Source organism: Eulemur rufifrons, chromosome 7 (assembly GCF_041146395.1).
Source record: "Eulemur rufifrons isolate Redbay chromosome 7, OSU_ERuf_1, whole genome shotgun sequence".
Classification (NCBI taxonomy): Eukaryota; Metazoa; Chordata; class Mammalia; order Primates; family Lemuridae; genus Eulemur; species Eulemur rufifrons.
The window spans coordinates 106,543,141-106,615,229 of NC_090989.1; the positions used below are offsets into that span (position 1 = coordinate 106,543,141).

At 35.5% G+C, this 72,089-nt stretch overlaps 1 protein-coding gene across 1 annotated transcript; it reads right to left on the bottom strand.

The window, feature by feature from the left end:
* Positions 1 to 30,965: 30,965 nt before the first annotated feature.
* SUCNR1 (succinate receptor 1) lies at positions 30,966 to 38,642 on the bottom strand. Its single transcript, XM_069472004.1, is given in 2 exon segments — positions 30,966 to 31,976; positions 38,606 to 38,642. Coding segments are annotated over 2 exon segments (1,014 nt in total). The 5' UTR covers positions 38,609 to 38,642.
* Positions 38,643 to 72,089: the final 33,447 nt, after the last annotated feature.

The following is a 72,089-nucleotide window of genomic DNA, read 5'->3' on the forward strand; positions in this document are numbered from 1 at the left end:
CACAAGGAGACCTGCCCTACAAATAATGTTTTAAAAAGTTCTTCAAGGAGGAAGGAAATTATTTAAGTAAGAAATTCAGATTTACATAAATAAAGACAGTGAGTCAAAGAAGAATAAGTGAAGGTAAAATGAAATATTTTATATTTCTTATTCTTAATTGAGATAAAAGATAACATTTTAATAATAGCAACAATGAAGTGGATGATTATGGAATATGGTAACTAAGATAAATGAAGCAATTTCATAAGGAACAGGGAGGAAGGAATTGGGATTACTGTTTTATAAGGTACCTGCACTATATGGAAAGTGATATAGTGTTATCTGAAGGTAGACTTAGATGAGTTAAAAATGTATATTGGAAACTCTAGGACAACCACTAAACAAGTTTTTGAAAGAAGTATAATTGATATAAGAGAGAGATCAAATAAATCATATAAAATGTTCAATTGAAACTAGAGAAAGCAGAAAATGAGTAGAAATAAGAAAAAAAGTGTAATGAATTAAAACAGTAACAAGCATGGAATAATAGATATTCATTCAACAATAACAACAATCACTTTAAATGTGAGTAGTCTAAATACACCAATTAAAAATCAGATTGTCAGAGTAGGCAAAAAGCAAAAAGAAAACAAGACTTGGCTTATATGTTGTCTAAAAAACTCACTTTAAATATAAAGACTCTAATAGGTTAAATGTAAAACAAATGGAAAAAGATATACCATGATATCACTAGTCAAAAGAAAGTTGGATTAGCCATATTAATTTTGGACAAAGCTGACTACAAAACAAGGAAAATTTTCAGAGTTAATGTAAAATATAATTGTATTAGTCAGCTCGGGCTGCCATAACAAAATCCCATAGATTTGATGGCTTAAATGATGGAAATTTATCTCCTCATATTTCTAGAGGTTGGTAAGTCTAAGATCAAGGTGCTGACCAATTCAGTTCCTGATAAAGGCTCTTTTTCTGGCTTGCAGACAGCTGCCTTCTCACCACTGTGTCCTCATGTGGTCGAGAGTTCTCTCTCTCTCAGCCCCTCCCTCTTTTTATAAAGCCACAGTCCTGCGGGATTAAGGCCCCACCCTTGTGACCTAATTTAACCTTAATTATCTCCTAAAGACCCTATCACCAGATATAGTCACATTGTGGGTTAATTCAGTCCATAGCATTTACATAATGACAAAGGGTCAAATTGTCCCAGAAGACATAATCCTAAATGTGTTTGCATTTAGTAGCAAAGTATCAAAATTCATGAGGCAAAAACTGATAGAATTAAAATGAAAAACAAACACATCCTACTATTGTAGTAGGAGAATTCAACACCATTATTTCAGTAATTGCTAGATGAAGGAGGTTGAAAGGCAGTAAGGATATAGTCGGCCTGAACAACACTAACAACCAACTTGATATAATAAAAATTTATAAAAGCCCCATCAAAGAACAGTAGAACACACATCCTTCTCAAGTTCACATGCAAGACTCAGTAGGACAGACTTCATTATAGGTCATAAAACGATAGACTGCATTATAGGTCATAAAATATGCTTTAAAAAATTTACAAGAGAAATCATATAAAGCATGTTCTCAGGCCACCATATAATAAACTAGAAGTTAATAACAGAATGATAGCTGAAAATCTCCCCAAAATTTAAAAAGAAAACAACACAGTTATAAATAAGACATAGTCAAAAAAGATGCAAAAGAAATCAAAACATATTTTCAATTAAATAGAAATGAAAATGCAACTTATCAAAATGTGTAGCATGCAGTGACAGTAGTTCATAGAGGAAAATTTATAACATTAAATACATATACCAGAAAAGAAAAGAAACAAACCTAAAATCAATAACCTAAGCTTCCATCTAGAAAACTAGACAAAGAAGAACAACTTAAGCCAAAAGCAACCAGAAGAAATGATAAAAATTAGAGCAGAAATCAATGATATTGAAAACAGGAAAGCAATAGAGAATATCAGCAAAATCAAAAGCTGTTTCTTTGAAAAAAGTAATAGAATTAATAAACCTCTAGCCAGGCTAACCAAGAAAATAAGAGAGAAGAGCCTAATTATATCAGAAATAAAAGAAAGGTGATCACTATTGTTCCTGTGGATATTAAAAAGCTAATAAAGAGAATGTAAGCCTACAAATTTGATAATATAGATAAAATGGAACAATACCTTCAAAGACACAAACTGCCAAAACACACAAGAAATAAATGGTTTGAACAGATACAATACACACACATACATATATATACACTTATATGAATAATTGAATACGTAACATATATATCATATATGATGCATAAATACATGCTATTTAATAATATAAATGTAATAATATATGGTATTTTGTTTATATTTAAATATAAAATTGAATTAATTATTGATAACATTCCAGAAAAAGAAAGCACCAAGCCAGATAATGTCCCTGGTGAATTCTACCAAACACTGAATAAGAAATAATATGAATTCTTCGCAATCTTTTCCAGAAAGCAGAAGCAGAAGGAATACTTCCTAACTCATTCTATGAGGTAAGCATCACCTTGATACCAAAACCAGTTAAAGACATTATAAAAAGGAAAATTACAGACCAATATCATTCATAAACATATATGCAGAAATCCTCAACAAAATATTTACAAATCAAATTTAACAATGTATAAATATAGTTATATACTGGTGACCAAATGATATTTACTCCAGATTTGCAATCTAGTTCAACATTTGAAAATCAGGCCGGGCGCGGTGGCTCACGCCTGTAATCCTAGCACTCTGGGAGGCCGAGGCGGGTGGATCGCTCGAGGTCAGGAGTTCGAGACCAGCCTGAGCAAGAGTGAGACCCCGTCTCTACTAAAAAATAGAAAGAAATTATATGGACAACTAAAATATATATATACAAAAAAATTAGCCGGGCATGGTGGCTCATGCCTGTAGTCCCAGCTACTCGGGAGGCTGAGGCAGTAGGATCGCTTAAGCCCAGGAGTTTGAGGTTGCTGTGAGCTAGGCAGACGCCACGGCACTCACTCTAGCCCGGGCAACAGAGTGAGACTCTGTCTCAAAAAAAAAAAAAAAAAAAAACATTTGAAAATCATTCAGGGTAATTTACCACCTCAATGGCTAAAGAAGAAAAATCATATCAATTGATACAGAAAAAGCATTTGACACAATCTAGTATCCATTCATTATAAAAACTCTCAGCAAATTAGGAATAGAGGGAATCTTCCTTAAACAGCTAAAGAACATCTCAGAGGATTGCACAACTAACATCATACTTAATGGTCAAAAACTGGTCAATTTTCCCCTTAGATCAGAAACAAGGCAAGAATGTCCTCTGTCACAAGTCCTATCTGACATGGTATTGGAAGTCCTAGCTTTGCAATAAGACAAGATGAAGAAATAAAAACAATACAGATTGGAAAGGAAGACATAAAATTGTCTATATTCATATATAATATGATTTTATATTTAAAAATCCCAGTTAAATGACATTCTGTAACCAGTAAGTGCATATAGAAAAGTCACAGGATAAAAGATTGAAAGCCAATTCATTTCCTGTATACGAGCAATGAACAATTGAACATTGAAATTAGAAAAAAATCAATACCATTTACTGTTGCAAAAAATTGAAATACTTAGATATAAATTTAATAAAATATGTATAGGAACCATATATAGGAAATGAAAAAACATCAAGGAATGAAACCAAAGACCTAAATAAATGGAGAGAAATATGTTACATATAACACACACACACACACACACACATATACACATATATATGTATTTCTTTACCATCAGCAATCACATTCCTAGAGGTTTGAAAACTTATATGCACACATACAAAAAAATATGCACGTGGTTCTTTATGAAAAAGGAACTTGTTACTCTGTATTTTTTTCACACATTAGTCAAATTTGAATCTTCTACAAAAGTCTCCCTTTATTTGTGTTTTTGTTTTCCATGGTTTCAGTTACTCACAGTCAACTGTGGTCTGAAAATATTAGATATTTTGTTGTATTTCACATGTACATTGATGGGAACAATTGGGGGAAATACTGGTTTAGGCCAGTGATGCTGAAAGGTCGTCCCAGAAACCGGTAGCATCAGCATCATCTGGTATCCTATTAGAAATGCAAGTCCTTGGAACTCACTCAGACCTACTGAATCAGAAACTCTGGAAATGGGCCCAGAAACCTGTGTTCTAACAAGACTTTCAGGGGAGTCTGATGAGCAAACATTTAAACAATAGAAGGTTTCAGCAAAAGTTAGTTCTCAGGATAGATGCCTTGCATCAACATGGGCTTTTGGTATAAAAGCATGTAGACTTTTTTTTATACTTCCCTGGAGGTGGTGAAGAAGGCTGATGAGAACTTGCAGGCCTGGAAGAGCCTTATGATGGTGAGGAATAAATGCTCCAGGAGCAGAAATTGCAAACAACCTCCTAAACCAGGGGAAGTGGAAGAGGGCACGGCGGAGACTCAAGAAGTTGGCAGCATCAGAAAGAACCAAGGAGAGGCAAGGCGGCAATATGGTGGACCAACCAGACTATCTGGCAAAGACCCAGCACACAAGGCTGGCACAGTGAGCTTCCTCCTGCTCCACCCAGACATTCTCCGGTGAGGTAGAAGGGGAAAGACAGAAACAGCTCTTAAAAAGGTGTTGAAGCTCACATTCTCTGAATATTTATATGAAATAAACTGGTTCAAGTACTTAATTTTGAAGATGAAGTTACCCCCAAACCTGCTTGCAACCCAAACCCTAACTTAGAGTTCATTCATATGTTCAGATAGATTTTTAAGAAAGACAAAAAAAAACCAATTTACAAATCTGTATAGAATGGACATATTTTAATACAACATAAAGCTACATGACCTATTTTATTATTTCATTATTTAGGAAATATTTTGGAATAAAAGATCATTACTTCAGATTTCCCTTGTCAAAAAGCCTTAAAAACATGAAGACTGCGGAAGACTGTATCAAAACATTCACTTTTCTGGGGACAGAAATGTTGCAGTGACAAATTAAAACCACTTGAGGGCAGTAAAAGCACATTCCTTGCCTGTATAACAGATGATTTCACCATAACCTCTAAAATTAAAGACTTGTCCAGAATACCTTTTTTCGTATTTTTACCTTTGTCTAGAGTTACTTTACTCCAGCTTCCTGGTTCATATTCCTAGAGAGTTTCTCAAATGTAAACGGAGCAACAACAAAAAAAAAATTTTTAAGCACATATTCTGTTTTTTATTTCTTTCATCAGCAATATTTTTGCTGTGGCTTATAACTGATGTAATTCTGAGACATTGCTCAGTTAAGTCACAGGTTCAATTTCTTCACCTCAAATACTCTTTTGAGTTCATGTAACTATATTCCAACATTCATTCTGTATGTGGGCATGAATGTTTGTGTGTGTGTGTGTGTGTGTTTACCTAGAGAGGTTTGAGTAAATAAAAATAGTTGTTACCATTACAGTGAACAAGCGGAATGCTTTTGGGCACTTTCGTAAAGTACCTTTATTCTTTCCCATCACAGCCCTGCAAAGCCACGTTGGTTTCTTTTTCATTACTCCTTTGAATAAAATCTTGGGCAAGTCCCATAATTTCTAGGATGTCAAAAAAAGTTTTAGTTACTTTTATTCCCCCCAAATTGTTTCACCTCAGTAACTAAGATGCCTATCTCTGTACAATACTTAAAATTCTAAAGTTTGTGTAAAGTTAAACTTCTCCCCTTCCTTTTGTCTGTTTCCTACTAGAAGTCTGCAATGGGGAGAAGTGGTGAGCTGGTCACACATTTCCTGGTCCATGTCCCTACCTGGTATCTGCTCATCTTCCCACTTACTCACTAGGCTGCCTCTGACTCCTTGATCATTGGAAAGGAGAAGAGAGAAGAAAGGTAAAGAGCAGAAAGTGTCTTCCTTCATCAACATCTCTGTAATCTGACCTTGATTTTCTCCATCTGTGGCAGAAATTTAAATCTGTTCATTTCTCCCATGGCCACTTTTGGGGGGCTTTTGTGAGCTGTGTGATTCCACTACTGGTCAGGGCCAATTTCATGGGTGTGAGCTCTGTGTAGTTGCTCAGGACCATATGCCTAGAGGGGCCCCAGGCTTGGTTTAATGCTCTCTTGTTGTCTTCATAAAATTTTTAATAATTTTTGATCGAGAGACTGTATTTTCATTTTCACCTGATCTCACAAATTATAAAGCTGATCCTGACTGAGCTTCTCCGACTGCAGGGCAGTGCCTCTCCTTCAGCTAACTTATAATCTCCTTTCTGTCTTTTTCTGGTCTGATTTTTGTCCATGACAGAAACTTCTTTGGGCCAGGTGCCATTAATAAAGATCACAAACCAAAGTCTCTACTTAGAGTGTTTTGCTCCATAAAAGCAAGCGCTTGTTGGAAGTACAGCTATTATAAACATTTCTGGTAGGGTCACAGCCATCTCAGCCAACTCCTCAGTGTCTTTCTTCTCGAGCATGAATTAGAGAGTTCTATTATAATATGTTCCTAAGCAACAACAGACCCATTTAGGCTCTTCACTTATTCCTGGAAGCCCCTCTCACTGGACAAGAGTGAGGCAGAGCATCACATCCTTCTCTGCCGAATAACTGTCAACAAATCGATTCTCCCCCTAACATCTTTGGTCTTAACTCTTTTATACCCACAAGGCAGGTGAAGAGCTAATGATCAAAATGTCAGTTTTTGGTCCCTCCCATTCAAGGTCTGCATAGGGGAGCTTAGCCTCACTGTGAAAGTTGCAAGTTCTTGTTCCCTGTTGTCTTGTTCTCAGCCTTTAGGAAACTCAACAGAAACAGTGACAGAAAATGTCTCAGTACAATCACATCATTTATAATGGCAAAATTTTATTCCAGATTAGATATTTCAAAATTTAAATATTTATTGGAGAAACATGTTAAATAGTCCTAGTTCCATAAAGAAATCAACATATTCATTAATAGGAGAGATAAATTCCATTCAACAGATATTTTGAGCATTTCCTTTGTGCAGGAACCAAGAATAAGTTCTGCTGATATCTAAATTAATAAGACAGCCCCACAGTCTTAGGGAGCTCACAGAAACTGAAAACACAAAGACAGTTTTCTGAAGTAACTTGCATGATAATAAAGTTAGGCACAAATACAATGGGATCATAGACAAGAGAGCAAATAAAACTTTGGGGGGGAAATAGAGAACATTTCACCACAGTTAATATTAGATCTGGATTATGAAAAGATAAGATGGTCAGCAAAATATGGAAAATAATTTCAAAGCTAGAGATAGTAAATCAGTCCACAGACTATTGCAGGAAGCCAGGTAACGTGATGAGGGCTTGAACTAAACCAGGGTCTGTGGGGAAAGAAGAAAAGAAGCATAATAAGGTGGTAAAAATAAGAGAAATTAGTGACCAAGTAGATGAGAAAGAAAGAAGAGCTGACAAATAATTCTAGAAAAAAATCCCAAAATATCTGTCTTGCAGAATACAAAAGAATATTAAAATTTATCTTTTCTATATGTAAATATAAGTTAATTAATTTTAATTAAATTATCAAACAGTACAGATATGCTTTTAAAATTGAGCATATGTTTTATATAATATAGCCAATGTTGGATAGAGTAACTAGTCTGTTTGCCAAAACTTATTGCTTAAATTTCCGGGAATTTCATGCAGACAGATGTCTATTTTAGCAAAATCTGAGCAGAGAAACTATATCAGGTTCAAAACTACCGTCAGTGTGGTACAAATTTAAGTTCAGAAAAGATTTATCGAATGCTGTGTGAGTTGTTGCTGGAAATGTAAATGGTACAACTACTTTGAACAACCGTTTGGAAATTTCCAGTAAAGAAAAACACACAGCTACTCTATTTCCACAGAAATTCTACTGCTAGGTGAATTTGAAATGAGAACATATGTCCACTAAAAGATAAGAATGTTTACTGCAGCTTTATTCGTAATAACAAAAACTAGAATGGATAATAAGCCAGAGCATGGACAATACATTGTTTTATGGCCATTGAGTTTAACACCATATAGCAATAAAAATGAACAAACTACATGTAACAACATGGATATGAATATCAAAGATATGTTGCATGAAAGAAATTTAGGCACAAAAGAGTAAATACTATACAATTCCTTCAACATGAGGTTCAAGAACAAGTGACACTAACATATACTGTATTAAATTTCTGTTACTATAATAACAAATTAAACTTAGAGAAAACAACGCATGTTTATTATCACACAGTTTAAAGGGGTCAAAATCTGGGAACAGCTTAACTGAGTCCTCTGCTTAGAATCTCATATGACTGCAATAAAAGTATTGGCCAGGCTGTTTTCTCATATGCAGGATTGATCAGGGCAGAATCCTCTTCCAAACTCAGGTTGCTGGCAGAATTCATTTTCTTTGATTATAGAACTGAGGGCCCCAGCTTCTTGTTGGCCGGTGGCTGGTGGCCACCTTTAGTTCTTAGATCCTGTCCACAGTCCCTGGGCACTGTCTGCATTTCCTTCCCAAGCTGGCTTTTTCTTCATGGCTGCCTACTTCAACCAGCAAGGAAAGTCTCTAGAGCCAGTGTGCTAGCAAGACAGTTTTATACAGCATAATGTAATGTGAGAGACATTTCATCTTTGCCATATTAGGTTAAAATCAGTCACAGGTAGCCCCCATACATAAGGAGTGGGTATTACACAAAGATTTAACACCAGCAAGTGTGCATACTGGGTGGCCACCTTAGAACCTGCCTGCTACAGGTGGTGATAGAGTAAAATTAAGAGTTACCTCTTCTTAGAGGTTGTATGCAGATTTGGAAGTGGTGTTGGGGAACTGCGGTAGTGGAAGTAGTTTATATCTTTCTCTGGGAAGTGGTTAGGGGATGTATACATATGTAAAAATCATATTATACATTACACACTTTGGTATATGTAAGTTATACCTCATTAAAAAGATAATAATTGGCCATTCACAAATAGTGGTTTTGGTAATGCTGGAATTGTCAGAGAAACTGTGTTGATGATTGTTAATCATAATATACTTCTAGAGATAGATAGTCAAATAGATAATTGGTATGTAGGTAGAGAGACAGATATGCACCACCTGAATTCTGTGCTCTCATCACTTTTTAAAATTTTTCACCTGGATGAATCAGGTGCCTCAAACTCCATGCATCCTAGTAAACTCATTATGGAACCCCAGAGCCACCCTTCATCCTATTTCTCTCCTGCTGGCTAATCCTGCTCACCATCTACACAATCATACAAGCTAGCACCAAGGAAAACTCCTTTACTTGCCTGTATCAGGGACTCTATCCACATGCTCCTTTACCCATCCAAGAGGTCTCCAAGCCTTGTTCATTGTAAAGACCAAATGTTTCTAGACTCCATAATCAACAATTGGCCAAATTTATGATAGTGCCTTTTACAATTATCACCAGGAAGCTCACAGTTGAACACATGCTAAGGGAGCAATTGTAAAAAGGAACAATGAAAAAAGTGAGTGAATGTTTTATAGAACATGTAGAAAAAAATAATTTTGCCTTTGTTTACAGGCAAACAAATCTGGGTGAAAATGACAATAGGTGGTCATCTCTGGAACTAGCAAAATGTGTCTCCCTCTTAGATCAAACCTATCTTAAAGTGACTAAATGCAGATTAGCAAATGAATTTAGCAAGGCAGTGATTAAGTAAGCAGAGTGTGGGAGGCAAACTTTTTGGAAAACTAGAAGTTCCTGGAAATGCTCCTTCAAAACTATTCTGGAAGCTACTGCCAACCCACCAGGACTAAAGTACTTATTTAGAATGAATTATAGCAATATGAACAGTCAGTGGGAGAAGTAATGGAGAGTTGTATATCTGTTGTTGAAACATTGTGATTAATAAACTTGTTGAACATTGATTTCCCCCCTTTATTGGTGGTTTATTCTTAGTCCTAGATCTAGTTACCCAGTTATAAATATTACTTCCTTTTTATTTGACTAATCCACATCTTCTCTTTCATCCTCATTACCACTTGATGTCAAAGGATACACAATTTCCCTTGGTTTACCCTGTGCAAGAGTCAGTATTTGAACTTAATTTTGAATTCAAATTCAGTACTCATATATGCCAACTCCTTAGTACAGCAAGTAAGAACTTTCATAATACAATCATTCCTTCCCTTGCCAACTCATCTATAATCACTATTCTATATATCTCATTGTTCTGCTCCAAATTACAGTGCTGAGATAATTTAAAATTTTCAAAAATCACCATACTTGTTTACTCAGAGTGAGTCAAACTGTTGGGTTTGAGGACACAGTCCACAAACTGCCATGTGTGCGTAAGATTTCTCATACCAACTACAAAAAATTAAGGTCCAGCTACAAAGTTAGTGGTTACTGAAAAGAATTCATATTAGACAACTTTCACTTCTGGCACCAAATACAAGTTCAAGGGATTTCCCAAACCACGTTTTAATAATTGGCTATTAATAGCAGTTATCACAGTACTTATTGAATGCTACTATATTAATAATTACAGTTTATTACAAGGGAAGGGTACAGATCAAAATCAAGCAAAGAAAGAGATGCATAGGGTGGAGTCTGGGAGAATTCCAAAGATTTTTATTTTTCTCCAGATTCATGACCAACCAATGTGTGCAATATTCATGGAATCTTGCCAACCACGGAAGTTCACCAGAGCTTTGATGTCCAGAGTTTTTGTTGGGGCTTCATTCTGTATGCATACTTGTTTATTGCCCACATGGTTGATTTCAGTGTCTAGGTTGACTGATATCATGTGACCCAAAGTTCCTGACCTAAATCACATGATTGTTCTTTCTGGGATAGCCGGCTTCTACTCTATGGAGGTGTGATCAGCTTCCACTCTAAACAAAGACACCCCTGTCAGCTATGACATAGTTTCTCTCTCAGAAGCCAAAGGCAAAATCCAGCTCTCTCTTTGGGCAAAGCCAAATTCTTTACTACACAGTACTTCTGCTTCTTTGCCTTTGGACACAGAATATTCTCATCTTTGTTTACCTGGGAAATATTAATTATTACTTTGTGACTCAGTTCAAGTGACACCTACATTGTGAGGCCTTCCCTGTACATTTCTGTCTCTTCAGAGACAGTTAAATATCCCCTTTCTCTGCCCTCATTAACATCTTTTCAATACATCTTTTACAGCTATTACAGCACATTTCATTATAACTTTTTAGTTATTTGCCTCTCTAGAATCCTACAGTAGTTCTTAATTAACCACCCATCACCAATGTCTGGGACCACTGCTTGCACAGTACAAGTGCTTTTGAATAGCGTGCCAGGCAGCATCTATACATGAGGTGGTACAAAGAGCTCTTATTACTGCCATGATTTTGGGTGAGTATCCAGACTCCCTCTGCAGAAGGAGCCAACTCTGTTCTCATGGCATGCTTCTCATTGCTGTTGTACATGCAGTGGATTTGTCTAGTGGCTTCAACTCTTCTTCCTGGAGAATAAGGTCTTTGGAGGGGCACTAATAACATCTTGACATTATGATACCCCAACTCCAAAGTTAAGGACACACTGAAACTATGCCTAAGGAAAGGCAAATACCTTCTTTCTCCTCTTTTTACTGGCAGAGAAGAGAATAGGAACTCTTCTTGCCCTCACTTGGACCATCCAGTTATGGGTTTTATGGAAGTTACTTGAGCTTGGGGGTGGGGAGTGGGGTTGTGGAGCTTGTTCTCTGAAGCTTCCAGATTGGTAGATTGCTTTTAAGAACCTCCTAATAGCCCCACCCCTCATATATGGGTCTCTGGCTCCACCTTATATACAGGATGAAATCACAACTGATATACTTTCAAACCTTGGATTCCACTCCACCCATCAACTATTATGCCTATTCAAAACCAAATTCTATAGGCTTTGCACCAGAGCATCTTTAAGTTTATTCTGTCTCATTGGTATAATTAATCAACATAAACGCCAATAGATAAGCCTCTTTTAGCTTCTCCTACAATCTAAGAGAAGCAGCCCACAGACAGAAGTGGATGGGCATCAGGCCCTGGTAAGCCCATTAACACAGAGGGAAGACAGTAGCAACATTCTTTCCTTGACTTGGAAACACATTGCCTTTTCTGACTCCTAATAAATTTCCTATATGATTAACAAACTTTTGTTAAATCTCTTTGGTCGTGTATCCCCTTAAGAATGATAGGGGCATTTTGATTACAGATGGTGAAGATTAATTGACTAAAATGTTTCCGGATTAATTGTCTAAAAACAAAATATACTTCCCTTGGTTAGAAAGGAAACAAGTGGAGAATTTCAGATTGGAATTTCCTGGGCATAGCAATTATAAAGTGGTTCATAACTTGCATAAGTTTGGCCAGATTTTTGTCTCTCTGTTTCTAAACATAGTCAATGCATACTGAATATAGAGTTTGATGGCTGAATCATTTCCAGATATGCTGACTTGCTGGGTAATCTTTTTCTCTGGAAAAAGAGTCACATTTTGTATAAACAGCCTCTGTCATACCCTGCTTTCTGATTGGCTCTGGCATGATTCCTTTCTAGAACAGTGAAGTCATTATGAATCATTGTCAGCACAATGGGGCAGTGTTTCTGAGACAATATCCACGCACCCACAGCCGTTGCTTTGGGCATTAGGACACTATATCATAGACCATCACTTGGTGGTCATTTCTTCCATGCTTAGATAGGGCTCTCACACTGTTAGGGAAGATGTAGATGTACCTTCCTAGAGAGCTTTCCTTTCTCACTCTGCTCCCATCGCTACCTCCAAGTCTTCTCCAAAAGTCTTATTATCAGTCCTTCATTTCCACTGAGAGAAAGGCTAGATTTAAAGTTGTAAATCCTCAGCTGCTGTTGGTACAATCTCTAGTGCTAGAAGTACTAGATTACCAATCATGTCTCTGCCCCTGGCAGCTTTGTGAGGACCATCCAATTTATCATCCCAAATAGATTTTACTCCCTCACTAAAGAGGGTATCGGTGATCTGAGGGTGACACCCGCTTAACAGAGCATTTGCCTTCTTTGGATGAACCCTGGCCAGCAACAAGTGATTAAATCATATTGTCATAGCTAGTGAGCCTTGTAACACTATCCTGCCCAGGTTAAGACAGTGAGATATGAGTGAGAAGTGGGAGTGTTGCTACCAGGCCACTCTTGAAAAGGCCCTCCAAACACATACTCTTAACTTTATCCATGTAGCCCACTTCACTGATAAAAGGTCTAGTTTATGAGTAGGGATTGAGCTTTTAGTGATGGACTAGCAAATGCCAGAGTTTCCTTTTTCTAGTTTTTTACTTTTGAAAATACAATCCCACTCTTAAGACTTCTGAGCCAGCATCAGTGTGTGATGTGTAATGCTTACTGAAATCAGCAGAATTCAAATAGAGATGTTTTGATTAAGACACAGGTTCTGAACGCTCACGAAATATTAGAGTCACCTGGGGAACTTTTAAAAGGAAAATAGATTAATTGAATCAGAATTTCTGAATTAAAAAATCTCACCAGGTGGCTCTCCACCAAGGTTAACAAACACTGATTTAGGGTTTACAATACTTGCTTTGCTCTAGGCTTCTCTCAAGGTGTTAGCATTACCCCTTTCTCTCCCACAGCTGCCATGGGCATCTGCCAACAAATGGGAGGGAGCTTACTGCTAACCAAGTGCTCACAAGTCAAATCAATGAGGATCTGGGTGTAATCTTAAACACCCAGTTCAGCATTAAACACTAGCTGAACTCCCAAAGCATCTTTACTTCTCTAAATCTTCTGAAAGGAGGCCAACAGATAACGACATTTCCCATGATGAGAAACTGCATCTACTGTATAATTAACAGAGGCATAGGCACAGTAGGATTAATACCACTTAGGGGACATTTTCAATTTGGCCTCTCTGAGACAGTCTAATGCTCTAAGAATTCAGTTTTTCCTCCCCAAGTCTTCCCAAATGCAATCATATTATCTAAATATTCCAACACCTTTAAATGCCACCCTACATTAGTCACTGGTAGGTAGATGGTATCTGGAGAAATCTTAATCCATTGTTTCAGACTGGAAAAAAATTCTTCTGGAAAAATGAATACTAAATTCTTCTCACCTCCTTTAGTCTCATAATAGCCATTCTTTAAATCTAACAGTAACAACCACTGTCTCTACTACAAAGCCCAGGGCATACTAACAACTAGGTATTTTAAATTTTTCTAGACTTTTCAAAACTCATTTGGACTCTAAAGTTCAGATCTGTGATGGTTACAAGGTCTTTAATGTGGTCTTTTTAACTATACTCCTTAAAGGGTCAAGTGTCTCATAATTGTGTTCAGTATTATTTTCCCTTCAACAATCTAGCCCACTTTTAGAAGTTATAATATCCATGTCACATATCTTCCCTATATTGTCTGCTTATATTGCATGATTCTAAAGAGTCACTGATGTCAAAATTGTCTAAACTCAGCTTTTGGTATGCTCCCGTCTGAAACCACTCACTGAAACATGTTGGAAATCACATCTGTCGGCCTCCACAATCAAGTGAATAATTATGGTCATATTCAGTTATTAGAAAAACGTCACAGAAAATTCTAGTTCAAAGCCTTTTCTGCTTTACAACTATATTTTTATTCCTCTTCTGCTTTCAAATTCCTCTAATGTCAGATTGTAAATGGAAGGGATTAGAAGAAGGAAGCAAAAATCTTTCTATTTATTTCATCTTGCTGTAGCCCCTGGTCCCTGATGTCTTGCAGGGCCACAAATATGAATTCTTTAGAGGTGTTATCCTTTGGAGGATAATTTATAAATGACAGAAATGTGGCCGGGCGCGGTGGCTCACGCCTGTAATCCTAGCACTCTGGGAGGCCGAGGTGGGCGGATCGTTTGAGCTCAGGAGTTCGAGACCAGCCTGAGCAAGAGCGAGACCCCACCTCTACTAAAAATAGAAAGAAATTATATGGACAGCTAAAAATATATATACAAAAAATTAGCCGGGCATGGTGGCGCATGCCTGTAGTCCCAGCTACTCGGGAGGCTGAGGCAGGAGGATCGCTTGAGCCCAGGAGTTTGAGGTTGCTGTGAGCTAGGCTGATGCCATGGCACTCACTCTAGCCTGGGCAACAGAGCGAGACTCTGTCTCAAAAAAAAAAAAAAAAAAAAGAAATGTAATGCTCACTGGAGGCTGGGAAGATCAAAGTCAAAATTCTGTGTCTGGTGAGGGCCCATTCCTCGCAGAGGAGTTCCCTTGTTGCAGCTCACATGGTGGAAGGGCCTGGCGGCTCCCCCAATCTTCCTTTATAAGCGCACTAATATCATCCTAATCATCTCCTAAAGGCTCTATCTCTTAATGCTATCACTTTGGGTATTAGGTTACAATAGATGAGTTTTGGGGTGACATTAATATCCAGACCATAGCATGTAGTTCTTGCTTATTTAGGGTGAGTAGGGCAGAGTGGAAAGGGATGATTTAATGTCCACGATAGCTTCAAAATCTAATTCTCCAAGGTATAAACATCCAAGGTAGGAGAGAAGAACTCAAAAAAATACATAAGGGGATTAGATCTTTAATAAGATCTGCTTATTGTAAATTCTTTACTGGCCTTATTAACTCATCTAATAAGTAAAATTATAAACATATGAATTCAATTTTTTACAGTGATAAAAAATGAAATGGAAAATGCAGGTTTCTTATAGTGGTTAACATTTGCATAGTCAGTTACAAAAATCATTCTGCTACTAAAAGAAGGAATTTTATTTCAGGTGTTAAAAATCAATAAATAGTGAAAGAAAGGGACCCTATACTCTTTTAACAAATTATCTGTGTACCGTAGCCTTTGTAGCAGTCAGCTCACCCAAGGATCACACAAACTATGGGCCATGGTAGGACTTGAGGTCACTGTGATTTTTCAGTAGTGAAATTTAGAGTATGTATTAATTTTTTTCCTTTCCTGAAGGGATATTGCTTTTAATTTGTTTATAAGCTTAGGAGTTGTGATGAGGCTATCTGGCCATTTAGCAGAAAAACATATTCCCATTTTCTGGGAAAATGTTCCATAGGAAAGAGATGGACATTTGACCCTTATTTAAGCATTAGAGATTTTAAGAATAATGCAGATGTCTTATTTAGTAATGTGAAGAAAAGTTGGGGAAACTATTAATAACGCTTTTGAGTATCTCCAAATGCCTGACACTCTGCTTTCCTTTTCTCATTGTGTGATAAACTCTGAAGGAGATGACCATTGTTTCTGTCTCTTACACTTTCAGGTTGCTGCCCTGATCTCCACCATCAAGTAAGTGACTTTCATCCTCTACAGCAGGAGTCCCCAGCCTATGGTGAGTTGTATAATTATTTCATTATGTATTACAACGTAATAATAATAGAAATAAAGTGCACAATAAATGTAACGTGCCTGAATCATTCTAAAACCATCCTCCCACCTCCCGGTCCATGGAAGAATTGTCTTCCATGAAAACAGTTTCTGGTGCCAAAAAGATTGGGGATTGCTGCTTTATAGGAAGGGCAAATGCTGCTGAGAAAGAGGAAATAAATTGAGTTCTTGAAGAAATATGTTAGAACTCATATGAGCCAGACATTTCGAAAGCCAAGCTTTATAAGAGCCAAACTTTTTGAGATCACAACAGATTTTGGAGCTACAAAAGGCTAAGCCTCTGGAGACTGCTGAACATGGAGTCTCGAGGACAAATCGGGGGGGAAAACGCATGCTGAGATAAGAGTATTTTCCCACACAAATGAAGATGGGGTTTAAAAAGTGGTGGGAAGAGTATTATTAGAAGAGAAGGGGCCAGTGTGTAGAAGATGACTACAGTCAAAGCAGAGTATAGAGGGAAAGTTGAGTTGATTCATCAACCCCAAATAACCACTAACTTAAAAAAAAAAAAAAACCCAGAAAGGAAAGAAAAGTAAATGATCCCACTCTTTCTGCAAAATCCAGCCCAGGCTAAGCATCCTGGGGTTTGGGTAAGGTAGAGAAGGGTTTGGGGTCCAGCAATGGGAAGAAAGAGAGCCTTTTACACAAATACACAGTGACCTCCAGTGGAATGAGGTAGGAAACCTTTCAATTATCCACAAATTCTAGTTTGTCTTGGGCATGTTTTGGAGAAATGGGTTCTGAACAAAGGTAATAGTTTCCAAACTCTAAGAAAGAGCTAAAAATGAATTAAAGTATATTCTTTAAAGAGGAATACAAGGAAAAATGTAATGGGATAAATTTGGGGGATGATATCTGAAGTTTCCCACCATCTTTCTACAATGTCTAGATACCAATCATGGAGTGTGGGCAAGAATAGCCTCAGGAAAGGAGTAGATAGAGTTGAAAAAATATGTCAATTTGTTCATACATATGGTTAAAAAATCCTCATGGTACAAACAAGAATAATGAAAGCTAAGGTTTACTAGAACAAGAGCCAGAGTTATGAGAAATAAAAGATATTTAAGAAACAAATTTCTCAGCTTTGAGTTTAGCAACCACACAAGGAGGAACACAGTGATTTAAGGACAGTATAATCAGTCAAAAGAGAAGTTCAACCGAGACAAGGGGGAGGAGCCTCACACTACACAGGGCTAAACCTTCTCACACTACACAGGGCTAAACCTTTAAGGTTTGTGTGTGCCTGAGAATGGGAACTTTCAGCCTCCCTCCCCACCTCCATCGATCCCAGAACTCTGTGCAAAAAATGGAGCAGAAAAGAATCGGCACCACTAGGATGGTATAAACTACATACTCTGTCAGGGTGGCCAGGCTCACAAAAAACAGCTACTGCCCATGTAGAAACAGGTAGAAAGTTGAATAAAAATATTAAAACATCTGTGAGGAAAATTTAGGTATGAAATTTTCACATGTAAAAAACAATACAGAGAACAAAAAGACATTGGTGTGCCTTCTTACCAAAATTTATCAAAAAATTAAAATTTCCCTTATTTTCACTAGATTTTTAAAAAATAAATATAAGTAACTCAACTATATCCCTACTTTACACCATTTTACTCCTCTCCTAAAAACAGACAGTGTTTGCCTTAGCACCGATGTGAATTCTAAGACCACAGGGCAAAGAAAAGAGACCTGAGCTCAGGAGCCAGGCTGTGGAGCCCGGGCCTTTGCCTGGGCCTGGATCTGGGTCTGGGTCTTGGGCTAGGCTTGGGGCTGGGGCTAGGGCTGGGGCTGGAGCTGGGGCTGGGGCTGAGGCATGGTCTAGGCCTCAGCCTGATTCTGGGTTTGGGGCTGGGTTTGGGGCTGGGCTGGAGGTTACGGCTGGGTGAGCTTGGGGCTGGAACTGGGGCTGGGGCTGGAGTTGGGACTTGGGCTGAGCTGGGCCTGGGGCTGTCAGTTTCTTCCTGTAAGAGAAAGTCAGGGCTGCTGCTGAGCCACAGAGGCCTGCTCTGGGTCACGTCAGCAGATATCAGGAATCACATCTACACTTGAGCTGAAGAGGTCACTGAACTTAGTGACTCAGTTCTCCCCAGCAAAGTCATGAACCCCTTTCAGATACAGACTTCCTTTTAAATTCAGAAATCTTGATATCTGAATTAAAATGAATTTATCAACAGAAGAGCAAAGTGAAGGTATAGCTTTAGTTTTGGCAGTGCAGAGAATCTTAACAATTACTTTACATTCAGAAAATATTTAGGTTTTTAGTTTTTTAGACTCATAAAACATTTAGTTGTTTATATCTTATAAGTTTTAAAGTAATAATTCATATTTTAACTAAAAATTGGCTTTGGTTGTTACTGATTTTATATTTGGAATTGAGTGATTATTATCCTAACTTTTATTTCTAAAAGTTTGTGGACCTATGATTTTATAAAAGTAGGTCATACTCTATGGTTATCTCTGTTGGAAACTGTGTAACGTTCCTTGAGAACAACTCTTTCAATTCTAGCTCGGCCTTTCACTTGGCTTTGAATGTGTCCGTTAGCTCTCAGAACCCCAGTTTTGGTATATTAGCATTGCCTTGTGGGGCTGTGAGCAGTCTGTCACTGTCCTTAGCTGTGAGCGAATGAGAACAGTGTATGGGACAGAGAAGCCATTCTTTGAATACCATTCCCTTCATAGGCCAAGGTGCCACCGCCCTCCAGGTTTCACCATCAGGATTGTTCTCCTAGGGGGCACGGGCTACTTTCAGTAACTCAGCTTTCTGAGTTGAGCAGAAGTGGTTATGAATAATTTAGAGATTGCAGTTCTGGCAAGAGAAAATAACCTCAATGAAGTTTCTATGATGTGTCTGGCACTTGAGACACATTTTCTCACTTAAAATGATCTCCCAACGTGCATTATTTTCTCTATTTAATTTAACATATGAGGGATGTGAGTCTGAGAGAGATTTAATGACTTGCTCAGGGCTGTGTAGGTTGACCTGAAAGAGCCAGGGTTTGGCGCTCATGCCCTCTGACCCTCCGATAGGATGCTGTCTGACCTCTTCCAGTTCTCTGGTTGCTGTGATGCTTACATAGGTGACAGTCGGTTGCTCTCACCAAGTGCCTGTCTTCTGGTTTCTGACCCTTGCTGGCTTTCTCTGACTCTCGGCTGTCCTTCCACATTGTGACTTGGCTCCTCCTACCTTGACGCTGTGCCCCGTGTCTGTGGCTCACTGTTAACCGTTCTCTTGATATGGAGCTTTATTTTGAACTTATGGAATAATACAGAAATTAAGATATATGATATATAAGCTAAGAAAAGCAAATATGGCTTTCTTTATTTTCACAAGGAGGGTGTGTGTGTGTGTGTGTGTGTGTATTACTCAAGATAAATTACAAATCCTGAGGCAATTTCTTATCCTCGTGTAGCATATATGCTGCTGCCTCCGCCAGTCTGTTTGGTTTTAAAAGAATGCAAATTAATTTTAATATTGGAGTAAGATATTTCCAAGGAAGGAAAATCTATTGTTAAAATGTACATAATTCGAATTTTATTTGAATTTCACTTTGAATAGCATTGCCTGTGACATCACTTCATCTAGTAGCACAGATGGCAGACATATATTTATATATCCACATTTTTAAATATTCCTTATCAGTTTCATTCCTAACCTTTGGCACTGTCAATTGAGACAATTTTCATTACTGAGACTCTAAGATATGACTCAGATATAAAAATGACCTGTTCGGTTGTTCTGAGTAAACAAGTCCAGGAAATTCAGGGTCATGAGAAAGTCATTAGTAATGACCTTGAGGAGTTAATGTAGCAAAGAGAATCAGGAAGAAAGATATTGCAACAACAGGTCATTATACCGTTTTTTGGTAAAAGATAAGTATTAAAAGGCAAAACAGAAAGCTTCACTAGTGCCATTCCTTATCAATGTACTTAGCATGGCTGACATAGTGGTAAAGGTTGTCCCAGCCTCTGTGGGACTGTGCATTTATGCAGAGTCATCAACACCTTGACCTTTGGAATTACACAAGGAAAGAACTGGGAACTCTACTTTCTTTTACTATTTTTCATTAAATGCAACTGCTGGACAGGAAACCTTTAAATTAATTTGATTAATCTTTGGTTATTAAAAGCAAAGTGCTAAAGAATGATGAAAAGGAAAAATGACTCAAGGGATTTAATAAATATTATCAGTTCTTATGGAGGTAGCAGTGAAAAGGAATCTTACAGTTAGAGCTAGATTTATATGTAATAAATTGTCTAAATGCTAACCTGCTATAAATTCTATGGCGTAGAGAAGATAAAATAAGAAATTAACTTCTGTCTATAATCTCACACCGTCTTTGTTCTCCCTTCAGGTTAGAGTAATTTTTGGTACAAAGTTGCTAAAAGGAGAAACAGGGCAAGATAGTGTGAGTGAGCCCATAAATTAGTGTCACCCCTCAAATCCATGTGTGCTAATATGCTTGGGGGCTGCCAGAGTTCACACTCCCACTATTTTTCTCCTTCATTTACTAACTCTGTAACCTCTGGAAGGATATTTACCATTAATGTGCCTTGATATCCTCATCTGTAAAATGAAGATAAAAATGCCTACCTCATGAATTTGTTGGGAGGCTACAAAGATTTAATATATGTGATGCTATTACAACCATAAGATAATGCAAATAGTAAGCACTCAATAAATGTTAGCCGATATTCCATCTGTATAATTTTAAATAGTGTAAATGACAATGGCAATTTGAATAGAAGATCAATGACCATTTGATCAGAAATGAGAGTTGTTTTTTTTTAAATAATGGTCCAAACTGACCTCAGGTGCATGAAGGTTAGGATTAGTGTATGTACAGCCCTCTGCTATGCTTGCAGCAATACCTGAAGTCATAGAATCTCCAAGTAGGAGGGAATTTAGAAGTCTTCCAGGCCAGCCTAAGATTTATGCCCTCTTTACAGTACCTCCAACAACACAGGAAATAGCCAATGATGGGGAGCACATTACCTTTCAAAGTAGCCCATCCAGTTTTCAGACAGACACAAGGATACAGTGTTTGTTATTGTCCAAAGCTGAGCATCACCTCAATTCCCTTCTACCACTGGACAAGTCCTGACCTGTAAAGCAACACAGACTAAATCTAATTATTCTTCTTCACAAAAATATTTCAAATATTTTTTAAATGGTATCTTAGTTCAGGCTGCTATAATAATATAACATAGACTAGATGGCTTATAAACAAGAGAAATGTATTTCTTACAGTTCTGGAGGTTGGGAAGTCCATGATCAAGGTGCTGGCAGATTCAGTGTCTGGTGAGAGCCTGATTCTTGGTTTATAGATGTCCATTTTCTTGCCATATCCTCACGTGATGGAAAGGATGAGAGAGCTCTCTGGGACCTCTTTTATAAAGGCACTGTTTCCATTTATGAAGATTCTACCCTTGTGACCTAGTCACCCCCTAAATGTCCCACACCCTAATACCGTCACATTGGGGTTTAGGTTTCAACATTTGAATTCTGAGAGGACATAAACATTCAGTTTATAGCAATAGCATCCATACTTGCCTTTATTTCAGATATGTGAGGCTGAGTTTCTCTTTCCTTGAAGCCATATTCTTTTAGCTGTTGCTTTTATAGGAGTAATGTAGAGACCTAGAGAGAGCCTGGCCTTTAGAATCAGATTGAGTAGATGTCAAACTCCCATGTGCTTAACTTGTACTATTTATTAGATCTCTCACAAATGGCACAGGCTTATATTCTCCTGAGGGTGCATGTTTACTAATTCTCATAAAGGCATTATATGAGCTTCAGAAACCTTTCCTATGTCCCATTCAAGATTTTTTTCACACTCTAATTCTCTGTTTGTTTCTTTGACTTTTTGATTCTTTTCACTTGTTTGTTTCTTTTTCATCACAGCCTCCCAGCTCTCAGCATGGTTCCTAAGCCTTGAATAGATATTAGATAAATAAATGCTCATGAGTGCTTATTTGATAAAAGAATAGATGGTCCAGGTAAGAGATGATGAAGGACTGAAGTACAGAATTTGTTGAGGAAGATAATGAGTTCAGTTTTGAAAACATGAATTTATCTTCATGTAGGGATGCCCAGAATGGCAGGTGAAAACCTGTGTGGGTGACATGGAAATAAGTTCAAACTCAAGAGATGAGATATAAATCAATGGATGAGAATGAAATTTTCTGATGGAAAAAGAAAATGGGGCTGAGAATGCCAATATTTGAGAGGTGCCTAGAATAAGGATGACAGAGTTTGCAGAGCAGTCAGAGAAAGAGGACAGGACAAAGTATGTAAAATTAATTATTTAATAGATTATTAATTTTCTGCCTTTGCTTAAGCTTTCCTAAAAAATCCCCTTTGGGACGAATTCTGGTTTGAGAACTCTCCAATAGCTTTGTGTTTGCTACATTGCAAGCTGGACAGCCTTACATATGTTTGCTGCTTTTCTATTAATACTGCCAGAGAGAAACTACTGATCATCTCATCTGAAAATGCACACTGACACAGAGCTGCTCCCTCATTGAATTTGCCTGCACATGCCCATGTTCCAGGCATGTGCCTGTTATACCTTAGCTCTTGTCTCTGTTGCTCTGCTCCCCACATGCCAGCCCTCAGCAGGATTAGTATCACCTCCAAATCATTCCCTAACATAATGGGCCAAAATTATGACCTTTTTTTCATGTACTTTAGCAACCTTGGCACATCTGTATTTTTGCTCTGACCACTTTATTTATGCCTGTTTACATGTTTGCTTTCCCTAAAAGACCATGAGCTAATTGAAAGCAGGAAGCATTTGTTATTCATAGCTTAACCAACAGCAACATTTCTGGCAAACAGTGGACATCCCAAGAATATTTGTTTAATAAGTAGATTTGTTATAATAGTGGCAAGCTGCCACACAATCACATGATTCTACCTGTTTATACAATATGATTTTTATTTTTATTTTGAATGTGCTTAAAACCCATGGCACATCTCAGGAGTTTATTCCATCCCACTAATCCCTGGTAGAGACAAAATTTAATGAGCAAATGTGACATAGGAACTTAAGGATTGCATGATTAATGTAGTAAGATTTACATTCTTTTAAAATATACTAAATATGTATATGTTTCTCTCTATAGAAAGTGCTGTGGTTGCAGTGTGTCTCCCAAATTTCATGTACTGGGAACGTAATACTTAAATCCATATGTTGATTGGAGATGAGTTTTTTGGGAAGTCATCAGCATAGGACTTCCATGATGGGACTAGTGACTTTATGCATAAAGGAAGAGGGACCTGAGCTGACATAAATGCTCTTGCCCTCTCGCCATGTGATGCCCTCTGCCATGTTATGGTGGAACAAGAAAACCCTCATCAGATACCAGCACCATGCTCTTGGACTTCTCAGCCTCCAGAATCATGAGCTAGTCTTTATAAATTACTCTGTCTTGGGTATTCAGTTACAACAACAGAAAATGGACTAAGGCAATAGCAAATTTTTATTTGTATGTCAGGATTTTTCCAGATCCATCAATTTGGGAACACAAATGGAATCATAGAATACCAGTGCTTTTTCTTACTTATGCTCTACCTCCTCAGCATGTGTAAAATCCTACTCTGGTGTGTATTTAGGTAAGGCCACTGGGAAGTGACTTATTTATGTTCACAAATATGCTCATGCTTCCTTATCTTCTGTTCCAGGTTCATTATCATAACATTTTCCTGTGGTTGCTAAACACAGGAGTTCTGACTAGCCACTTTGCTTCTGATGGCTACTTCTACTTTGATCTGGCATCACACTCATGGGCACTATCATCATTGCCAATGAATATTATATATACTATTTGAGTTTCAAAATAGCTTGACGTCCTGAGTTAAGGCGTGGGAGAATCTTTCTTCTTCTTTTTTACCTTGCACTATTTAAGGTTTGGGGTGTTTGGGGGGGATTGTTGCTCACAAAGCTATGCTACTTGTATTCCAATATTTTATAAAGCTTTTACTGAAACAACTCTTCTTGAATTAACTTACATCCACTCTTATCTACAGAACCCATATATGAATCTTGGGGTCTTGGACCAAAAGAAAAGCCCAAGTGACTCACATTGTACTGCACTCAGAATTGCCCATCTCCTTTCAGAGGTAGCAAACCTGTGGCCTTCTAGATCCTTAAGGGTGGCCTTTTGACTGAATTCAAATTTTAAAGAACAAATTCTTTTATTAAAAGGGGTGCAGCAGAGAAAGATGAAGCTTTTCTCGCCTGCTTTGGTGCTTAAAAAAGAACAAACTTGAAATCGGAAGGCCGCAGGTTCCCCACCCCTGGAAGGCCTTATCCCTAGACAAGATATGGCTTAATTTGCCTACTTGACTATGGTTTTGACTGTGATGAATTCTCCCATAGAAAGCCCTTCATAGACACAGACCACATGCTGCTCTGTCCCACAATTCACCCAACACAAATATTTATCTCAGCTATGGACACAATGAATACTGAATTGAAGTAATAATCTCTGTGTGCACATGTAAGTCTTATAGGATATGCCAATTTTCTAACACAAAACAATATCTATTATTTAGTTTTTACCCATTAAAAAAATCGCAAGGAGTGTGTACAATGTCAACTGAGATGTCAGCTCTTTCAGCATCTGCTGCTAAGTCTAATAATGAAGTCCCTCATTCTTTTATGCTATGATAATAATTTTAAAGTTTACCACAAATGAAATTGAATGAAGAAAGCTACCTTTTCAGGAGGAAAATAATTAAAATTCTCTCCTTTGCATCAGTCTTTTCTCATTAAAAATAATACTTTACATGGTTTGTAAACAGCTTTCTTATTTATATCTCTGTGGATATAAATAAGGCTTCATTCACTTGGACTTCATTTCAAAAGAGATTGTCATGGAGAGTTCATGTTTTCTTGGAGTCAGACAGATCTAGGGTTCTCAGGCTACTCAGACACTTGCCTCTAGCACTCCTTTACTAAATCTTGGAGAACCTGTTTACTCATCAGTTCATTGTTTTCTTTATGTGAACTATATGTATACACCCATGTAGCATTATATATTTCAAGTATTGTTCTACATAGATTTAAATGTGACATTAAAAGTATAGTAATTTGCTATCATTAGGAATCAGGTCAAATCATTATCTTCACAGCTAGATTAATAAATCTAGCAAATTTTGTATTTGAGTACACTGTTATTCTCAATAGAAAGTTACCAAAGAGCAAATTTCCTGATAAAATATTCTCCATATTATTAGCATTTAGACAAAATATGACCTCAGCCATGACTCATTGACTGTATCTGAGAATCTCATTATAACATATAGCATTCTGTGTCATAGGACTTACTATATTATAAGCATTATATGCCTGGGCATTATTTAGAGAAATTTCTATTCTGAAACATTGCATATATCAAGTATATTGTATGTTGTGAAAATATTATCCATGCATTCCATATCATATGACAAAGTTCAAGATTATAAAAGAATTCAATACACTGCACATGTAAACAGAATGTAACTGTAACTGAAGAGCCTATCCTGACACTCATTCGCAAATCATCCTGGAATTGTCTTCCTCAGAACTGTGTTATAAGATGTCACTGGCATCAAATCATATGACAAACTATAAAATAAACATCCTTAAACAGGATCTAAAAATGACCCTACAGTGTATCAACTTTTATGCAGTTGTGGTCCCTATCCCTTGAGCAAGCCATTAAATTCCCCGTGCCTTGGTTTCTTCATCTGTAAACTTCATAGGGTTTGGTGAGAGTTGAGTGAGTTAAAATATATAGAGTGCTAGAGCAACAGAACCTGACACATTTTAAATTTTACCTAAGGGCATTATTGTTATTTGTGTTGAATATTTAGGATGGGATTTTGTGCCTAAATGCTGACAGATCATATTTCTTTTCTTCTAAGGCTCTGACAAATAGAGTATTCTCACAAGAATCTGTAGCAAATGGAGATCAAAACACCTGCAAGTTGATGTGAACTCAAGACGACCATGGAGTTTTCCCACTAATTTGAACATATGGATCTGGTCAGAGATACAACAAATGGGTCATCCTCTACATTGGCATAAGGACATAAAGAAGAATCTCTTTCACATGATGGTAGGCAGGTCTGAGGGAAAAAAATTATATTTCTATTTATTTTTATATAAATTCACATTTGCAAATGTGCATGTATATAAAATATGAATATATGTGCATTTAATATGGTGTATAGCATACACGATGTATAATACATACGTATATGGGTTATTTTATATCCTGACATATTCAGTACTTGTAGTTAATAGCTCTTATTTCTAATTTGCTGACTGAATATGTGATGTGCTGATGACACTTGACAGAAGAGAGGCACTGGAAAGGAGAGGAAATTATGCTGTGCTCAAAGTTGCCACCTTAGCAGTGAATACACATACACACACACACACACACACACACATGCATATTTTGTGGGAGTAGCCTAAACACTTGGATTCTCATCACTCTTATGTTTTGTCTAGGAAGCATTATTCCGCTGCTTTTCTTGCCTGCCTATAACAATAGACAAAAAAATTTAAATATTTCTCATAGAAAAATGAGAAGATCTGTGAGGTGGAGAAATTTTAACTCCCTTAGGATTTGAGGTAAGAATTTCTTTTACAGGTACCTCTACATTTCTTGAAAAAAAAAAAATCCCTGGTAAGATCACTGGGGTAAGCAAATATGTTTGATATTATGGTCTTAAAGTGGGGTTAGATTAATCTTCTTGAGGCAAGAAGTGGAGACCTAGGCTGAGGAAGAGGTGAGAGCCATCAAGGCAGGACCATGGACAGTGAATGATGTTTGTCTTCAGTAAAATTATTGTGTTTTTCTTAACCACCTTTTTTTTGGAAACTCATTGCAGAGGCTGGGTTTAAAATCAAAACTGGTACAAGGGAAAAGAGGGACAGCGTGAATAAATGCAGAAACTAGAGAGGAAAGATAGGCAAGATGAAGTAAGCCCTTAAGATTTTTAGAAATTCTGAGTGAAAATTTAAGCTAGTATAGGATATAGAGTTACATTATCCAGTGAAACTTATTTACTTCTAAGGGGGAAAGAGCTTCTCTATCTGGTAATGGCTTAGTAAGTCCTATTAAACCACATTTCCTGCAAATAACATCTTTAAACTCTATCAACATAAAAAGAAAACTCCACAACTATGTGAAAACTCTATGCGAATCAACCAACCCCAAAAAAGACCCAGATTTGGAACTAGCAGATATGGATTTCAAGCATTCATTAAAGCCATGCCCAAAACTATAGAGAAAATATAAGAAGCAGTGCAATAGAAACTGGCACATGTACTTGTGTATATATACTCTATTCTTCATATAAAATAATGTTACTTATTAAAGTAGTAATGACAGAAAACAGTGTGCTTATGTACAAGCAAAAGGAACATTGAATTCAGTTTGTTTTATAAGGCATTCATTCATAATAAACAATAATTTAAAAAGTCTCTTACTAGGTGCTATGAAGACAATAAAAAATTAAGTATAGTTTTCAACTCGCAGACCTTGGAGTGTGACTTGAATCTAAACAACTGTGGTATATGGTCAAAAATAATGTATTTCATAAAAATAGCAGTAAAAAATAGTCTGAAACCCCATTGACAGAAAGCTGCACTTTCAGATTTGGAGGGGAGAGCATATAAAGGAAAGTTTTAAGAAGGAGTGACAGATGAGATGGACATTAATAGGTGTTTAGAATTTTTATATGACTGGTGGAACTGATCTAAGCATCCAGGTGTACAAAGTGAAGAAATTTCTGAATATAATGAAATGAAGCAGTGATCTTTGGCAGTAGAATAGGATTTGTGGCAACAGTGAAGGGAGATAACATAAAAGGAGTAGGTGGGTTCAGGTTGCAGATGCTTGATTAAATAGTTTAGACATCATTCTGAAGACACTAGGGAACCAATTAAAAGACAAGATACAAAGGCCCAATAATTGTTTCCTTTAAAAACCACAAACCAACAAGGATTTCCACTGTTTATTGTTTGCGATGCTTACAATTACCTAGTACCAAAGGCAAATGAAATAGCTCTTATAATTTTAGCGCAGGCCCCTTTAGTTTGTTAAGGATTAAGTCACCTCATGAAAGATTTCAGCAAGAAAGAATTAAGAAATGTGCTATAAAATTTCTTTACCTTTTAGTTACAAGGCATGTGTAAGAGTTTATGCTTTGACAAACTATTTCACCACACTATTAGAAAGTCTACCCCTGCCACTTCTTGGAATGGGGGTGAGGGACAAAATTTAATTTCATCTTTACAAATTAAAACTCACTCTTAAAATAGAAATCAAAGTTAAATTGTATACTGCTAAGTTTGTAGAAGAAAATACTTTCTTCCTAAAGCCTTTTCTATGGCTCTTTCTGATATGAAAATTCAGAAGTTCTGTTTTCAGTTTATTATTAGGCAGTTATAAAATTATATTGAAATTTTAAAAATATTAATAATAAAGGTGAGGCATAACAGAAAATATCTTAAAGCTTAGTACTATGTAAGAAAAGAAATACTTTGTGAGCAACACATTCTTATAATAATTCAGTTGCTTAGAGTCTAGTGATAGTAACTGGGCATATTTTGGGAGTTTGGAATATCTATATAATACCCCTAGAGTATCTCAGAACAGGAAGGACAATGGAATTTTATGCCTCTATATTCATAATGCTTATTTTATCCTTCACATTACCCACTCCTTACAGCTAATGACATCAAGGAAAAGAACATAGACATGTGGCCATGGACACATTTTGTTACATATCAGTGAATTATTATGTGATACTTGTTTGACTTTAAAAAGCTAATGCAATATCCATTTTTTCTCCTACATTTGTTTTATGGCATGGAATGGTGGGACTCACAGACCTTCCCAGGATAATCTAGATTGAAAATGTCTCTTGTATTTTCATAATTTCATAAAGGGTGTTTTGTATAGAACATTTCCTGCAGTGGTCTTATGTAATGTTCCATGCAAACTAGGCTTACTCCAGATGTGAGTTTCTCTCTCTATTATAAAGCCATCCTTGTAAATTATTCCAGTGCTTACCAAAAAAAAAAAAAAAAAAAACAGGGAAGAGGTTGGAGAAAACTGTGACTTTCTCTCCAAATGTGAAAACTGGCTGGGCACCATGGCTCACGCCTGTAATCCTAGCACTCTGGGAGGCAGAGGTGGGTGGATCGTTTGAGCTCAGGAGTTTGAGACCAGCCTGAGCAAGAGCGAGAACCCGTCTCTACTAAAAATAGAAAGAAATTAGCTGGACAACTAAAAATATATAGAAAAATATATATTTTTTCTATATATATATATATTTAGAAAAAATATATATTTTTCTAAAAATATATATAGAAAAAATATATATTTTTTCTATATATGCCGGCTGGGCATGGTGGCGCATGCCTGTACTCCCAGCTACTCAGGAGGCTGAGGCAGAAAGATTGCTTGAGCCCAGGAGTTTGAGGTTGTTGTGAGCTAGGCTGATGCCACGGCACTCTAGCCTGGGCAACAGAGCGAGACTCTGTCTCAAAAAGCAAAAGTGAAAACTAAACCAGTGAATCTATTATAATTTCACTTCCTCTTATTTGGTGGTTTTATAATTTTAATATATGTTAAAGTTCACTATTTAATCAAGAGCACCAAGGCTAATGAACTTTAATATATTTCCATGAACTGATGGTCAAATTGTGATAATAAAATGCCAGCTGGAAAAATCATCAGAAAGACAATGTATTCACTTTTGTTTTGTTTTGCTTTGGGTTTCCTGATAGGCACTTTGTGTTCTATGACTCTCAAATTTTTGCAAATATTCTTGGTATATCTCTCTAATGTTTTAATAAAATCATTTACACATAAATTCTCTGACAGACAAACTCAAATGTGTTGTCTCTCTTTGTTGAATTATCTCTTTAGGTTCTTTTTAAGTTAAATTAAGATTATTTCCACTACAAACCATGCAACAAAAAAAGACTGATGAATCACAAGTTGACTCCAATTCATGATCCAATTCATGATATAAACAAATATCACATAGGTATCCTTGAACTCATTATATTGCTTTCTTACTCATTGTTACTGTTTATTTTAAATTTGCTCAAGAGCACAACCTCTAAAAATAATATTTACCAGCGTGTGTTTCATCTTCTGCCATTCAATTCTCACATAAAGTTTTAGGACCGTATGAGTAAGAATAACATCAAGAATGCTGTCAAAATATTTTTTTTTTTTTTTACGTTTTAGGACCGTATGAGTAAGAATAACATCAAGAATGCTGTCAAAATAATTTTTTTTTTTTTACAATCTGACCACTGATTAAATGCAGATAATTTGCTGCTATCTTCTATTCTTTTTGCACTGATTGAGAAGGTCTTGTAAAACCTAGGACTTACAGACCAAATGTTAAGTAGTGCTAGTTCAATTCCTTTCAATTCTTAGGTGAAGAAACCAATACATTCTCCTTATCCCATTCTTTTCACATACTCTGAGTACAACTTGTCATAAATCAGGGTCAGATCTGTGACACTCTCTGATTTGTGTTTAAGGATGAAAGCAAATTCTAACAGGCTTGGAGTGGCATTTCTTAAACAACTGTTTCATAAGCATCTCCCTTTTCTCTGAATACAAATGTGAGTTCACAAGCTCATCTGAAGGATGGAAGGGATTTGAAGTGGTACCGCAGTTTATTCACCACCATCTCCCTGAAGTGATCTCCCATAAGAAAGTAGAAGACAGGGTTGATGACGCTGTTCAGAAAGGCGAAAGGCCGAGTCACGATGTATAGGGAGCTGATGATGACCTCAGCGCACCGGTACTGCTTCCAGCTCCCCAGGCGGGAGGCGATCCTCACGTTCCGCATGATGTGGTAGGGTGTAAAAAGCACAGAGAAGATCACCACTGCCGTGATGACTAAGTTGAGAGGCTTTTCAAGGGGCACTGCAGTAGCAATCTGCCTGTTCCTCTGCTTTAGGAAGAGAGCAATCTTGTAATAAAAGAAGCACATCACAAAAAGAGGTATGAGGAATCCCAACAAGGTTAGACATATGCTGTAAATGAGGCTGTCTTTGGGGTCCCCAGAACTTGCAAAATCATTACAGGTTTTGTCACTGCCAGTTATAATAGGGTTTATAATAGGAACTATGGGCAGTAGCTCTAAGGTTACTACAACCCAAATGGCCAAAGAGATTAAAATAGCAAACTCTTTCTTTTGCAGAAGGTGTTCTCGGAAAGGATACTTTAAGAGCATGTATCGATCTATGCTGATAAAAGTGAGGAAGAGAATGCTGGTGTAGAGGTTGGCATGAAGCATATATCGGTTGCTTATGCATAACACATCTCCGTAGATCCAGTTTCTATTGGCATAACTACTCATCAGTATGGGAAGGGTACATAAAAAAGCTAAGTCAGAGATGGAGAGGTTAAAGAGATAGATGTTACTGCTGTTCCAATTCTTCAGACAGAAGAGGTAGCCAAAAACAACAGCGGTATTCCCGAGGATTCCCACAATGAATTCAATCCCATAAAAAATGGAAAGGTAGTACTTTTCCAGGGCATCCTCTGCTGCCAGCCAGTTTTTGCAAGTTTCATTCCATGCCTAGAGAAAAGAGAGGAAATATAATGATGAAACTAGACTGTGACAAGGGCAAAACTGTGCAGAACATGATAATTTTTAAAAAACACTTGAAAGGTGACTTATGGAGACTAGGTTATAGTAGTAAGGAATGCATGCATACATATATACACACATATTCATATACATACATACACATACACATATGTGTCATTAATATATTATTTTAATATATTATTTCAGCAACTATTTACTGAGTATCTTTCAACTATGCGCTGAATAAGTTTCAGGCACCAGGGAATAACAGCGGTGAGTAAAACAAAGTTTCTAATCTCTGACAATCTATACTTTCTTGAGAAGAATCAGGAAATAAACAAATGATGTCATGTAATGATACATGCTATGAATAAAGATGAGGAAGAGTAAAAATGTCAGAGAGCTTTGGGATGGAGGGTGCCAGTGAGCTACTTTTTTTGTGTACATGAGAAGGGAGATGTTTTTCTATGAAATGACATTTAAACAGAGACCTCAATGAAGAGAGCCAAAGAGTCATCTGTATCTAGAGGAACAGTGTTCCAGACATAAGGAAGAGCACATGCAAAGGCTCTCAGGTGGACACACATGTAAAGGGCTTAAGAAACAGCCAAGAGGCCAAGGGAAAGTGTGATAAATAAGTGAAAAGGAGATTTGAATTCACTGTTGGTCTCAAGAACCTACCATGGTCTTTAGTATATCGTGGCTGTTCAACAAATTCTGCTGAGTTAAATTGAATTGAACCATAGCCTAGAAGAGCAAATAGGGATTTTTAAAATTCCAATCTTGTTATTGTATTGGCTTTTATTTATTTCCATATTGTCAAAAAATTTTGCTTATCCTATTAAATTTGCAAAATACAACTCCAGTTTTAAAGCATAATTTTAAAAAATTGAAAATCTTAGTAATAATAACAGTGGTCACTATTAATTGAAACTTTATTGTGTACCAGTCACTGTGGTCACCAATTTACAAGGATTATCTCATTTAATAATCATAGTGCATAATGAGGTGGGGATTGTTGTTATTTTCACCAACACATGATATCACTGAGGCTTTGGAACTTAAATACCTTGCTGTCTTGGTTCGTCCCTGCTGCTATATCTAAATGCCCTAGACGAGGTAATCTGTAAATAGCAGAGATTTATTTCTCACATTGTTTAGGCTGGGAAGTCCAAGATCAAGGTGCCAGCAGATTAGGTGTCTGGTGAGGAGTCACCCTCTGCATCAAAGGTGACGTCTCTTGCCACGTTCCCACAGCAATGACAGAAGGTATAAGACAGCTCCCTTTAACCATTTTTATGAGGTTACTAATCCCTTCCCAACAGACCCCATCTCATAATACTATTAGGTTCTAATAATACATTTTGAGGGGACACCAATATTCAGACTTGCTGAGGTCATATATCTATCGAGTAAAAGACCTTTATTATAATACCTTCTAACACTGGGCCATGAAAATAAGCAATTTGACTCATTCAAACCTCGAATGTCTTGCTAACTTGCCATTTCCTCTCTTGTAGTGAAGCCAGACTGTAATTGGATAGAGTATTTTAAGAACATGAATTATCTGAAAAATATATTGGATTGTCCTTGTTAAATATTGAATCTCATTTATTTCTAGAGAAGGAAAACCAAAGTAGAAAATAAAATTTTCTAAAAATGTCTTTGTCAAATAGGTTTCTGAGTGTTAGTTGCAATCAAATGATTCTTTCCACATAGCATTTTGGTAAATAGAGCAAAATAAGAATAAATATACCTGAACTGCTTTTTCCGGGAAGCATGCAAAATTCAGTAGAATTAGCTATAATGAAGGCATCTGGAAAACTCATGTACTTTTTTCAAATTCAAGTGGTTTATTTCAGTTAATATCACTGGTATTTTGAGAGTGTGTTATTTATGAAAATAACTCATGGAATTATAGATATGATAAGTTCTATATTTTGATAAGTTATTTTTAATCACTTACTTTAAAGCATCCTAAATTCCTCTGAGCCTCTCAAGACTTTCCGTGGTAACCAGTCACTAAGTCCAACTCTAGATGAAGCTGGATGGGAACTTCCTCGGGCAGCAGACATGTACGTGACTGCCGCTGAAGCCAAGCAGACGGGTTTCACTCCATCTTTGAGGTTACTTGATTCTACTGCTCTCTCACATCGCCAGCAATTTATTACATTTCTCCTTTCATATTTTCTTCTAATCTCTTCAAACTTTTTCCACTTACTCTGCCCTACTTACCATTAGCAAATGGCTTTGCCCCTTAGTTTGTTGAGATAAAAATCATTCGGGGTCTTAATCCAGATCCAACTTGTTCCCCAATCTTCAATATTCCTACACTACCATTTTCTCCTCTATTCTGTCTCTTCAGCGTTCTTCTCCAAATCAACTACATCATCTTTATCAGCCAATTAAACATTCTCATTTTTGTCAGTCTTAAAAATAAGGAGCAAACATAAACAACTCTCTGGTTTCACATGTTCCTTTCCTCCTTGTAGCTTGATTTCTGAAAAGAGCTGTCTCACTAAGTGTTTTGATTTCTTGACACTCCTTTCCCTTTCCAATCTCCTCCAATTTGGCTTCAGACCCACCACTCCACCAAAATGGCCTCCACCAACATGCTCAATCCAGTGATTATTTTTCTCTAGTCTTCTTATCAACTTCTGGGTTGCTTTTCATACCATGACTTTTGGAAGCACTTTTCCTTTGCTTTCTGTGACATGAAAATATCCTAGTTTCCCTTCTTTCTCCCTAGCTATTCTTTGCAGGCTCTTTTGAGGCCTAAACTTTCTTGGCTCAAGCATTAAATGTTGGGTTCCTCAAGTCTGACTTCTGGGCTTCTTTCTCTAGATCCTGCCTATATGAGCTCATCCATCTTCTAGATTTCCAGCCCAGCCTGGACCTGTCTTAAAAGCTCTAGTTGTTTATACTTATTACCATTGATTGCTTTCTCATAAGCATCTCTGCCTTCAGAAATTCTGTACTAAACTCTCCAACTTCCTTACCAAATCCTGCAGCACATACACCTGTCTCAGTGAATGATTCTGCCATCTACCCAGGTGCTCACCTCAGAAATATAAGCAATATTCTTGAAGTCATCTAAAACTTAACTCCAATAATGAATAAACTATCAAGTCTTGTTGAGTATAATGTCTGGATATTTCTCAAATACATCACTACTTCTTTATAACCCTCATTCCTATTCTAGTATAGGCTATTCTCATCTCTATCTTGGACTATATCATATTATCTCCTCACATCCTCTCTGGTCCTCATTCAATCCATCTTTGCCACTACAGCTACACAGTCTTGAAAAACAACTCAAAATCTTATCATATTATCCTTGATCAAAACATTTAAATCTCTTTCCACTGTCCAAGGAATAAAGTCTTAAATCCTTAATGGGAGCATCAAGGCCTGTATGATCTGGCCTCCATACTCCACTTGAACCTGGCTTGGCATTACTTTCCTCCTTGCTCGTCTTCCTGTTCTTCGAATGCACAGAGGGTCTTCCTAATGTGCACCCCCCTTTGTCTGAATTTCTTTCCACTGCCATTTTTCTCCTGTGACACTGGCCCACCACAAATGTTGTCTTATATCTATACTTATTTCAGGCCTCAGTTCAAGTGCAGGTTTTCCAAGATAAGCTCTCTGATCCAGTCTAAACTAAGTCCTCTATTTATGCTCTCATTGTACACTGCACTTCTTAGCATTTCTTACAACGTTGTCTTATTTATTGTTTATCTTCAACATCTGGCACAATGACTAGCAGATAGTAGGTGGTCTGTAAATGCTTGTTGAATAGAGATGAATATAAACACTTGACTATTTACAAAGCATTTTTATAAATATTTTTTCCAAGCTCATTGCTCTAGCTCACTTTAAATGCTGACACCATATATAATATGATAGGTACTCAAAACTTAAATTGTACCAGTGGTTGCTGTGCTATAGAAACACATTTGTAAATGGCAAAATTTAATATCTATCTTATAGGATCAATTTTAAAATTAAGGCATTTAATTAAGAAATTACACCTGAATTACACCTGAAATTATTAAGCAAAAGAAGTCTGGAAAGACATGCACCAAAGTGTTAATAGTTTTATCCCCAGTGATGAGATTTCAGATAGTTTTTATTGTGTCCTTCCTCCTTTTGTTCTACCTGAATTTTCTCTTTTTCCCTCAAATAGGCATGTATTTGATGATATTAGAATTTTTAAATTTATAGAAATAAAGCAGACAGGTCAATGGACTTATTGAAAAATCAACAGACTATTTTTTAGATCAATGGTCAATTTTCACTCTTATCCCTCACTGTATTCTTAGTAGCTTTCAAGTCCATGCTTTCTGGAAGCAGTCTCTTCCTGTCTTCTACAACACAGCAGTGTCCTTGTTTCTCCTTTTCTCAATTTGCAGAATCATTGTGGCCTAATTTTTCCTTGCCCAATTTTTAAATGTTGAAGCTCCTCAGGGCTCAGTTCTGAACTCTTTTGTTATTTGAGGGGGTACTCAAAAAGCTGGTACACAAACTCAAATGAAAATTAAGGTTTGGAAAGTTTCTTTGAGACAAGAAATTTGTTTCATTTTTGAATTACCTTTTTTTCCTGTTATAGCATTTATCTTTTTGCCTAGTAGGTACTGACTTACATCAGTAGCTTATGTAGTGTATGCGCAGCAGAAAGGTATGACTGCCATGGAAAGAAAATATAACTATGAAGAAGACTTGTGCAACTATAAGCCAGATTTCCTATGACTTCCACTCAGGCAAGTTAGGAACCACATGAAAATCATGAAGAATTCTTCTGCTTTACATTAGTACAGTGGGTTGAAGATCGAGGGAGTAGTGGGGACAGAGAATACTAGGGCTGGAATAAGAAAAATGAATGACTAAATAGTTTCCTTTTTGTCCTGCTTCTCATAGAGTGGTTTCTTCATTCTTCTTTTTTTAATTTTTTTTTAAATACATGTACAAAATTAATGTAAATTATGTAACACTCAGAAAATGCAAATAGGCAATAATAAAAAATAAAAATTGTAAACCAATCACTCCTAATATTTGGGTATCCTTCTATACTTTAATATTTATTTGAATTTATAATTACAGAAATGAGATTATGCTTTTTATGATGTTTTATAATCTGCTTCATTGATACATTTGTTGCATTCTTAAATTTTTTTCTAAGTCTATAATACTAATAAATTATGGTTTTATAAAGGTAAGTTGTTCAATATTTGTAGGTAAATTTAAGTTCACCAGGACCTATAATTTTGAGCATTTATTATTTCCCAAGTTGGATGATATTTGGAGTTGAGTGTGCTTTTAGTATCACCATCACAATTCTACAAATGGATAAAGTAAGCTCTTCCTTTAAGCAAAACTCCCAATTGAAGATAAAATTCCCTTATGAAAAATTAATATTTTTTCTTCTGCTTTCTAGTGGTTATGTTCTTAATTTTTAGGAAATGGAAGTAGTGATAAATAGATTATCACTGATATAGATGAATTATTTTTAACAGGTGGGTTTTTTAAAAAAGATATTGGCAATTAAAGTGAAATCATTAATTCCCAGTCCAAAAATATATATAAACTTATTAGAGTTAATAAGCTAGAAGCAATATCTCATTTACTTACATAAGTAGATTATTAGTACTCATTTTTAATTTGAAAATAATGTTTCTTTAACATTAAATATATTCAGCTTTTTAAAAATGTACATTTATGAAACTTCAAAGTTTAAAAATATGTATTTGATAGTTTCTTAGCTTTTAAATTGTTTTTTCTTATAATCATTACAATTAAACAAAGGACATTTGTGAATTTATTGTGAATTTATTGTGCATTTATTTTTAACTGCAACTTTAAGGAAAATTTACATAGCAATATGAGGATTTTTTTAACAAATTGCTTTCTTCATTACTAAACAATTTAAATAAAAATGTATATTCATACAGAAAAGATAAGATATTGATGACTTTATTTTTATATATTCTATAAATTACACCAGAAACTAAGGTATTAAAAAGTAATAATATATCAAATTGTGTGTTTGTTAATTTCTTTAAAAATATATCACAAATTATGGAAAGCTCTAAAAGTTACAATCGCAATGGTTTCTGCAATTTTCCATTTCCCTAAGTGAATTATATTCTTGAATAATGTCATTTTTACACACATAAATGCTAAATTTAATTTTTAGACAGCTTAAAATTCCCTCTAATGCATTACTTTCTAAATATGAAAATATTAATATTATGTATGATATATTTTCAAATGATTTAGGAACTTTATTTTCCATAAGTATTTATATTGATTTAAGTAAATCCAATTACTATTGTTGTTAAAATGTAAGTTACTGAGACTTTAGAAAATATGAGAAACCTCTTTAAGTAAAATGAATATAGTAGCTGGCAATTAAAACAAGACATTTAATTTCGTTAAAAAAATGCAGAAGTAAAAATAATGACTTCCTTTTAGTTTCTTTTGCTACATCTACTTATAAATAATTCATTTAAACATTACTTAAAACCTTAATTGCTCACAGGCCACTTTTAAAAAAAGCTCCCAACAGAAGTCTGGCATTACTTCATATACCTAAGAGACACAAGTTGTATGCAGCTTACCATTGTGTTGGAAGACCTGATCTCTTGACAGAAACACTGCCAGCAACTGGATACAGCTTCTGACCTAGCGCTGTTGCACAAGACATGGTTAGTTCAGCCTGATTTGCATATCATGCAGCCAAGATTAATAATTCAAAAGTCCAAGAATAATTTATTCAGTAAAACCACGAAGTCAGAGATTTCATGCAGGGGAAGTTCTGTGAAGCAGAGACACAAAACAAATGACTCATTTCACAGAAAACACATTTAACAAATAGATTTTGAAACAACTACTGTTGGAATTATTTTATCTACTACTAAAACAACAGAGAAGCATTCGTTATTTTTATATTTATATACATACTTAGACAATAAGAAATAGCGAACACTGTTTATGTTGGTTATACAGTTGCCTCTGCTTTTTCTTCATTTTTTCAAATTCATAATTTTTGGTGCATTCTCTGTTGGGCATTTAATAACCAAATTGCTGTTTTCAACAATTTTGAGGGAACTAGAAAACTGAAATTTTGGAGGGAAATCTGGATATATGTTCTGTCAGTGTACTGGAAAAATGATACTAGAGCTTCAGGTTCTATCCATTTTATTTTCTGTGATGAAAATCAAGAGACACGTAAAAAATATATCATGTGGATAAGGATTAGAGATAGACGTGCTCTCTAAGTAAGATAGATGACAATTTGTATATCCGAGTCGATGCTCTGAATAGCACCTGGAAGTATATTATCACAATTTCAGACAGGAAGCACACCTGGCTTTTTCTGAGGATTATATTCAACTTATACTCAAGTAAACACTCAGTCTGTTTGATGTGAAGCGTAGGGATTATGCTAAGAAAGTCCCTAATTGTGCAGGCAGTAGTAATTCAATTTGAATGCTGTGTAAGTTGACTGTTGAGTTGGCAATGACAGGCAGAAGCAGCCCCAAAAGCTCTGTTACAGTCATCCTCCTAGCCATGCATGTCCCCTTTTTCAATATCAAAGAGCCTACAACTCAGGAACTTCAAAATATGTACCTATACACATACACTTACATATACACATATGTATGCATGTATATTATATACTTAAAAATATATACATGTATAAAATATAAATATACGTATATATAAATATATATGTTTAAAATATATTTGTATTTATATGAAATAATGTCTCTGTAATTTGTCAAGTTCTTATGATATGCCAGGTAGGTATTGTATTAAGTACCTTTATGCATCGAATGCTTATAAGCCTCTGAGGTTGTTATTATTTTAAAATTTTTCTCATTTTGTAGATTAAAAATCTGAGGCTCCGAGAGTTTAATTAACTTTCTCAAGGTCACAGAATCAGTAAGGAGAAAGAATAGAGTTTAAGCCTATGTATCTTGATTCTAAAAGCACCAACTCTGATTTTTGACTGCTTGAATGACAATACCCAAAATGTACACAAAATGGCCTAAGAATTAATAACGGGTATTTTTGAGAAATGCAGTTCATTTTTATTTTAGAAAGAAGAAAGACTAAAGCATTATTTTTGTCTATAATTTTAAAAGGGCAAAAAGCATTTGAATAACCAGTTCCAGGTTTGTTAATTTTAGACATAAATTAACATGGTTCCCCCCCGCCCCTTCCAGCAACAAAGGCACATGGGAGTATTTCACAAGTTTCTGCCACCATTCTGTTGGAATACAAGGATGATTCCCTCTTTGTGAAATGGTGGGAGTTCCCCAGAGCTTCCAATTCCTTCTCCTCCCCACTTCCTGACTACCAACTCACTCTGGACCGCTAAGATAAACGGTGGTTTATACTTCTCAATTTTCACAGTACAAGCAATTTAGAGTGAGGCCTGGCAGCCTTGCTTCCCTTTCAGTTCTGCTTCACCAAGGGTATCATTGCCTCAGAATGCTCTCATTCTAGAACAGACTTAAGGAAAGGTCTCCAGCACTTCTGTCCTGCTCATACCATGAAGCTTTATGCAGGTCTACAGGATAGCTACACAGGGGCAAGGCCAGATTCAGGGTTATGGGCCCTGTGAGCATGGTCCACGTCATGGGCTTGCTATAAGTAGGCTCACAGAGACTCACGCTGAAAAAGATCACACACTTGATTTAACGCTCTACTGTCACATTCTTAACTATTAATAAAATCCCTGAGAATTCTTTAACAAGAAGTCACATATTTTCCTTTTGCACTGGGCTCTGCAAATTATGTAGCCTGTGAGAGGACAAATCTCTTAGGGAATGACTTCTATTCAAAACATCAAATTTTGATGGGGCAAAGTTTTGGTTTTTGATTTTTTTTTTAAGAAACATATGACACGTTGAAATTCACTGCCGGAGGAGCAATGGAAATTTGAAAGGTAGTAAACGTGGGCAGTAAAATTTACTAATAAGCAGTATAGCAAAGTATTTAAGAGCACAGGCCCTAAAGGCAAACTGCCTCCTTTCAAATCTTAACTTCATCACTTACCAGGTTTCAATTTTCTTATTGTGAAAGGGGGGTAATAAGTGTGCCAATTTCATGAGTTGTTAAGCATATAGTAGAAGTACATAGTGCATATATATGCTATATCATATGAAATGCATGCTAATTGCTAAATAAATGTTGACTATTATAGAAATTTATAACAAATGAAAGACTTTCTTCAGAATAATGATGTTACTCCAAAGCCATCGATGAAAATGACCTAAAAGTCAGCACAGTAAAAAGATTATTGAGTTTTGGTCCTGGCTTTGCCTTTTACTGGCTGTGTGATCTTTGGGGAAAAAAATCATATAACTTGATTTCCTTGTTTGGAAACCTGAAAAAGCTCCTAATGTTTGTGGTATCAGATAAGATAATGTTTGACTATACAGTGAGCTAGGAATGCAAGAGCAGTTCATGTAAACCAGGAGCACTTATCAGGAAATTCAAAAGGAAAAAGAAAGTGGTGGGAAAGACAGCTAAAATATTAATTAAATCTAATGCTAATAATGACTTCCACTAACAATTTTTCAGCATTCACTCTATAACAACACTTATATGCATTAATTCCTTCAATAGTCACAAGAATTTAATGCAGTGCATACTATTAAATATCTCAAATTTTCAGATGAAGAAACTGAGGCCTAAAAAAGATTAAATAAATTACCCACAGTTACACGGATAACAAATGGCTGGGCTGGAATTTCAAGTTGTGTTTGTTTGATTCCTGAACCCAAACTTTTGACCATTATTTTGTCTCTCTCAAGTAAAGAAGAAAATATTAGATCTAAATATGAAATTGCTGAATTTGAAATTTTTTACCTTAAATATGGTAATATGTGGTTTAATAAAATAAGTTTAAAACTACCACTGAATTTAGTTACTGGTTATACGATTTATTGATTATCAAATTTAATTATTTAAATCTTCCAGCTAAAAAGAATATAGCATTTTAGATAAGAAACCAGACTCACTGAAAATAAATAATTAAGTGTTTATGGGAGTGTTTTATTAGCAACAACTCTGGACATGTTTATAAGACACATATCTTTCAACAGTATGAAAAGTCTGTGTGGAAAACAGACTGCACTAAGGGTCACGCTAATCTTTGAGGAATCACAAGCAGAGAAAAATAAAGGAGAGCTATTAATCTAATACAAGGAATTTCCACAAATCCCTTGAGGGGAAATAAAAATGACCTAAAGAGATTGAAACAAATCAAGAGGAGGACATAACCAAGACTTGGATATAACCAAGACCCCATGGTTATTTCTCTACCCAAAGAATGGTTTTATGTAAGAAAAATAATAAAGAGAACAGCAAAAGGGAAAACACAGCAGAGAATATTTGTGGGATATCTCTAAATTCTTCCACCTTCTAGAAATCTACACTTTATCAACTGAATCTACTTTACCAGGGAAAACAGTCTATTCAAGATGGGCATTCAAGCTGAGGCAAAGCAACCTGTTTCCTCTTTATGTGAAAATCCTTGTCATTTAAGAATTGCATTAGTAATGCCAGTTTTACATTATTGCTTTTTTTCTTATCCTGCAATTGAGAAAAAATGCCATATCTATCACTACTGAGAATAATTCAAAAGAATTGTTTTCTACTGAATTAATACACATTATCTATTAAAAATATCCAGCTACTGTTGAAAGATTCTAAGTTCCCTGAAGTATTAATAGTTAACCTAAAAACACAGGAAACTCATCTTTTATCTTTCGATTTATAGTCAAATTCCAATAGCCAAATAATTTTTTAAGTAATATGTGGCAAACCTTAATCACAGGTGTTTCTCTATTTAAAAAAATGTTGTTTTCCTGGTAGGAATCACAATATATGAAATTCAAGCATTTGTGTAAAATATGGAGACAAATTTCATTGTTAACAGTCACTAATTAAGGCACAGCCCTCTTTATTAAAAAAAAGTTTGCCTGATATATTGAAGTAATTTATTCATTTGCTAGTTAGTTACTTAACTATCAGTCTTTTTCAGTCTCATTTTATGTGTTTTGTACAAATTTGTTTATTAGACTATTTTATATTATTTATTTTAAAAAGTAGCACAAGTTCATTATTTGGATGTACGTATAGGAACCTTCAATCGGCTACTAATTAACCCCTTTCTATCTTGCTTGCTCCAATATTTTATTTGCCCTTGGTATAAAGAACAAGAATTCGGTCTGAATCTCACTGAGCATTTTAGTAATTGAATTGAGAGGCTTTCAAAATTCCCTGGAGTTCAGGAAACAGGTTTATTAATTGAGCTAAGTGCTTTGTGACTGTTATGAATTAAATAAGGAAAATTATCTATTCCTATTAATAATACATTTAATGGCATGATTCTCTTTATTAGTATCTTTATCTCCACAGCATACTCTTTAATACACTTATTAAATTTAAATTTATATTTTATGCTGATTTATTACACTGCAAAGCTGATAAAATTTGACTTTATTGTTAGGTCAATATCGTAATACAATAAATAAAGAATTTTCAGACTGTAGCAGTTCTGACAAGTGCAATTAAACAATGTAAAGGGTTAAGGAAATATTTCAATTGCTACCTTTTAAAATATCTCTCCCCTCCCCATATATATTATTTATGTGTCTATAAGAAGTATTTACAGTGGTGAACTAGCACCTCCTGTATTAGAGTGGAGCCCATTCTGCTAAGTGAAGTATCACAAGAATGGAAAAACAAGCACCACATGTACTCACCATCAAATTGGTACTAACTGATCAACACTAAGGGTTCACATGGAAGTAATATTTATTGGGTGCCAGTCAGATGGGAGGGGGGTGGTGGGAGTGGGTAAACTTACAACTAATGGAAGTGGAGCACACTGTATAGGGAAGAGCACGCTTGTAGCTCTGGCTTGGGTGAGGCAAAGGCATTATAGGTAACCAAAATGTATCCCCATAATATTCTGAAATTTAAAAAAAAGAAATGTCAAATATATATATGCTATAAAACAGTTCTAATATATCAGATATGCTAGCAGGATTTATTCTTGGCAAAAATAAAATAAAAAAAGAAGTAAATATTTGAAAGAATTATTGCCAGTCAAAACTCCTAGCTTGGGCTGTCAGATCTGGAAAAGAGATTACAAGACATTGAGCTGAGGTCCCTTATCTTCAGGACAAGGACATCACACTCAAGTGGTTAGGAGGTACATGGATGGGGAAGGCTGACTGTGGAACAATGAGCGATGTCCTGTGCACAATGGAGATGCCAGGGACCATGCTGGGGGGGGAGGAGAGAGTGATAGGGAGCCCTGTCTAAGAGCTGTGTGCACGTACTGTTTCCTGCTGGAAAAGGAGAAAATTACTCTATTATCCATCCTAAGGCTAAGGCTAACCCTATCAATTTTAAATATCAAAAAAAGAAAGAAAGAAAAATAATAGCAAACTTGAGAGAGAGGATCCAGCAGTTTAACCTTCCACCATGCACCCATCTTTAGGAGAGGGATATAACAAGCCTAGATTTCCCCCGGGCCTTCTCCCTACCAAACGACCTAACACACAGAAACAAAAGACCATTTACTTTAAACAAAACTGTGTTTGTTCACTGTGTCCACAAAGAAATGCAACAGCTGCCTCAATTTGTTTTGCCACTGATAAAGCCTCTAACTCCCAAACTCTAAGCAGAATTTTTAAACAAAAATGGCCCATTCCCTTTATACTATCACTTCCCCCTCTTTCACTCAACATCTTTTGAAGACCTGTATGTGTATCTATTAGAAACTAGTGAAATGCTATTAATAATTTGTAGAATAGAGTACAGGGAAAATAAAAATGAAATAATTTTTTCCAGTGACACTAGATTCTTGAAATGTTAAATGCCAAGCATCTTGAGAGGAGGGAGGAAAAGAAGCAGAGATTAGAAAAGCCCTTCACAAAGCAATAGCTGATATTTCTCTTCTCTCCTAATTTCTCTCCCATTCTCTTAACTCAGACACTAATACTTCATTTTCTTCCTCATATCCTACCTTCTTTTCAGTAATTAATTCAACAAAAATGTACTGATCACCTACTATGTTCAAGGCAATATGTGAAATAAAAGGATAAATAGGCATAAAACCTGACCTCAAGGAATTTATGACCTTTAAATCCTTTAAAAATTCTCAACAAAATCTCATTCCACATGAAATTTCACTTTTTGCCTTCCATACTATAATAATTATAATACTTCAGATAGTCTGCAATATGATGTTTGTTAATTCTTGAATTTTTATGAAGTTGAATCTATATAATATCCCTAAATAGCTAGCTTTTCTATACTCTCAAGATGACAGTCTCCCATTTTTGTTAATTTGCTAAATCAAATAAAATTTAATATGTGACTTTGAAAAATTTACATTGTCTGAGCCTTGATTTTCTCACATATGAAGCAAATTGGTGGGCTGTCATGGATGGCAAATAAAAGATATAAGTGCTGCCTCTGTCCAGGCTTGAGTCCATGGTAGACATTATTTATTAATCATGCTGTAGTTTCTGTAGTGCCCCAACTTACCCTCAGAATATTTCTCAATACATTTCTCCAAGGGGTCCCTACTAATTAAAGATGCCACTCTTGGTATATCTTGCCTTGAATATAGGACCTATCATTTAAATGTAAATTATCTGGTTTTACCACATGAAAACATCTTAAAAAGTATAGTACCAAGAATTTGTTTTTTCCAATCTTTCCTGCCCTTTCAGGATTACTTATTGTCCTAGGCTCCTGGAAAATTCCTGGTTTTGTTTAACCATAGTTGATATATTAACTAAATGCATTTACTCTGACTTTAATGCCATTATTATAACTGCTTTAAACCATCTTTGCAAAATACCAGGGTCTAAATAACATCTGAATTAATGTTTCAGTGATTAGTCTTAGTTTGGCCTTTATAATCTTATTCCAGACTCATGTGGTATCAATTTCAACTTAAAGTAATACAGGATATTGGTGTGCTAGTTGATTTATAATTCAACATATAGTGCTGGAAATGTTCACAATTCATTTTTATTAATATAATTTGTGGAATTGTGACTTACCAGAGCTTCTTGTCCATCTTCGGTTAATACACATTCTTTAATTTCATTTTCTATTTTTTAAAAAGATTTAATTATTATGGGTACATAATAATTGTATATCTTTATAGGGTATATGTGATGTTTCAATACAGGCATACAATGTGAATTAATCAAATCAGGGTAATTGGAGTATACATCACATCAGACATTTATCATTTCTTTGTGTTGGAATATTACAATTCCACTCTTTTAGTTATTTTAAAGTACACCCTAACTTAGTGTGTTGATGATAGTCACTTAGTTTTCTATCCAATATCATTCATTCTATCTAATTATTTCACTATATTTTTGTAACCATTAACCATCCCCACTTTATCCTGTTCTCCCTACAACCCTTTTCAATCTCTGGTAGCCATCATTCTACTCTGTGTTCATGAGAGCAATTCTTTTTAATATTGAGCTCCCACATGACTTATTTCACATAATATAATGTTCTCCAGTTCCATTCATGTTGTTGCAAATGGCAGGGTTTCATTGTTTTTTGTGGCTATAAAATATTGCATTGTGTATATGTATCAAAATTTCATTATCCATTCATCCGTTGATGGACACTTAGGTTGATTCCAAATCTTGGCTATTGTGAATAATGCTGCAATAAGCATGGGAATGCAGATATCTTTTCTATATACTGAGCTCCCCTCCTTTGGATATATACCCAGCAGCAGGTTTCCTGAGTCATATGGGAGTTATATTTTTAGTTTTCTGGGGAACCTCCATACTGTTCCTCATAGTGGTTGCACTAATTTACATTCCCACCAACAGTATACAAGGGTTCCCCTTTCTCCACATCCTCACCAGCATTTATTATTGCCTGCCTTTTTGATAAAAGTCATTTTCACTGGAGTGAGATGATTTTTCATTGAAGTTTTGATTTGCATTTCTTTGATGACTAAGGATATTGAGCACTTTTTCACATACTTGTTATTCATTTTTATGTTTTCTTCTGAGAGATATGTATTCAGAACCTTTGCCCATTTTTCATTGGGTTCCTTGATTGTTTTTTACTATTGAGTTATTGGAGCTCCTTATATATTTGAGTTATTAGTCCCTTGTCAAATGGTAGGTTGAATATATTTTATCCTATTCTATGTGTTGTCTCTTCCCTTTATTGATTGTTTCCTTTGCTGTACAGAAGCTTTTTAGCTTGATGTGATCTCATTTGTCCAATTTTGCTTTGGTCACCTGTGCTTTGAAGTCCTTCTGTGCAAGAAGTCCTTGCCCAGATCAATGTCCTGAAGCATTTCCCCAAATTTTTCTTTTAGTAGTTTCATAGTCTCGGGTCTACAATGTAAGTCTTTAATCTATTTTGATTTGATTTTCGTATACTGCAAGAGATAAGGTTCTAGTTTCATTCTCTACATGTGGATATCCAGTTTTCCCAGCATCATTTATTGAAGAAACTGTCTTTTCCCCACTGTATGTTCTTGGCACTGCTGTCGAAGATAAATTCACTCTAGACATGTGGATTTATTTCTGGATCCTCTATACTATTCCATTGGTCTATATGTGTGTTTTTATGCCAGTATCATGCTGTTTTGGTTATTACAGTTCTGTAGTATAATTTCAAATCAGGTAATGTGATTTCTCCAGTTTTGTTCTTTTTGCTCAAAATGGCCTTGGTACTCTGGGTCTATTGTTGTTCCACATAAATTTTAGAATGATTTTTCTATTTCTGTGAAGTATGTCATTGGTATTTTGATGGGGATTGCATTGAATCTGTAGATTGTTTTGAGTAGTATGGACATTTCAACAAGATTGATTCTTCCAATCCACGAGCATGGAATATCTTTCCATTTTTGTGTCCTCTTCAACTTCTTTCATCAATGCTTTAGATAATAATTTTCATTATAGAGATCTTTTACTTCTTTGGTTAAGTTTATTCCTAGATATTTTATCTGTAGCTATTATAAATGGGATTACTTTCTTTCTTGTTAAGATTGTTTACTATTGGCATATAGAAATGCCACTGATTTTTGTATCCTGCAACTTTAATGATTTTGTTTATCAGTTCTAATAGATTTTTGTGGAGCCTTTAGGTTTTTCGAGATATAAAATCATATCATCTGCAAACAAGGATACGTTGACTTCTCCATTTCCAATTTGGATGCCCTTTATTTCTTTCACTTGTCTGATTGCTCTAACTAGAACTTGCAGTACTATGTTGATTAACAATAGTGAAAGTGAGCATCCTTGTCTTGTTACATATCTTAGAGGAAAAGCTGTCAGTTTTTTCCTATTCTGTATGATACTCACTTTGGGTCTGTCATATATGGCTCTTACCTTGTTGAGGTAAGTTCCCTCTATGTCCAGTTTTTTGAGAATTTTTATCATGAAGCCATATTGAATTTCATCAAATGCTTTTTTCAGTATCAGTGGAAACTATCATATGGCTTTTGTCCTTAGTTCTGTTAATGTTATGTATCACATTGATTGATTTGCTTATGTTGAACCTTCATTATATCCTTGTTATGAATTCCACTTGAATATGATGAATAGTCTCTTTAATGTATTGTTGAATTCGGTTTGCTTGTATTTTGGTGAGAATTTTTACATCTATATTCATCAGAGATATTGGCCTACAGTTTTCTTTTTTTGTTTTGTCTTTATCTGATTTTGCTATCATGGTGATACAGACCTCATAGAATGAGTTTGAGAGTATTCCCACATCCTCAATTTTTTTGGAATTGTTTAAGTAGGATTGGTATTAATTCTTCTTTGAATTCTTGGTAGAATTTAGCAGTGAAGACATTGGGACCTGGGCTTTTCTTTGAGAGGAGACTTTTTATTACTGCTTCTATCTCACTACTTCTTATTGGTTTATTCAGGTTTTAGATTTCTCCCTGGTTCAATCTTGGATAGGTTGTATATCTAGGAATTTATCCATTTCTTCCAGGTTTTCCAATTTATTGGTAAAGAGTGGCTCATAATTGTTTCTAATGATCCATTCAATTTCTGCATTGTCATTTGTAATGTCTCCTTTTTTATCTCTGATTTTATTTCTTTGGCTTTTCTCTTTTTTTTTTCAGAGTCAAGTTAAAGGTGTGTTAATTTTGTTTATCTTTTCAAAAAACCAAGATTTTGTTTCATTGATTTCATTTTTTGGTTTTAATTTTATTTATTTCTGCTCTGATCTTTATTATTCTTTTCTTCTGCTAATTTTCAGTTTGATTTGCTCTAGTTTTTCTAGTTATTTGATATGCATTATTACGTTGTTTATTTGAAGCTTTTCTACTTTTTGATGTAGGCACTTATTGCTATAAACTTTCCTCTTATTATAGCTTTTCATGTATCTCATAGGTTTTGATATCTTGTGTTTTCATTTTCATTTGTTTCAAGAATTTTTTAATTTCCTTCTTAATTTCTTCATTGACCCACTGGTCCTTCAGGAGCACATTGTTTAATTTCCTTCAGATTGTAGAACTCCTTTTAGCATTTCTTGTAGGGTAAGTCTGGTGTTGATGAAATCCTCCAGCTTTTGTTTGTTACAGAAAGTCTTTATTTCTCCTTCATGTTTGAAGGATATTTTTGCAAAATATAATATTCTAAGGTTAAGGTTTTTTCCTTCAGCACTTTGAATATGTCATGCCACTTTTTCCTGTAATATCAGCTTTTTATTGAGAAGTCTGCTGCTAGACATATTGGAGCTCCTTTCAGTGTTTTTTTTTTTTTTTTTTTTTCTTTTTTCTTTTTCAATGCTTCCCTGAGGACCTTTTCTTTGTCCACGACATTTGGAGCCTGATTATTAAATGCCTTGAGGTCGTCTTGTTTGGGTAAAATCTGCTTGATGTTCCATGACCTTCTTGTACCTGAATATTCATAACTTTCTTTACATTTGGAAAGTTCTCTGTTATTATTTATTTGAATAAACTTTCTACCCCACACTCTCTCTACATCCTCATTAAGGCCAATAACTCTTAGATTTCTCCTTTTCAGGTTATTTTCTAGATCTTTTAGGCATGTTTCATTCTTTTTTATTCCATTTTCTTTTTTTCCTTCCAACTACATATTTTCATTTATTTATTTTTTATTTTATTTTATTTTTGAGACAGAGTCTCACTCTGTTGCCCAGGCTAGAGTGCTATGGCATCAGCCTAGCTCCCAGTAACCTCAAACTCCTGGGCTCAAGCAATCTTCCTGCCTCAGCCTCCCGAGTAGCTGAGACTACAGGCATGCACCACCATGCCCGGCTAATTTTTTCTGTATATATTTTTAGTTGTCCATATAGTTTCTTTCTATTTTTAGTAGAGACGGGGTCTCACACTTGCTCAGGCTGGTCTCGAACTCCTGAGCTCAAACGATTCACCTGCCTCGGCCTCCCAGAGTGCTAGGATTTGAGGCGTGAGCCACCGCGCCCGGCCAAAATACATATTTTCAAATAGCCTGTCTTCAAGCTCACTTATTCTTCCTTCTACTTAGTCAATTCTGCTGTTGAGAGACTCTAACGTATTTCTCAGTTTGTCAATTGAACTATTCAACTCCAGAATTTCTTGATTTTTTTGTATCACTTTAATTTCTTTGTTAAATTTTTATGACAGGCTTGTGAATTCCTTCTCCGTGTTGTCTTGATGTTCACTGAACTTGTAGAACAGCTATTTTGAATACTTTATCTGAAAGGTCACAAAGCTTCTTCACTCCAAGATTAATCACTGGTGCCTTATTTAGTTCATTTGGTGAGGTCATTTTTCCTGGATATTCTTGATGCTTGTTAATGTTCATCAATATCTGGGCATTGAAAAGTTGAGTATTTATTTTAACCTTTGCAGTCTGAGCTTATTGGAACTCATTCTTCTTGAAAAGGCTTTCTGGATTTTTGTTTCTTCTGAAGGTGCTTTCTTGTGTTGATAGTTGTTGAATTTGGTGTTCATGCAGTGGGACGATTGCTGGAGTTTCTATTCAGCCATCTTTCTTTGCCCCCTCTCACACAAACTTTCTTTAAATAGCAGGAAGAATTATGCATACAGAACAAGAGGCAAGAACAAGTTTTCAAATATTGTTCCCTAGACCAATGAAAACCTAGACTCTTAGATAATCTGTAAAGGAGGCAATGCAGGGAAGAGTATTGTATCACATAGTACCCTGTTTTGTGAACTCAAGAAGAGAATAAAGAAGAAAAACAAACCATAAAAATGGGATGTGTGGGAAGTGATATATTCTCTTACAATAGACGACATCAAAGAGTGGTAGTGACATAACAGGAATGTTTGGAAGCATAGATATGTTCGTGTCAAGGTCAAAGAACAAAACTTAATGGGAATAACATGTATTTCACTGACAGTAAGCAATAAATTAACTGTTGTTGACAAAAATTAGAGGATTTCAGGGATTTTGCCTTAACTTTCTCTTAACTGATGCATTTATTTTAATTAAGATAGTCTGCTGCCTCTGTTATTCTTATAACTTCCCAGTTTTATTTGCATGGGGAAATTTATTTAGATGGGGAATTTTTTGCTAGAATTTTTTGCTTTTTGTTAGTTCTAGTGTGCATACTATCCTATTAAAAAGTAAGTAATATTTGCTAATCATAATTTTTAAAGTTTATTTATAGATATTATGCAATGTAAAGTTCTAAATTTACAGAAAATATTTTATTATTTTTGTCCTGGGAAATTAAAAAGTAATAAAATCATATTTTCCAGGAAGAAAGTCAATAAGTAACATTTACTATTAAACTGGGAAATAAATTTTAAAAAAACAAAGAATTGATTGTGTGGCATGAAAGAGGAGGCAGGAGAATATTACACGTGCAGACAAAAGATTAATGTGAGCCAATAAAAGAGTCTCCACCTGAGTCAGGAAACTAAAGCAAGTAATATGAATACTGCCCACAAATGTATTTGAATCTATGTAAAAGTATTTTGTTTCACACTTTCTGGCTCAGTCACACTGTAATATTTTTAATTAAACATTTTATTTAAGATAATTGTATAAGCATATACCATTATAAGAAATAATACAGAGAGATCTCATGTATTCTTTACCCAGTTTCCCCCAATAGTAAAATATTGTAAAACTGTCGCACTATATCACAACCAGGGTACTGACAATAATATAACATTCCCATCCTCACAAGGATCCTTCATGTTGTCCTTTTTTAGCCATACTCACTTCCTACTTACCTCACCTTCTTCTTAAATTCTAGTAACCACTAATCTATTCCCCTTGTCTATAATTTCTTCATTTCCAAAAAATGTTATATAAATGGAATCATGTAGTATATAACCTTCTAGGATTAGTTTTTTTTAGTTAGCATAATTCTTTGGATATTCATCCAAGTTGTTGCTTTATCAACAGTTGGTTCATTTTCATTGCTGAGTAGCATTTCATAGTATGGATATACCATAGTTCATTTAACTATTCAATCAACGAAGGACATCTTGGATGTTTCCAGCTTTTGGTTTTAGTAATTAGCTTCTGTGATCATCCACATACAGGTTTTTGTGTAAATACAAGTTTTCATCTCTCTTGGATAAATGCCCAGGAGAAAAATTGCTGGATTGTGTGATAGTTCTATGTTTAATGTTTTAGGAAACTGCCAAACTATTTTGCAGGGTGGCAACATCATTTCATATTTCCACCAGCAGTGTATGAATGATCCAAGTTTCACTGAATCCTCACCAATATTTGGTGTTGCTGCCATTTTTATTTTAACTATTCTGATAGGTATTTAGCAATATCTCATTGTGGATTGAATTTGCATTTCCCTTATGGCTAATTATATCAAATATATTTAATGTGCTTATTTTCCCCCTATATATCTTTTTCAGTGAAATGTCTATTCATGAATTTTGCCCATTTCCTAAGTGGACTATTTGGGGTTTTTTACTGTTGAGTTTTGACAGTTCTTTACGTATTCTAGATACAAGTCCTTTGTCAGATACGTGTTGTGAGTGTTTTCTTTCAGGCTGGAGCAGTAGTGCTTTGCTGCTTCTCTCACTGCAGTGGGCGTGGCCTTATTACCACAGGCAGTGGTGAAAGTCCTGACTCTCTACCATGAACCCCAACTTCAGCAGGAAGTTGGGAGGTGCCATGTTACTGCACAGTGGGAATCAAAGTCCTGGCTTCCTATTTGACCTTCTCTGACACCACGCTGGCAGGGCCATTAGAATGCTTTAGTACAACTTGGCGAGAGTGGAAGTCTAAGTTCCCCACTCAGCCTTTGCTGATGTGGATGGGAATGGCTCAGTTGTTTTCGTGGTGTTTGGTTCAATTAAGGTGGTTGTCTAAAATGTTTCCATCTTGCTAGGTCGCCCCTCTCCTGTCGCTTTCACTAGAGAGAAGGCTATTGTTAGAGTTCTTTTTTTTTCTGTCTGTGCCTGTTGGTTTTATAGGTTGTCAGCTTCTTCAGCTCCTAGTCCGGCAAAAATGAGGACAAAAGAAAACCAAGGGGAGTTTTGTGTCATTCATTCCTTGGCACTGAAGTCTGTAACTTGCTACCTTCTTCTATTATGCTGTTTTATAGAGAAGGTCCAGGGTTTTTAGTTGCACTTAACAGGAGGAATAGGAAAAACTATGTCTACTTCATATTTTGGGAAGCAGGAGTCTCTCAACACTGTAATTTAATTAAACAGCATAAATTAATAACAAGAATAAGTCACACTTTTATTTTATATATTTCCACATTGCCATTATGTATAGTGGCTGTTTCAATCTTAGAAATAAAAGGAAATAGCTTTGCTTGGCCTTTGTAAATGTTCTTGTACAAAAATGAGCAGGAATATAGGTAATAATAGAAATGACTTTTAAATTAATTGGAGGAACTTCAGTGTTCAGATTGAGTAATTTTTAGCTGGGTACTATACTTGCCCCCACATTATGTTTTAAATGTCTAAAAAGTTACATCACTTTAAAAAGTTTCAAAGATGTGCCAAGTAAAATAAGAGAATTGTTCTGGACATGAAAAAAGTCAAATATTTTTTCACCATTAATTACAAAGTTTATCCTTGCCAAAGGTCATTTGAAGAAAAGATAAATATGTGAGTTACAAAATGAGTTATGAAAGATGATGCTAAGAAGAAATGAGAATAGTAGCTATATTTTAAATAATAAAATTTCTTACATCACTAAAACATACAGTTTCTTTAATATAAAATGGTACTGAATTTCCTTAATTGTTCAGATATCACAGGAATTTCCAACCCAAATGTGTATGTATACTGTAAACATATGCCAGCTAAATTTTAAAAATTATACATTATTGTTTGTGTATTAATTATGCCCAATGAGTTGTATCCAGCTAATAAAGAACACTGATAAAGTGCCCATAGTTGATGAGGGTATAATTTGATTCATTATATTGGGACACAGATCACAGAAAGACAATGGCTATTCAGAATGCTCATGTCCAGAGTAATGTAAAACAAAAACAGTAATCTCTTCTGAGTTTCAAAAAACATTTCTCACATAAGCAGATACCTTACATTCTACCTCTCTACGTATATACACAGATACCTATATAGGTAACCAATGGTGCACTGGATCTCACTCACACCAGCTCATAAGAACCTATTGTTAAACTTTCAGGAACTTTTCAAGCCAGTTGAGGTCAAGGTGGTAGCTTGAATTTGGTTCTGGTGGGCGTACCCTGCCTTATTTGCATGGGACTGTCTAGCTGAAAAAACAACAAAACAATATTGTGACATTTTCTCCCTCATCTGTGTCTCATTTACTCCTTTGAGTCATGAAACAAATATTTCTTGAAAATGGCTGGTAATTAAACAAATATTTACAAACATAATTGCTGGAAAACTCCTTAGTCCCTTTGGTGAGCACACGCAAATTCCCACCCTGCAGTAAATTACAAACAAATAATAGTGATATCGGGCACTTTAGGATATATTCTAGGCGTGTCTGGATAGAAGTTCTCCCTTTCTCGTAAGTGTGCGCTAATGAGCAAGGAACAAGGAATGTCTCCTGTTTGGATGCAGCAGACAGGCAGGTGGGCCTGTGTGATTGTGGCTGTGGACATTAGGAGGAGTCATAATAAGGGCTCAGGGATCTTTAAAGAGAGCCCGCCTCCGCTTCCCTGCAGCATCCCAGCTTGGCACACTCCCCAATATTTCTTTATGGCTTTGCTTTTAAGACAGAAGGAAATCATATTCTTTAACCCCCCTCAGCTCGTTAATTTAGAAGACAGCCCTTCCTCTCACGCCAGACTGCAGTAAATTCATTTTTAAGTTTCTTAATACAGACTTAAACTGCTTACGTAGGCCTAAAGGAAGAGAGAGCTATATATTAATAAAATAAGTATTGAGTGTTGATTTATTTTGTTCCTCATTTCCTTCGCATATTTGTCAGTTAAATATACAATAATAAAATATCTGTACAATAAGAACACATGACGCATGATTAGAATCATTAAGTTTAAAGTGATAATTATTGTTTCAATGTCTTATTGTTGCCTTTTAGAAGCTAAATGATAAATGACTTGAAATTGTTTTGCCTGTTCAGATCATGAAATTTAAGAGTATTATTTGTATAAGCACATAAATAATTGCTGCACAGTCTTCAGAGGGAAAATTGCATGTACATCTAGATTTGCACCTGTCTTAGTCTAAAGTTACATATTACTGCTATATGGAATCATAATATGAAACAAAATATTCTATTAGTGTTTCTTATGCCTACTATTATTTATATGGCTGTGTTCTTAAATTTCTGACAGTTGTGTTGCATTTCCCTCTGTGTAAGTATTGTAAAGAGGGAGAAATGAAATATAAAATGAATTGGCTTGATAACTTTGGCAACAAATGCTTTATGAGTGTCATATTGCGTTGACTAAAATAAACTAGAGAAAGGACATTGCATTGTGCTTACAAAGGTGCCCATCTAGGAGAGAAAAATGTTCCCTAAAAGTTCTTCTTTGTCTCTGTATGTCCAGGGAGCTTACCCTGGCACAATCTTGAGGAGTCAGAATGATGACAGTAGGGGCCTCATCAGGGCTAAGAATATGGGTGTTACAGTTTGAAAATTTGGTACTCTTCATCTTGAAGGGTTAAATTAAGCCCATGTTTAATTCCAAGAGTTTTCTGAACTAGAGAAATTGCACCATTCCATGTCCTGTTGCAGACATTCTTTAATGCACAAGGGGATAAATGCATTGGATTTTTATACCTTCTCCCCAGGATGGCTCAGAGTAGTCATGTAATGAGAGAAGAAAAGCATGGATCACATATTCACCCCACCTCTAAATGGCCTTTCCTTACAAAAATGGCATTAGGTCATATTTAGCTATAAAACAGAGGAGTTTTCAGACCTACAATAAATCATCAAGACATTTCAAAGTAATAGCTAATTAACATTTCTCTAAAACAATGTCTGCACGTCTATGCACCAAGGTCATTATACAGTTCCCATGTACCAGAGGTCCAGCCTTACGTGGGGAAGTCCCATGGACATCATGCTTTTCAAATTCTGGATCAGAGTTAATTATACGAAATAGAATGTACTTAACTATGATGTTTCTTTTTGGAACCACATATTTCCTATGAGATTTAAAAATTTCTGAGATATAATGTTACAGGCTAAAAATTGCAACTCTTAATAACTTTCATGATAAAGAACCATTAAGGACAATTTTGAATGGGCAATATTATGTTGATACTTGTTGAGTACTCTTTTGAGTTTTCCTTAATAATGGTATTCACATAGTAATACTATCTATCAAGAGTTGAACTTTTGCATGGACGTTTCAAAGATCTTTTATTCACTTGTATTATGTTGTTTGATATATTTTTTCTTTAGCAAAGTTTATTTTCTTGTGTGTCATAGTTACAATGTCCCCATGTCCTGTGAGAGCTTGTTCCCTGACCTTCTATATCTTTAAATTCCCACAGCTCACCCTCAGTGATATTCTCTTTCCAAGGCCATGAACTCAGAACTCAGAAACTGTTGCCCTCTTAAATCTGAGTTACAAGTAAGGCAAGAGATGGAATGGCTTGCTTAAATATGTGAACCAAAGACATATATTGTAGACTATGTATATCTTATAGGCAAAGTCCTTAAAAATAAAGTGTGATTTACAAAACACGCTAACTTTTCTATAATAAATTACAGCATATTACGCACCACCTCCTGTAAATAGGTAAGAAGAAAGATGCCACCTTCCATATATATTTGGTAACTAATAAAAAACAAATTAATGACATGTTTAAATTATCCCTGTTATAGGTAAGCACTATGTCAGTTGTCAAGGGGTAAAGATAGATACGTCAAATAAAGTCTCTGCCTTAAAATTTACTCAGTAATGTACTTCAAACTCTCAGTTACCACCTAGGAACTACGGAGGAATTGGACTGAGGATGTAGCTAGACTCTCTCTCTCTCTCTGTTTGGTTTTTTTTTTGTTTTTTTTTTTTAATGAGACAGAGTCTCACTCTGTTTCCTGGGCTAGAGTGCCGTGGTGTCAGTCTAGCTCACAGCAACCTCAAACTCCTGGGCTCAAGCAATCCTCCTGCCTCAGCCTCCCGAGTAGCTGAGACTACAGGTATGGGCCACCATGCCCGCCTAATTTTTTCTATACATTTTTAGTTGTCCAGCTAATTTCTTTTCTATTTTTTTAGTAGAGACGGGGTCTGGCTCTTTCTCAGGCTTGGTCTCAAACTCCTGAGCTCAAAAGATCCATCTGCCTCAGCCTCCCAGAATGCTAGGATTACAGGCATGAGCCACCATGCCCGACCCGTAGCTAGACTCTCAATAGAAGGTTTCGCCTTTGTTACGTTTTCTTAAAGACTATTTGACATGAGGACTACTAAATACGAGACTTACAATAATGTGAAATCATTATGTGACTTTTGGTCTTCAAGCATACTGCAGTTTATATTCGTTGATGTATTTCATCATTAAACTTTTATATAGTATTATGTTACAAGTACTTACAGAGCAAAAAAAAAAAAAAAACAACTACTTACAGAGCAAAAGCAAAAGTGCTTAGTGATGCAATTTCTTGGGTTTCTGGGTGGGGGATTAGAATAGGTGACACATACTTCCCTAATCTATAAAATAAATATGATCCTTCCCGCCAGGCCAACTCTGGAATGAGGAACATACATATCTGAGTTCAAAGCTCATGATTATGGTATGAACTTTTCTATAATATCATCACCCTAAGCTTGCTAAAATAGATAATTTGTATTTTTATTGAGCATATGTCATAGTAACCATATTAGAGTCCTTTGGGATTACAGAAAGCAGAAAACACCAACTAAATAGATAGATTTACCCATAGTATTATAGTCAGGACATAAGTAGTTGCAAAAGAACCTTATTGTAAAGATGCAATCACAGATAAAAATACAAATACAAGTACAGTTAGACCTCACTGAGAACCTAGAGTTTAAAAAGTAGGAAATTAATGGATGGAAGCTATGTATCTATCCACCTCTATCTACCTACCTATCATTCATCTATCATCTCAATATTTGCTTCATTATCTTCTCTTCCTCTAGTGTTTTTCTTAGCTTACTCATTTCTGTATGGCTTCAAATGGCTCTCTCAGTCATTTAAAACTCCATATTCCTTCAGCACAACTTCTTACCCTAATGACCTAATTCCCAACTTTTGAATGAGTGATCTAATTGTTCAAGTCCACATTTTTCAGCTAGGTTTACAGGTCTTGAGTAAGTAGTGGGCAGGGCGTACAAGTCATATGATACAGTTGAATGTAGTTTTCCTTAGAAAGTGATATGGGTGGATTAGGCATACAGTGTTTGAAGGTGCCTCTTGAAACAGACACCTTAATCACAACATGCCTAAAACTAGAATCATCTTTCTCTTCTCCATCCTTCTTCAACCCAAGTCTGCATCATGTCTGCACTTCTTTGTGCTCACCATATTGGTGAATGACATCATCATTCATCTGGTCATATAATCTAAGAGGGTAGTAGACAATATTAATGTCTTTTCTCTATCTCCACATCCAATCTATTCTTGAATGCTGATGATTCATTGATTTTATGACTTAAGTGCCATTCACTTGCTGTAATTTTATATATTTTATTTTAATTTCTAAAAAAAGTAAAAATGTAACATAGTATCCATATTTTTAGACAAAGAAAGTGATGCTTAAAATGGTTAAGTAACTTACTCAAAGTGAACTAGGCAGTGAAAGACAGAACTGGGTTTAGAGTCTAGGCACTCTGCCTCACTGCCTTAATCCCCTGCCTAGCCTCGCAGGAAAGTCGAGTATTTGTAAGCACGAGAGTCAGGGAAACCTAGACTTGCTGTAATTATTTTATTCCTAATTCTGACTTTTGAATGGGCAAGTTATTGATTAATTTTTACCATAATCAATTTCAAGGGAGACAGCTGGATGATGATAAATGAATGACTACTCAACTCTTAGGTCTGTGTTATTTCTTGTCTCCCTTCCTTCTTCCAGCCAGGGGTCCTTACCACCCTCGGAACCCAGAATGCCTGGCCCACTCCAATACTTGGCCTCTATACTTTAAGGAATGTTGAACAGCAAGTTTAAATACATCTAACCTTTTTAAAAACACACTTTGAGTACTGCTACCAAGAAATAAAATATAGATAGAGGAGCACAATTTGTTGATCTTTTCATATTTAAAAAAAAAATTGCAGGTAGGGGCAGGGCAGTGTATCTTTTTTTCTTCTATAATTTTAGTTTTAGTTTTTCAATTAGTTTTTTCCCTATTCAACTTGGATCCTATTTAATATTTGACTAATCATTGTAACAGAACAGTCTTTAGTCTCTATTTGTTCATGACAGTTGAGCGGCCCAAGTATGTTTGTATATAGAGTGTGGGGGGTGGGGAAGAATATAAAAGATACGATAAGAGTAGGGCTCCTGTTAGCTTAACTTGAACAATGAGCATGTAATTCTTGCATATTTGTTCTTATGACGTTGATGGCCAAAGCTATGATTTATTTGATGTTGATTCTTGGTCAGATTCATGTAGAACTCTATTAACTGTTTTATAATGCCCCACCTTCTGATTTATTTTGTGGCAATGTATTTATAAACACAGATGGAATTGCATATACAAAATGCTTTCCATTCAACATTATAGAACCTTGATTTATGATCTCTGTTACTTATTTTCTAGAGAAAATGTAATTGTCTTATTAGCTACTATTTTATAATGTATTCTTAATCTTTTCTCCCTTTAACCAGTTCAAAACTTAGCCTTCTCTTAACATTTTTTTATAACTCTATAAGGCCACATAGCACATTCTGCAGTATGAATATAGTCAGTTTAATATTGTCATTTTAAAGTTCTAGAGCACTTCTCGTAGTGAAGGTACACAGAGCTCAATAAATATTACTGTAATTAAATGGAAATATAATTAAACTGATTGAATCTTATGTTTATTTTCTATTTCTTATTTTAAAAATATTTTTCTTTGTTCTATAAATGTTAGAATTAAATACTTGGATACATTGATTGGGAGTCCCAAGGGGAATATGGCACACTTCAGCAAATTTCACTGATTTTGAAGTATTTTATATTTTTGTTTATTCTACAAAAATGGAAACTTTGACTAAACTTTTTGTGTTAACTATAACATAACATTCCAAACAACTTTTGTGTTGACTGTCATCTGTACAGTCAAGAAATAATATATTTAAACTCTTTAGCAAATATCTTGTTTAATTCCTTAAATAAAAATAAATTTGGATCTTTTAATGTTGCTTTGATAGTGGCTAAATATATGAAATAAGAAGTTAGGTTAAAAAAATAACATTTTTGATTCACTTTCCAAAGAACAGCAATTTATGAGAGAGGCTATTGCAATAAGTCAAAAACTGATGGTAGCTTCTACTAGATTGGTAGTGATAGAGACAATGAAAAATAAATAGATTGGAATAATTTTGAAAGTGGAGCCAACTGAATTTGCTGATCAAATGGATGTGGGATATGAGGGAAGGAGGAATAAAAAATTAGCACAAGGTTTTTGGCCTAAGTAACTTGAAGGAAGAATTTCATTTACTGAGATTTGGAAGACTTGAGGAAGATCTAGTTTTTATCATGTTGTATGTGATTGCCTATTAGATATGTCAAATTGCCAACTGTATATACATTTCTGGGGTCCAGAAGAAATAGGTGGCAGATATAAATCTGAAAGCTACCATAATTAAAACCATCTTAAAAGATCATCTAAAGAGTAATGTAGAAATAGAAGAGATCATTGAACCCAGAGGATGCCAACACTTGGAAGTTGAAGAGTTGAGAAGTAACTAGCAAAGAAGACTGAGAAGGCCAGAAAAACAGAACTGGTAATGAAGTGCCACGTTTCAGAAGCAGAGGTTGATCAACTGCTACCATTCCTGCTGATAAAACAAGATAAGGATAATTCCATACAGAGGGAAAGTTTTATAATGCAGTGTTTTGGAGCAATGAGCTTGGTTAGGCAAAAGAGTGTAGGATTGGTTAAGAGTTGTTTCTTACACAAGCACCCATACTTACAAAATTGAAGACAGAGTGTACGCAGATAGATATAGATATACTGATAGACAAATGGTGGAAAATTTTGAAAAGTTCTCTTTTGTTTGTTTCTGCATCATCAGTGAAATAGGTTGTCAGCTGAAAATGAGAAGTATGTGTCAGAGGTCTGAGAAGAAAGAAGAAGGTACGAAACGGAATAGGAAAATGTGGGATTTCTGAGTAGTTTTAAAGATTTACTTGGTGTTAGTTGCCATGAATGTGAAAAGAGGCAGCATAGCTGTTTATTTTTCTCCAGTGTCATTTGGCAGGGAGTAGGGAGAGAGTTGGATTTAAGTACCATTAAGATTATGCCAGGTAAGTGTGGAAGTGAGAATGAGTTCCTGCAAGGGAAAGAACTAAAGTGATAGATCATAAAATCTAAGCTAGGAAAGAAAAGAAAAGAAAATCCTATAGGATTTCTACTGAGAAGTCTGCTGCCAGACATATTGTAGCTCCTTTACGTTTTTTTTTTTTTTTTTCTTTCTTTCTTTTTTCTTGATTCCCTTAGGACCTTTTTTATCCATGACCTTTTGGGAGCTCAATTATAAAATGCCTTGAGATAGCCTTGTTTGGGTTAAATTTACTTGGTATTATATGACCTTGTTATACCTGAATATTGATGTCTTTCTCTAGGTTTGGAAACTTATCTGTTATTATTAATATTTCTTTGAATAAACTTTCTACCCCAATCTTTTTCTCTACCTCCTCTTTATGGCCAGTAACTCTTGGATTTGCCCCTTTGTGGTTATTTTCTAGATCTTGTAGGCATGATTCATTCTTTTTCTTTTTCCTCTCTTTTCTGACTGTATTTTTGAATAGCCTTTCTTCAAGCTCACTAATTCTGTCTTCTTCGTGGTCAATTCTGCTGTTGAGGGACTCTGATGAATTTGTCAGTTTGTCAATTATATTTTTCACTCCAGAATTTCTGTTTGATTTTTTTTATTATTTTGATCTCTTTGTTAATTTTCTCTGATAGGCTTGTGAATTCCTTTCTGTGTTGCCTTGAAGTTCATTGAGCTTCTTCAGGACAGCTATTTTGAATTCTTTGTTTAAAAGGTCACCTCTCTCCTCACTCCAAGATTGGTCACTGGTTCCTTATTTAGTGCATTTGATGAGTTCATGCTTTCCTGGGTGTTCTTGATGCTTGTGAATGTTAATTGATGTCTGGGCACTGAAGAGTTAGGTATTTATTTTAATCTTTGCAGTTTGGGCTTGTTGAACTTGTCTTCCGTTAGGTTTTCCATATATTCAAAGGGAATTGAGAGTTGTGATCTAAGTCTTTGGTCACTGCAGCGGTATCAGCACTGAGGATTCCCCAACCCCAGTAATGCTGTGATTCTTGCAGACTCCTGGCATTACCACCTTGGTGGACTTGGGTAACACATGGTAGAATTCCCTGTATTACCAGACAAAGTCTCTCCTTCTCTTCCCACACTCTCTGTGCTGGGCTACTGGAGGTGGGGGAGGAATGACTTGGGCACTTCCTCGTGGCCACCAGCTCCAGGTCACGCCTGAAGCCAGCTCAGTCTCACCAAAAGCCCACAGTGACTGTTGCCTGGCTACCTCTGACGTTTATTCAAAGCCCAAGGGTTCTTCAGTTAGCAGGTGGTAAATCCTGCCGGGACTGGGCCCTTCGCTTTAGGGCAGCATATTTCCTTCTGGCCCAGGGTAGGTCCAGATATGCCTTCCAGGGGCTTCAGGATTCTTCTTGGTATTTTATTTTACTGTGGCAAAGCTGGTACACAAGTTGCAAAACAAAGTCCTCTGAAATGTTTCTTTTCCTTTTCCCAAGTGGAAGAAGACTACCTGAGCTGCAATGCCTGCAGATGGGCAGGGGTGGAGATGGGGAGGGTTGGGGCGGCCACGAATGACACAGGCACTGGCTTGGCTGAGACTGCTGGTGTCTCAATGGGTCATCGCACCCAAGGTTCACCGGCTCCAAGCCAGCACAGCTGCAGGAATTGCCCAAGGACTGGAGCCTTTGTGGCCTGACTGCCTTACAAATTTAGTCCCAGCCCTATGCCACTTTTTGTCAGTTGGTTGTTGGTCTAGCCAGAACTCAGGTTTTGGGGTACAGGATTTCTCTCTGGCTGGGCTGGTCTAAATGTTCCCTCCCTGGGCACCAGCAGAATTCTTTCCTGTGCTGTGTTCCCCTCTGCCAGGGTGGCCTGGGTTTCAATTCAAAGTCTCACAATCATTTCACTCTTCCTACCCTGGGCACACAGGTTGTCTCTCCACTTGGTGATCTGGTACAGCAGTGCCAGGGGATGGAGGAGGGGTGGTGTAGACATTGCAAAATTGTCTTTTCTACCCTCTTCAATGCCTCTTTTCTTTTGTTTTTTTTCCCTAAAATATCCCTAGATAAGTTTATTATAGTGTATATAAAAAATTCAAAGTACATGTTAATTTTTTTCTTTTTCTTTTTTTTTAATAATTTTTTTTATTTCAGCATATTATGGGGGTACAAAAGTTTAGGTTGTGTATATTGCCCATGCCACCCCACCGCCCCCCAAGTCAGAGTTTCAAGCGTGTCCATTCCCCAGACAGTGCACATCGCACTCATTGTGTATGTATACACCCATCCTCTCCCCCCCACATCTGCCCAACACCCAATTAGTGTTATTCCCAAATGTCAGTGCCTCTTTTCTTGATATAATGCTAAAACCATGTAGTATGATCAGTCACATTATTTGGTTCTTCTGAAGATGTTTCATTGCATGGATAGTTGTTGAATTTGGTGTTCATGTGGAGGGGCAATCACTGGGGGTTTCTATTTGGCCATCTTGCTCCACCCCTTCTCCTCTTCTGTATTTTACAAATCCCTCTCTCACGTTCTTTCAGTGACCCCTAACCTTCTCTATTATTTAAATGGGGATTGAGTATGCTTCTTTTACTTAATACCAAGAGTCTCAACTAAACAGAAAGGACAAAAACTGATTAATAATTATGTACGTGAAGTGCCTGACACATAAGGGCAGATTAAATATTTGCTAAATAAATTATAAAATAAAACATTTGTAATTGATTAAATTCAATGAGGAAATAGTTCACCATTTCAGTCATGCTTTTTAAAACAATAAAAATATGGAGACTGATAAACTTTGATTCAAATCTTCGTAATAAATTTGGCTAGGTTAAAAAGATAAGCATTTCAGGGCTGGGCATGGTGGCTCACACCTGTAATCCTAGCACTCTGGGAAGCCAAGGCGGGCGGATCGTTTGAGCTCAAGAGTTTGAGACCAGCCTGAGCAAGAGCGAGACGCCGTCTCTACTAAATATAGGAAGAAATTATATGGACAACTAAAAATATATATAGAAAAAATTATTCAGGCATGGTGGTGCATGCCTGTAGTCCCAGCTACTCGGGAGGCTGAGGCAGGAGGATTGCTCGAGCCCAGGAGTTTGAGGTTGCTGTGAGCTAGGCTGATGCCACGACACTCTAGCCTGGGCAACAGAATGAGACTCTGTCTCAAAAAAAAAAAAAAAAAAGATAAGCATTTTAAAAGAATTTTTATTAATTCTGCATTTATAAAACAACTCTAAAATTTTTCACCCCTACATATGAATATAAGTTGTTATTATATGACATAATTATGTTATTATTAATTTATAATAAATAATAGCGCAAATAAATTCTTTGAGGAATAATATAAATTCTGTCAAATGATATAAGGATAAAACTATGACTTTTTTCATCCCTCTTGGAAAAGGGAAGAATACATTTGTATACAGAACACTGTCATCCTTGTAAAAAATTTTACACATTGAATTTTAAAGTACAAAGTTTAGGAAGCTCAGGCTTCTGCACAACCAGATAGTTTCTCGAGAAACTATCACGAGAGCAAACAGACAACCTACAGAATGGGAGAAAATTTTTGCACAATACATGTCAGATAAAGGACTGATAACTAGAATCTATATAGAACTCAGGAAAATCAGCAAGAAAAAATCAAACAATGCCATTAAAAAGTGGGCAAAGGACATGAACAGAAACTTTTCAAAAGAAGACAGACTAATGGCCAATAAATATATGAAAAAATGCTCAACATCTCTAATCATCAGGGAAATGCAAATCAAAACCACAGTGAGATATCACTTATCTCCAGTGAGAATGGCTTTTATCAAAAAGTCCCAAAACAATAAATGTTGTCATGGATGCAGAGAGATAGGAACACTCATACACTGCTGGTGGGACTGCAAACTAGTACAGCCTCTGTGGAAAGCAACATGGAGGTACCTCAAAGAGCTAAAAATGGAATTACCATTTGATCCAACAGTCCCATTACTGGACATCTACCCAAAGGAAAAAAAGACATTCTATCAAAGGGACATCTGCACTAGAATGTTTATAGCAGCACAATTCACAATTGCAAAGATGTGGAAACAACCCAAGTGCCAATCAATCCATGAGTGGATTAATAAAATGTGGTATATGTATACCATGGAGTTCTACTCAACCACAAAAACAAGGGTGATCTAGCACGTCTTGTATTATCCTGGATAGAGCTGTAGCCCGTTCTACTAAGTGAAGTATCACAAGAATGGGAAAACAAGCACCACATGTACTCATCATCAAATTGGTATTAACTTGTCAACACTTATGTGCACATTTAGTAGCAACATTCATCAGGTGTTGTGAAAGTGGGAGGGGAGAGGAGGGGATGGGTATATTCACACCTAATGGGTACAGTGCACACCATCTGGGGGATGGACACACTTGAAGCTCTGACTCACGTGAAGCTAAGGCAATATATGTAACCTAAACATTAGTAATCCTGTAATATGCTGAAATAAAATTAGAAACATATGGATGACTAAAAAAATAATAATAATAACTATCTCCCAAGGTGAATTTAATTTGCAAAGAGAATCATTTACAAGTCACTCTATTTCCCCCAACCATTCATCCTCCCTAGCAACCATTTATTGCCCCTAAACAGAATTTTCTATATTCCTTATCTCTCCCTCCCCTCTAAAAAGTGGTTATAAAAATGTCTGGATCCCATTGGGGTATTAGGTGATCACTCTATGATTCTCCCCATGTGCACAGTAAATAAACGTCTTCCTCTTATCAATCTGCCTTAATTGTGAGTTGATCTTTCAGCAAACTTTGGGGGGGAAAGTGGAAGTTTCCCCTCAACCCCACAAAGTTAATTTTAAGGTATCATATTTTGACAGTCATTTTCACGAGAGGTTCAGTATATTGTTAGGCAAGAAACAAAAGTCTTTACAAAAGTCAACATATTATTTTTAAATACTTTAATACTGTTTTGTTTGAATATAATCACTTGTTATTTATTCATTCATAAACTGAGCCAGCAATTATTTACATAGGTACCATGAGGGAATACAGAAATGAAAAATGAATGAGCTACTACTAACTTCAAAAGAGAACAAAATTAAGTGTTACTTCAGTTAAATATAGTTCTTATTTAAAAAGTAATGGAAGAGAAGATGTTTTAGGGTTCAGCCTTGGAGAATGAAAAGGATTATATTCCTCCAAGTGGTACTAGTTGACCAAAGTCCTGATACAGTTTGGGCATAATTAATTTTGTCAAGTTTTATCATTTATTTTTGGAAATGGAATTATGAGTTGATAAGTGGCAGACTTTGGAGGTAAACAAAAGTGGATCTTAAATGCTCATTTATAAAACTGCAGAGAAAACAAGCAAACAAAATAGATAAAACTGACTTTAATTGAGTATTAGACCTAAGTAAAATTGGAAATGACAGCAAATTTCAAGCTTTACATTTTTGCCGATCTTATTATTTTCTTTATACCCCTATGTTGCTCTTACTCTAATATAATAGCTAGGGTACATTTAAGAGCCAATTAACCTTGGAGGAAACATGGCGGGAGACTAGTATATTGGGAAAAGAGAGTAATACCCACAGAGGCAGAAAAGAGTTTATGCAGGATGAAACCTATCGTGCCCGTGTGGTAAGTCCTGAGCAGACCTCACTCCAACCTTGGGGAAGCCTGCTAGACCATGCTGGGTCATCTAGAAGCTTGACATAAAATTTATATTTTTTCTGTAGGAAGCACCCAGATAGTTAAGGGTCTGAAGTATTATCAGTCCTGGACATATTATTATTACCAAGCACTCATCCTCCATTTCTCCGTCACAATTACCTTTCAACCCTGTGGAATACGTCAAGAAGAAAGTCTTATTTTAATTATTCCAAGTTTTGAATATTCTCAAACACTTGCTATTACTCTTTTTATAAAGAAGGTATTAGGCCTCAGGCTCAGAACTTTGATAGGCAAGTGTATTCAAATAGTATTTATGAGTACTACGTTTTCATTATATTCATGATAGGTGATTTCAGTTTTCTATTTATGCCAAAACACAAGTGTGAATTGCTAAGAACAAATGTATTAAATTCAATAGTAGTTAATAGAAAAACATTAAGAAAATCAATAGTATAGGTGGCACATAGATATGGCAAGATCACAAGACTGTTATACCAATTAGCAAAGTGTTGAGACGTTGCTCTAAACTGAGGGAAAATATCGGAGATGTGCTATAGATTTAGCAGGATTCAGTCAGCCAGAAGTCCCAACAGGATCTGAAAGGCCCTTTCTCTCCATATACCTTCAACTCAGTTTACAAAATAGTGTTCTGTCTCAGTTGATGTTAGGCAATCACATAAGTGATAGATAGCTTTAGGAAGGCAAAGCCAGCTGTTGCTTTTAATCCTGTGTACTATGAAAGCAGAAGGAGAGATGTTTGCTTTCTCTTTTATTTGTGTTAGTGTCATAATGAAACATGGAGCCTGTTCTTCTGTTTGTTTTTGACCTCTAGGTCAGTTGCATCTTTTCTGCAAAGTTGTTCAAGCTGGTTATTTTTCCATTATTGGTAAGAAAGGAAGGGGCAAATCTAACTTACGTGCGCAGTTTTTGTTCTAATCGGGGTCTCTGGGTTTGTTTGGCTGTGTTTGATCAGGAATGAATATATGGGGGTCATAAAGAGTCTTTAAAATTTTAAAATAATCTATTTATAAAGAAATATATAAATTTTAAAAATTAAACTCATAATTTCAGTATTAATTAAAAGTATATCCCCTCTATTAGATGTCTAGAAATAAAACATATATTCTAATGTTAAAGAAATTAATTGTAGGATACTGATATATTTTATAACAAATGATTATTCAGTTACAAATTTTTAATTAGTTACAATTATTTAATGAAAAAGTGTAGCCATGAAAGATTTTGGTAACAAATTCATGATCATGTGTGATATACTCAAATTATCAGGTCAAATTAAAATAAAACTCAAATAATCAGATCAGGAAAGTAGCATCAATATAGTAATTACATAGTTTGGTAACTAATTATATTGGCTCCTAAAAATAAGAAATTCTGCATTTGACAATTTTTGAGTTCTGCTTTTTTAAATGATCTTAACAAACTTGTGGATATTTTGGACTATTTGCTAATGAGGGCAGAGTTTGAACCCATTATTTTTATTGGTATATGATCTTAGTAATAATTTGATTAAAATAGACACATTAGAAGGCCAGTAGATATTTGTCTTTCCTTTTACTATTTTTTCTGTCCTGAGATATTACAATTTATTAAATACTCTGAACCATCTTTTCCTTTGGTGTATGTTCATTCTGAACTTGATCAGCAACGAATCTGTCTTTTCATAATTTGTTCAGTCCATTTGTTCATGACGTTGTTTTTGCATAAACTCAATTATTTTGAAGCCATACTGAAGAGATTTTTGTGTGTATTTCCTTGCAATGCTCAACATTCTTTCCTTCAGTATTGTTAATGTCACAAATACTTTTCATTTTTTGGCTATTCTTTTCCCTATGAGTTCATGACCTCTCTTCTTCATATTCTGAAAAAGAGAACTACAGATTACCATCATTGCGTTAGAAATTTTATAAAGCATTTTCTCGAGGTAGTCAGTTTTCTTTCACAAACATTGTGGTTTGTTTTTAGACGTCCTATGTCTTACAGTCTTCTAAATCGGTCTGCTTCTTTTGAAATGCCTGCAGGAGTTGAGCATCCAAAAATAATAGAGAAAAATCAATTTTGTCTTTCTTTTGCAGTGTGCTGCCTTCTGCTGGTAACTACACTTAAAAGCAAGTGAATACCATATTTTAAAACAAATATTAAGTGCTGAAAGAAATTTGAGAAATGTTGTGCTCTTGTGGATTATTAAGAATACCTTTGAGGCCTACAAAGATTCTTTGACTATTTTTTGAGAAATTTTTTCTTAAAAATTCAAAGCTTCTGTTTTATGTTTTGACTTCACTGCTGTGCCTAGTTATAAGACAGTCATCCAAATTATCCCCAATTTGCATATATGTTTAAATTTTCATAATTTTGTAAACAAAATGCAGTCAACTCTCCATATCCATGTGTTCTGCATCTGTGGAATCAACCAACTGCGGACTGAAAATATTTGAAAAGCATTTACCTCTGTACTGAACATGTACAGACTGTTTTTGTCATTATTTCCTAAACAATACAGTATAACAACTATTTACATAGACTTTACATTGTGTTAAATATTATTAATATAAGTAATCTAGAAATGATTTAAAGTATAGTCATGTGCTGCATAATTATGTTTCAGTCAACAATGGAATGCATATAAAATGGACCCATAAGATTATGATGGAGCTAATTTTTTCTATCACTTGGTGATGTCATAGCCTTTGGAACATCGTAGTGGAAAACATTACCTTTCTATGTTTAAATATGTTTAGATACACAAGTAATTACCATTTTGTTACAGTTCCCTACAGCATTCAATACAGTAATATGCTGTACAAGTTTGTGGCCAAGGAGCAATAGGCTATACCATAGAGCCTAGGTGTGTAGTAGGCTATATCATCTGGGTTTGTGGAAGTACACTTTATGATGTTTGCACAATAACAAACTCTTACCTAACAATGCATTTATCCAAACGTATCCCTACAGTTAAGTGATACATAACTGTATAGGAGAGGAATGTGTAAAGTTTTATAAAATGGCAAATACTATGCCATTTTATAAAAAGAACATGAGCATCTGTGGATTTTGGTATCTGAAGGAGGACCTGGAATCAATACCCCACAGATACCAATGGACAACTGTACTTAAAAATTCTCCTAGAGGACTTGAAGACAGAGAAATAGATATATAGATCTCAGTTCAAAAAATACTGTCCAGTTCCTATACTACCATTTCATAAGTGAGAAAACTGAGTCCAAAGAGGTGAGAGTGGCCTTGTCCAGGATCACTGGAGCTACATAGGCAGAAGTCTCGGTAAGAAAATAGCGTGTGTGTCTGGGCATCTGTGTGTGTTACATATGTATGCCTGCATGTGCATATAGCATAATTTGTACCACCTGATTTTCTTTTGCTGAACATTATTTAAAAAGTTGTGGTCATACTGAATCTTGGAACATTACCTGGGAAAATGTCATTGGAATTAATCATAATGTTTGTGTTTATTCTTTCTCTTATTTATTCATTTAAGAATCCATTCACCTATTCAAACATGGAAAGCTAAAAATCTATTGCACTGCCAAAAATGTAAAAACAACATATCCCCTAATTCATGGCAGAATTGTGTGTAATGTAGAAGACAAAATGAAACATATGGAATAGGTAATAAAAAACAAAATCAAGCATAGTATTGATTAATAACATAATTTAGAAATTACCTGTTTAAATACTAAAAAATTAAGAACTTAAAATATATTAACAATATTTACCTATTCATCATCAAAATATGTCAATGAATAGTTATCAATAGACATCCTTTATAAACTACAAATATTGGCATTTAAATTTTAGGAAAGTCAAGGAATGATAATACCAGCAATGAAGTCCAGATTTGGCTTGCAGTATCCCCATCAGAGGAATTTCCAATTACAAGTTACCATAGCTATTTAGTGTGCCTCCTCTTCTCTCAGGTAATAATCATGCAGTTTATTTTTTGTAAAAAAGTGGTAAATGCTTCCAAAATCTGTTCATGAGACACTGAATGAAAAAAAAAAAAAAAAAAAAAAACCCTCAGCCAGATTATTTCAGATAGCATTTTTTGACAATTTCTTCAGAGTTTTTATTTCTATGAGGTTTATAAAAATGAAAAAACCTTGACCTTCTTGAAAGATATATAGTTCATATAGTAATTTCATTCTTAAAAAGAATTTTAGGAATTAAAGGAAATATTTTCCATTGATTTATTTAAAGATACTGCTTTTGAGGTATTTATTTCTAATTTTAAATATTTTTGTTTTCTCAAATAAAGCAAGCTTAGACATTTTTCTAAATGACATTAACAGAAATATTAAAACATCATCTTATTGGATATCATATAACTTTATCACCTTAGCTTAGGCTGGGTAACAGTTTTCCGGAAACCACAAGGGGGCAGACTAAGAACAAATGAAAGAAAATATCTTCAATCTGTAGACACTTTTAACTGGTAAAAAGTTACATTCAAACTGAAAGGAATTGGTTTTATTTGTTTTCTTTTTAGTGAATTTCATCTTGTTTACTCCTGACTG